At 36.8% G+C, this 67391-nt stretch overlaps 2 protein-coding genes across 21 annotated transcripts; both read right to left on the bottom strand.

Annotated features, from left to right (window-relative positions):
- Nucleotides 1-13367: 13367 nt before the first annotated feature.
- Nucleotides 13368-16525, bottom strand: LOC18443086 (putative BOI-related E3 ubiquitin-protein ligase 3). 3 transcript variants are annotated; one of them, XM_020672719.2, is made up of 4 exons: nucleotides 16152-16525; nucleotides 15730-15851; nucleotides 15358-15596; nucleotides 13368-13932 (listed from the first exon to the last, which is right to left on the bottom strand). In XM_020672719.2, the coding sequence occupies exons 1-4, from the start codon at nucleotides 16196-16198 to the stop codon at nucleotides 13411-13413; spliced, it is 930 nt and encodes a 309-aa protein (XP_020528378.1). In that variant the 5' UTR covers nucleotides 16199-16525; the 3' UTR covers nucleotides 13368-13410. The 3 variants fall into 3 exon arrangements, with proteins under 3 accessions (XP_020528378.1, XP_088713683.1, XP_088713684.1); XM_088857558.1 differs by lacking the exon at nucleotides 13368-13932 and adding an exon at nucleotides 14713-14929 and having other exon boundaries at nucleotides 16152-16465; XM_088857557.1 differs by lacking the exons at nucleotides 15358-15596; nucleotides 15730-15851; nucleotides 16152-16525 and adding an exon at nucleotides 14649-14672.
- A 3939-nt stretch (nucleotides 16526-20464) lies between these two features.
- Nucleotides 20465-57651, bottom strand: LOC18443085 (Cysteine proteinases superfamily protein). 18 transcript variants are annotated; one of them, XM_088857555.1, is made up of 12 exons: nucleotides 57159-57214; nucleotides 55621-55698; nucleotides 55188-55389; nucleotides 54305-54378; nucleotides 46318-46372; nucleotides 46079-46153; nucleotides 39065-39138; nucleotides 38869-38917; nucleotides 38396-38480; nucleotides 29188-29244; nucleotides 29025-29105; nucleotides 22901-23226 (listed from the first exon to the last, which is right to left on the bottom strand). In XM_088857555.1, the coding sequence occupies exons 3-11, from the start codon at nucleotides 55350-55352 to the stop codon at nucleotides 29062-29064; spliced, it is 678 nt and encodes a 225-aa protein (XP_088713681.1). In that variant the 5' UTR covers nucleotides 55353-55389; nucleotides 55621-55698; nucleotides 57159-57214; the 3' UTR covers nucleotides 22901-23226; nucleotides 29025-29061. The 18 variants fall into 18 exon arrangements, 9 of the variants coding, with proteins under 9 accessions (XP_088713680.1, XP_088713679.1, XP_088713681.1 ...); XM_088857554.1 differs by lacking the exons at nucleotides 22901-23226; nucleotides 55621-55698 and adding an exon at nucleotides 20465-20917; XM_088857553.1 differs by lacking the exons at nucleotides 22901-23226; nucleotides 55621-55698 and adding an exon at nucleotides 22070-22304.
- Nucleotides 57652-67391: the final 9740 nt, after the last annotated feature.

Genomic DNA, 67391 nt, shown 5'->3' with positions numbered 1-67391 from the left:
TTTTGGCCCTTTTTGCTAGATTAGATGATATTAACTTATTTATTTGAAAGAATGATAGCATAGCTAAATGTAGAATTGCATATTGAGTTTATCATCCCCGTTGCCCTCTAAGATAGCCTGTCATGAATCCTAGCATGCATTTCAGCTTAGTGTTATTATTTTTAAATTTTTATTTCTATGTTTTGATATATTAATGGTGAGAATGGAGGGTGCGACGTTATGTTGAGGCATCTGCTCCCCTAAAAACCGATGTCCCACCCGTGCCCCAATAAAACTCTATCAAGGAAATTTTTAAGACCCCGGAATTTCAGAATTAACCTGGCCAACCTAAAAAACGAAAGCAATGTATGTGTGTATGAGAAAATTAATTTCCTAAGGTTAAATGGAGACGGACCAATTTTTTTACAATGAAATCTAACTGTCTAGGAATCAAAATTTTGAACTCTGTTATAATTAATCTGGTTTTCATAAACTTTAGATTGAAAAAAAATTCTCCAAAGAAACTCTTTTGTCTGAGGGACTAAGTGTATGTTGTGCTTCCTCAAAGGTGTGTGCTATGAGGGCTAGACATATTCTTGTACATGAATTTCTTTGTTCACATCTAAGCGTCACCGACTCAAAGTCAACAGATTTTACTCGATTAAAAAATTATAAACTTGAAACTTCCACTTTGATAAAATGTGAGAAACTGTGGGGTACAAATTGGGGCCAGAAGATTGAAGCCTATCAGTAAATCTTGAACAAAAAAGTAAAAAACAAAAAAAAAACAATAGGCACTTTGTATAACATTGAACATCATGGAACGTTTAGACTCTTAGAACTTAAAAATCATTAGATTTTTTATTTTAAATAATTATTCGGTGATTCTAAAGTAGATTTTTTTCGAGAAAATCCTCCATCTTTTGCCCAAGGAATTAGTGCATAGTGTGCTCCCAAGTTGCTCTAAAGTTGGAACTTATTGCATAATGTTTCTCTACAGTCGCTCTAAATTTTCCGACTTCAAAACCGCAAGAGCATTCCTAGAGAGAGAGAGAGAGAGAGTCTTTTCATAGGAATCAGGATTGTTTATTGCTTATATGGACTTGCACACGCTTGAATGGCTTACGAATTCACCTTTGAACAACTACTTTTTCTTGCTCTCTCTCTCATCAATATATGTTTGAAATCTCACCATGAAAGTTGAGGTCCAATAAAGCATGTGAAAGACATATGGTGTGCCTTCAATATTATGGCAGAGATACGGGGTGTTCAACCTCTACCACAGCATTTATGATACATGTTTGAAAAAAAAAGGCAACTGTTGCCTTTTTTTTCACTCTCCTTTGGAAAAGCACAAAAGAGAATGGAAGTGGCAAGAGAGAGAAGTGGATCAACTCATAAGTATAGACATCTACCTTCTTTCTTATCTGAACAAACAAATGAGGTGAGAAATGGGGGAGACACTTTATTGTATTCTCTCTCTCTCTCTCACTAAAGATAGATATAATGGGGTCTTTATTGTATTCTCTCACTAAAGAAGGAAATAATGGGACTTTATTGTATTCTCTCACTAAAGATGGAAACAATTGGGACTGCTCATATTCGGTTATCATATGGTGGCCATACCACATGACCCCAAGAATCTAATCCTAGTGTGAGAAACTTGACCTGGGCTCCTTTGGATTAGCTCCCCAAGTAGGTAAGCCAAGTCACAAGCCACACTTTTCAAGCATTTCTATTATATGTATTTGTGAGGGGGGCGGGGGGGGAGGGGGACCTTCTTGGTAGATGGGCACCCACTAAAAGCTTGAGTGAGGTGGGTCCACCAAACCAAGCATCATGCATTAGGTCCTACAACTATGAAACAAGACAAAAGAGGCAAATGGGGGAGCCAATATATTAGGGCTGGCAATGGGTTAGGCTTGGGCCAGTAAAGTCCAATAGCCTGGCCGTGGTGCTTATAGGGTTGGTTTAGTCCAGACCTGGTCAAAGATGTCCTGATCCGGCCCCTGATTCTATCCGGCCAGGCCTAATAGACCTAAAGAAACAGAAGGAAAAAAAGAAAGAAAAGAAGGTTGGGTCAGGCTTGTGGCCTTGGCCCCATATAGTCTCACCTGGCCCTTGGGCCACATAAATTTTCAGGCCCAGGCCAGGTCATCCGGCCCATTGCCAGCCCCCTCTCTCTCTCTCTACAGTAATATAAATATTAAGCATGTCTAGATTGACACAAGCATCTCAATTGTTGTCTTGGAGTCTAGGGAAACAAGGGAAAAGGGATTAGTGGATTTATTATATATTAATTGGATCCACTTGATTACAAATGACATTGGTGGCCTTACCTCAATCACTATTCTTTCTTTATTATGAGTAGGATTAGCTCAATCTCTAATCAAATACAAGAAGGGGCAGCTACCACGTGTTGCAAAGAGATAAATGTGGTGGACCCATCGTTGATTCGATGGACGGCTAGGATTTCAACTCATTCAAATGCCTAGGAGACCTGATTCGATAGACGGCTAGGATTTCAACTCATTTCAATGCCTAGGAGATCTAAGTCGTCCATTCCGATCATAATCTTAGTTATAGTTTATAAGGAGGATGTTTCCAAAGCTTGATAAGAAATGTGGGTCAGGGAACCAAAATTATCTCAATTGGTCGACAGTATCTGTCTCTGCCTTTTTTTTCTTTTTCTTTTTTGGCCAAAACTATTGTGTGCTCCTGCAGGAACATATCATCGTCTCATTTTTTTTGAGCAGTTCGGCGTAAGACGCCATCCCCTGCATGTGGTAGGAGTAGAAGCCAAATATCATGTTATGGCACCCCATCACTCTGTACCCTTGAACCCATTCATACAAGGAAAAAGGTACTCTTAATGTTGAAAAACCTTTTGATTGATCATCTCGATATAGAGATGTATGACCATGAAAAATAAAAAGATTTTAAGTCTCGAAAATAGTGCATTTTACAACATATTATCTACACTGTCCATTTTCAAGATTTTCATATGTTTATAGATCAATTTGGTTTTAACCATTTTTGATATTTAAAATTTTATGATTAGATATGAAAATTGATATCGAGATAATCCTAAGAATATTTTACATCAAAATTATATACCATGATAGCGATTGAAGCTGCACCTTACCTCTACAGCTACGGATGCATCCGTGTGCCAACTGCACCCTCAATAGAATGAGTTGAGATCCACTTCGATCCATTCATTGCCTTGAGCCTCTTGCTGAGGGCAAAATCCAATTTAGGAGTATTTTCAGGACCACAAATTTTGGGTATGTAGTCTCAAATACTAAAAAATTCAAACTATGATTTTTTCTCAAGCTTATGTACTAAGCTTATTAAAAAAGTTTGGACAACCAGAAAATTATAAATCCATTCAATACTCGTGTCATGATTCAAAAGTGGATCCAAAATTGTCAAATAAAAAAAGTTCCTCATAAGTGGTTATTTCGCCCGATGGTGGTGTAAGTGCACAGTGTGCTCCTGCTTGAGCACACTCATGTTTGTCTATTGAAGCTCTTCTTTTTCTAAAAATGCATCATCAACCGTGATAAATATTGATTTTCTTTAGTCCTACTCTTGTTGGTGTGTGGCCTACCAAATCCAATTCTTCATAAAGTTGTGCACTTAGATGGGTGACCTTGTGTATTGCATCAAGAGTCATATCAAAGGAAAAGAAATAGAAATAAGTGCAAGGCAAAAGGGGTAAAGGTGCATTAGGGCTAATAAAAAATAAAAAAAAAAAGAAAAAAAAGAAAAAGAAAAAAAAGAAAAAGACATCATTCCCTAAGCTGATAGTTATGCTTTGCCTTTTTTTAGGTTGAGTTGGTTGGCTTTTATCTCTACCACCACGCATGCCCCATGACCCATGCCTTTCCAAAAGACAAAATGCCGGCCTCAATGTCAATATATGAACAAGCCCAAGTGGGGGTGATGAGAGAAATCTGTATCAATAGCACCACCCCCCCCATCTCTCTCTCTCTCTCTCTCTCTAGAATTCATGGATTCCATCTCTTCCTCTCTAGATTACATGGAGAAGTCTGTGTCAATAGCACCCTCCATCTCTCTCTATTATGTAGAATACATGGATTCCATCTATCTCCCTCTTTCTCTCTCTTAGATTACATGTATGCCATCTCATTCACTTTCTCTTAGAATACATGGATACCCTCTCTCTCCTCTTAGAATACAGGGATGCTATCTCATTCACTTTCACCACTATTAATCTATTCGGAAAAATTTAATTGCAGCCATAAAAAGAGAGAGTAGATTTAGGTGGGTTGATCATGTATAGCGCATACTAGATTTAGGTGGGCTGGTCATGTATAGCGTGGACTTAATATAATATCTGTTAGGAGATATGAGTTAGTTCAAGTAGAAGGCTAAAAAAAATAAAAAGTAGACTAAAAAAAAATGGTTGGAAGTAGTGATAAAAGATATAAAAGTTTATGACATCATTGAAAGTATGGACCTTAATAAAATAAAATGGTGGATTAGAATTCATGTACCCAATTCTAATTAATTTAAAAAAAAACTATGATAATAATTATAATAATATCTCTCTCCTCTCCCTTGGAATACATGGATACCATCTCTCTACTCTATCTCCCCTCTTAAAATACATGGATACCATCTCTCTACTCTATCTCCCCTCTTAAAATACATGGATACCATCTCTCTCTCTCATGGAAGTCATGTCATCAAAATGAAATTGTGCCAAGGGAGAAAGGGCCCCTCTCCTTGCTTCTCATGGATATCATCAATTGGAACTGGCCCAAGAGGGGGCCCCATTTCTCTTTATATGTATGCGAGTAAATTCCCAATTTCAAGAACCATAGAATATGTGGACATCATACGAACCAAAGGGCCCCCTCTCTCACTAAAAAAATAGTTAATCTCTTTCTATCCCCCATGTCCCTAAAAACGTTATTCATATTTTTCTCTCTATAATGTGATTAGTCTCTATCTCTCTCTAAGTACTCATTGACTAAAGTGGGGGGTGACGCACAATCAAGCCAAAGTCATGGGACAAGACCGGATCCTCGAGGGTGCGTCGCCCTCAGGCAAGGGCCCAAGGAGTGCGGCATCGGTTCGCATGTCGCTGTCCTAAACACGGCAACGCATCAAAGAGGCATGGGCGTGGGTTCGGGTCCAGCTCACGAGTGTTAAGACAAAGACAACAAGGAGGTGGAGCCAACCACGAAGGGACCACGGTGTTGTCCATATCTTGCATTTTCTTAATCCAGTGTTTGGTGCTTTCTCCTTTTACCTTTTTACTTGCTAGTGGTGGTCTCTCTCTCTCTAACTTTCTCTCTCCTATTTTTACTCACTTGGAAGTAAGTAGTGGTGGGGTGGTGGTGATTTGAAATAAGAAAGTGGGAGAAGATGACCCACACGTTGTATATAATAGGAAGCATTATACAAGGTTGTTTTGCTTTTCTTTTATCTTGGGTAGAGAGAGAGAGAGAGGCCGCCCTTTTATGTAGTGTATTCATGATTTGATTTAGTACACATTGCACGTGCCTTAGGAGATGCCATTGAAGAGAGAGTAATGATATTAATAAGAGGCCCCGCCCCATCTATCTATCACTAGAAAAGCACGCCTTAGACCCGTTTCCTTGCCACCTTTTGATGATTTCATCTCCCCAATTATGGAACCAATATCTTACAATTTTATTCCTTTCCACTCCATCACCTATAATGTGCTGCTACACATATGCAACAAAGCTTCTCTCTCTCACGTCTTAAGGGTGCCAATTGACCCGGTCGTCTAGCCCAGCTCTAAAATATTTTCGCCTAGGTCAAGATAAGATGGATCCGCCCTGCGCTGCCTTAATTTTTAATTTTTAATTTTTTTTTGTATTTTTTTTAAAAAAAAATGATTTATGTATAGACTTAAAAAATTCAGCTAAAATACAAAATGTTCTGGTGGAAATTACTAAGAAGGTCATTCAACCAAAAAAAAAATTTATCTAATTTTTTTAAAAATTATCCCTCGGTTAACCTGAATTTTGATTATTTTTTTAAGTTTTTTTTGTTACCAGGGCAATGCTCTAAAATATTGTCCTACTAACGAAAAAACTAAAAAAAATTTGAAATTCAAGTCGATCGAGAGACAGTTTTGACCGAGCTTTATAACTCGTGATTTACCTAAAATTTTAAAATCCATATATAAATCACTTTTTTAAAAATTTACCTAGCCCGATCTGACTGATAAGACCCAGACTGGCCCTCAAGGGAATAGGGCCAGGACTAAGGGTGGCCCTAACCCGGCCTGTTGTCAGCCCTACTCTCTCTCCCCACAAAGGTGTTCTCTCTCTCTCATTTAGAAAGCCTTGGAGTTCTCGAAAAGTTCCAAATGGCATACACCAAGGTTAGCACAAATGGGAGTTATTATATTGTGGAATGATTTGTTTTTGAGTACTTTTGAGTTGGGCATCAAATTATTCACTACTCCAAGCTTTCTCTTTCTAAGAAAAGATGATACCTCTCTATCAACTATTATTATTATTATTTCTTAGAAGAAGGCGAGTGCTGGCAATTTGTGGACAATGTGCATGATGCTTCCCCTTTGTGTTTTCCGGGAATCAGGCATCCATGGTGGAGTCGACAATAACACCCACCCATCTCATCTTCTTTCCTTTGACAAAACACAACACAACAACACACCACAGTTTTAGAGTGTGGTCGAAGTTTCATGAATGAATCTCTCTCTCTCTAGACACAATATGAAGGAATAGTGCACTGGAAGTTTTGAAATTTGAATAAAGAGTAACTACAGTTGATGGGCCATCTCTCTCTCTCTCTCAAAATATCAACTACAGTTGATGGGCCATCTCTCTCTCAAAATACCGACTACAGTTGATGGGCCATCTCTCTCTCTCTCTCTCTCTAAAACATAAAATGAATCAATGGTGCAGTTGAAGACAGACCAACTACAGTTGATGGGCCATCTTTCTATCTCTCTCTACACAAAATAAATCAATGGTGCAGTTGAAATTTGAACTTTGAAGACAGGCCAAAGGCCTCTCTCTCTCTCTCTCTAGATTCTTTGCGGAAGAACAACGCGTTTACTTTACTTCCCCACAGATGTAATCTACCAAAAATAAACACAATCCTCCTTTAAGGTTACCCTTCAATCCCCATTTCTCTCCTTTTTTTCAACACAAAAAAAACAAAAGTGACAAGATATAGTGAGATATTGGAAGATAGAGCTCGTTTTTATAAGACATTCACTTGCAGGAAATTGTTACCCCTCATTCAAGACCCTAGAGAGAGAAATCTTTTATTGACAACTAAAAAATGATGAATATTGCATCTTACTTGAGACCTCTAGAGAGAAAAAGTCCATCTTTTTTTTTTATTATTACATCTTACCGGAGACCTCTAGAGAGAGGGAGAAACATTTTTTTTGGACAACTAAGAAATGATAAATATTTCACAAGAAGTCCAATTTAGGTCAAGGAAGAAGACTACCATCTAAATATACTCTAAATACTCCCATTCAGAACGCAAAAAGAAAACCAACAAATTCCTTTAGAGAGAAAAATGAGAGTTTTTTTTAGAGTGAGAAAGTATATTTTTTTAGAGAGAGAAAGTAGAGTTTTTTAGAGAGAGAAAATGCGTTTGAAGTTCACTGCAAAGAAAAGAAAAGAGTTAACTATGAATAGAAAGAAAACTGTTATGGGGGTATACGTGTATGAAATTTGTGTAGTAAAGCGTAGAGAGAGAAAGAGATATTCACGAACACGACGGATTTTTAGAGAGAGAAAGCATCACACAAAACTTGGACAAAAGCCAAAAAGATATGGCCCACGTAGTTGGCCAGGTCATCGACGACGGACCACGCGACGCACGTGCGTAGACCGTCGGATAAGGGGAAATGGAAACGTGTCGAGAGGGGAAAGCCGAGAGACCGGCGGGACCCGCGGGCCTCACGTGGCCCTCTCCGTACGTTCCCCAGAGAGCCCGCCAAATTTAGCAGGCGTTTCGAGCCATATTTGTCGCCTCCAAATTTAGCAGCCTCTCTCCCTCTCTCTTCTTTCTCTCTCCTCAATTTTGGGTGACCTTCCTTATTTTAGACCTTTTTGGCACCTCTTCCAAGTGGCACCTCTAAATCTGAACATAAATATTTAAAGTGAACACATCACTAATATGGTCAAACCCAACTCATACCACCATGCAATAATCTTAACCAACCAAGTTTACATGCTAAAAAAAATCTATTCCATTATATACTTTTTCAATATTTAAATAATTAATAAATAATTTATATGCTAAAAAAATCTATTCAATTATATACTTTTTCAATATTTAAATAATTAATAGAAATTTTATATGTCAAAAAAATCTATTCAATTATATACTTTTTCAACTCTTGATAGCTCTAGTCATGGCTGTCCCAGCTTGTGCCGGTCGCCTTGAGGAAGGATGAGGGCTGTATTAGGTAGGCTGCAAACATTAAACTTTGTTCCATCTTTTATTTTTATGCATCTTGATGATGATTTGAATAGCTATACATGAAGATTGGTAATTTGACCTACTTGAGCGATAGAAGCCAAATAACACAAATTATACATTTTTTTTTGGGTTAGAATATGATCGGTGTATTTTTTATTAAAATTTTGCATCGGGATTCATAACTGGAACAAGCGGAGGCATTTTAATAATTTAGTATTATTATAAGAGTTTTCTAAGCTAAAAGACATAAATACTTCGACTAGTCTCAAATTCCAAACCCTAAATATTTTTAGCATTGAGAAACCCTAAAAAATGGTGGACCTTATTATCATCTTATGTGAACATTTCTTAGCTGTACGTTTTAGGAACTCTACTAAGTCTGGCTGAATGACAGATTAACTTAAAGCACCACTAAATACTAAAGGTAAGACAAAACAAGAATAAAAGAAAACTATAAAAGCCAAAATTAAGCCTTGAATAATGAACATAGAGAAAAGGGAACATAGTGCACCCTGTCGTTTTCTTATCTGTCTAAATCTAATTATAAACATTTTTTTTGCATGATTTTTCACCTCAGGATTCACATGTTTTTCCTATTTTATTGCATTCATATTCTATTTGCATTGGCTATATCGGAAATTATTTATTGGGAAGGGTTTTCTTTTGTTTTGATAGTAATCATGTCCAGCTAACTGAAAGTATAACCCTTAATAGATAAAAGTGACAGTTCAAGATTCGTATAGCCGATCTGAATTAATTAAAAAAAACTATTATGATGATGAATAATCACACCCACCTTACCCCTCTATGCAAAGAGTGAACAGTACCCTATTATTTGATTATTATTGATTTTTATAAAACATAATTTTTTTTTTTTTTTGGGGATAATTGTTATGATAGGTTGAGGGATGCTTTTCCAACACCCCCACCACCTTAAAACGTGCTTCTGTCTCCCCCCGTCTCTCAATTTACTCGATTCTCTTTTAACTGTAAACCAAGATAGATTAAAATTTCAAGAACATGATGTTTGAAAAATTGAGAATTGTCGGGAACTCAGTTCCGATTTGCTTGGTCCAGACAATTCTTAAGTCCGATTTAGCCATGTTTGAAAAAAAAATTATTAAAAGAAAAAAAATACTACAGAACCGAGAGATTTCAAAGCTTCTCAAACTTTAAATCTGCTAATATTAAATCCACTCAAATGATTCTGAATCAGCTCTAAACCTTCTAAAACACTCCATTCGTTGTAGTGAAATTAGGTTTGTTCAGTACAAGTGCGCCTTAATAGTTCTTGCCTCTCTTTATCTCTCTACACTGACAAATAGAGATATGGAAGAGAGAGAAGTCTAAAGAGAGAGAGAGGAGAGGGTGGGGGAATGAGCTTGGAAAACGCTGACCGCACTTAAATTAGTTTTTTTTTTTATTCTTTTGATATTCCATTTATATGAATATTGATTTTGTAAAAAGAGAGAGAGGAGAGAGATGAAAAGCGAGAATAGAGATGAAGAGAGAGAAATAGAGAAGAGGTCTTGGAAACATTCACGCACTGAGAAATGCGCGCATTCAAAGGGCAGGCGCCTAACCCCACGTGCCAAACGCCCCACCCACGCCGGCACCGCTTCTTCACTTCATTTGCTCTCACGTGTGACCCCGGAACCAAGGGCGTTGTTTATGACAAAAATGCCCTCGGAAACTTAAATTTTCTTTTTTTTCCAACTAAAGAGACTTCTTGTATAAATGGGAGAGCTTTCTATACTTTAGAATAAATGTGCTTTCTTTACTATCTAGCCGTTCAATTTTGATCAAGAGTTATTTATCGTTTGACCTTAGATCCAATGTTTTAAAGTATTTTATTTTTAGATTTTTTTAGACAAATTATATGAATGTGAAATTTGATACGTGCTATCTTCTCATTGAGATGTACCTATAAAAAATATTAAAAATAATTTTTTGATAAAATATAATGACTAAAATAGCATTTGAAACTTTCAAAGGTATTTTGGTCATTTTATTTTATTGGAAATACTTTTTTTTATTTTTCGCTAATGGGAGTTTAATAGAAGATTGGAAGTCCAAAATTTGGTATAAAAATAGTTTATAGAAAAAAAATAAAAATAAAATAGTGTAGAGACGTGACATTGTGATTAGGGCAATCTTAGCTCTCTATTCAGAGTGGATGGTTGGATAAGGGGAAGTATATAAATTTTTTTTGTTGTAGAGGAAGCATAGAAAGCTTGGCCTATATAAATGCCTCCACAAATTTCTTGGTACAGAGGTTGGAGCACCTCCACTAATAAAATGATAAAAATACCATTGTGTGAATTCTAAAGCTTTTTCTGAAAAAAAAAAAAAAGAAAAAGAAAAAAAAGAATTGGTGGGTCTCCTTGATCTCAACTTCCAATGGCTAGGTCCGACCCCGGCAATTTCAAGTATAACTCTCAAAAAAAAAAAAAATCGAACCAAATTAGAAAATTGAGACCAACAATTTTGAGGTTTAAAGATACAATCGAAGCCTATATTTCATTTTGACTTTGGCAATTCCCAAATCATAGATGCGATTTTCAATCTTTGGTTTTATGAACCCTAAGGCGAATCAAGAGGAAGATCGAAAGAGATATAGTGGCATATAGTCTGATTGAAGATATGATTCTCGATAAAGCGGAGTAATAGGACAAGATTCATACGTAACCCTAAATAGTTAGAATAAAGTTAAAATGATGATAATGATAACGACAATAGTGGGTTTGATTTGTACTTTTCTTTCATTACCCGGGTCGTTAGAGCCAAAATTTCAGTTCGAGAACCGGTCGGGATATTTTGGTCACTTTTGACAGGGATTAGGGGCATATCGGTCATGTTAAACGTTTTAACGTTTTACGGTTGTTTTTTTGTTGCCGCCACGATTTTGTCGGTTTAAGTTAATGGATATTATTATCGTACATCAAAGGTACGAGACGGGACCCACGGATGGGCATATCTTTTGTGGGGCCCACGGTGACGTGGCACGTCACGAAATCTTCATTCCAAGCAACGACCAACATCTACATGAAACAAAGATAAAAAAGGTCATGAAAGGTAAATGACGAAAACAGCCCGGCGATTTCCAGGAAATGACAGTGTCATCCTCAACATACTCAAAAATGCCTTGGACGCCCAAGTAATAAAAGAAAAGGAGGTAGGATCCGATATTTTTGTGAACACCCTTTTTTTTTTTTTTGAATATTAAGCTCCCTTTGATTCGTTGATTGATAGGTAATCTTGACGTGCAAACTTACATTAATCTAAATTTAATTGGTGAAATTAATAAAGGAGTAATCGAGATTCGTTTTATTTGGCTATATATATTTTGCTCAAGTGAAGACAAAGTTACCCCTCATTCCAATGAGATTTTTTTTAATGAGATTGAAAAATAGAAAGAAAATATGAAATGGGTTGAGAAATTACTTAGAAGGTCGGTCGCCCTGTGTTTTTTTTTAATTTTATAAATTACTTTTTGGTCCAAAGATGTTATTTTCAGACTATTTTTAATTTTATAAATTTTTTTTTTTAGTTTTTTCATTAGTAAGCAACGCTCTAGCGTGAGTAATACCCCATCAGACTGCCTTATTTGTTAGCAAACAAATGAGCTAATGCGGTTTGAAGATTGGAGCCTCATACTTTCCTCAAGAACACTAGGGAAGGTGGTTTGGGAATGGGCAGTTCGGACAGCCTCTAATTGCTTAACAAAGTCAATCTTTTTATTCCAAAGATACCAATTTCGGATTGCTTTGAAGATTGCATTGGACGGCGGTTCGATGATGCTAATATAGGACTGATTGGACACTAGCCCAAATATTAGGGCACAACCCTACTATAAAAAAATTTTTTTTTTTTTTTTGGAGGGTGAGGTTTGTATAGAGCCGAAGCTCCAAACCATCAAAGTGATGCGCACCTTCAAATAGTATCAAAAAATGTCGTTGAAATTTTTGTGATATCTTTAAAATATATTTTCGTTTTTAATTGTAAAATTTAAATTTTAAAAAATAGTGTAGATCGAGTAAATCTATAAAAACTTGAAAATCTTAAAAATTAACGGTCCAACAAGAATACATTACAAAATGTACTATTTTCAAAACTTAAAATCTATTTTTTTCTCATATCTACAAAGAGATGTTGAATTTGAAAATATTTGAGCATCGAAACCACCTCATCTAATGAAATATATACCAGCTCATCTAATGAAATTTATGAGGTGCGCTCTAATTTGATCCTTTAGAGCCTCGGCTTCGTATAAACTTTTTTCTAATTAGATTGCGGCAAGAGAATACCAAAGGGCAATTTTGAAAAAAAAAAAAAAAACGTCAGGTTGATGAACGTGTCCTGGGTAATTGAAACTCTTAAGATATGAAATGAGTCAAATCTTGCGTGTCCGTACCTAATTCACTGGTAAAATTCTTCCTAATTAGGGTTTTATCCGAATAGTATTGCGGTGGAAGGATAATCATCTGCAATGCCGAAATTATCTACTTTTTCAGTTTCCCCACCAAAAACTGTTTATACGTGTTATGTAGAGAGAGACGATAAGTAAAATAAAATGGACGTGCGTAATGCGTGGGAGAGAGAGAGAGAAATAAAGAATTGATGAGAGAGAAAATAAGACCATGCTGATGCCTGCATTTGCAGCACCAAACATGCTCAGAAAATATTCCACTGCTCCGCTCTTTATTATTAATATCACGAGAGAGAGAGAGATTCAAAAACAAAGACACGCAGATGAAATGAGCTCGAGTGCAGGGTTCTGGTCGGTACCTCGATGGTCCGAGTTATTATTTGGATTTATTATTATTATCACGAGACCTAGAGAGAGAGAGAGAGAGAGAGAAGGAATCGTGAACGTCAGTATAATGGTAAATGGGCAACACAGAAGAACCATGTTGATGCGGTAAAACCTGTTTTCTCTCTCTACTTTTATTATTATCACGACAAATAAACCTGTACACTGGCCTTCTTCACGCTGTTACATATTGGGCAGGCCTGTAGCCTCGCGTCACACGCGCTGCACACACACAGGTGCCTGCATGGCAGAACCAGCACACTTGCCCCCTCCGCCCCACACCCCCTACACCCTCTCTCTCTCTCCTCCCCTCCCCCCTCCACTCTCTCTCTAACTTTCTCACTCTTACAAGACGACTCTGCGTCTCCAGCGCAAGACCCACTGTCGCCATATCCCTCCTCCTCCGCCTGGGCCAAGACCTGCTCCAAATTGCACCTCAGAGCGTTTGCTGTTGCCTCGTTCGTCTTTGCCAGGTTCTGCCAGATTTGAGTCTCCACGCAGAGGCTCTTCACTCTCGCTTCCAACACCCCATTCAGCTTCCCAATCTTCTCGATCTCTGCTTCCTTCGCTTTCAGCCTCTTCGCCATGTTCTCCTCCACCGCTACGAACAGACGCCTCGCGTGCCGCCGCCTCTTCTCCTCCAGCTCCATTCGCACTTTCTCTGTCTGCAAAATTAGATTCGGTCATTTTAGTTTTTAGAGAGAGAGAGAGAACTTTTTTCCTCAAAAGATGAAGGAAATCCGACTCTCTCTCTATTTTTTTGAAAGAGGGAGAGGGAGGGAAACGCTTCAGTGATAAAAGGCAAAAGAGATATTTTGTCAAAAAATAGATGGACAAATGGTGGAATTTACTTAATTATAAACCCCCCCCCCCCCCCCCCCCCCCCCCCTTCTCTACACCGAAAATGCGATAAAAATATTTTGACTTCTTTGAAGTAGGGACAAAAGTGTCATTTCCATAAACAGGGCCCATTCTCGATATTGTTGAGAGAAGCAAGGGCACTTTGGGGGAACACGACAAATTTCGAGGGTGGGCCCTCTGAGTTGCGGGTTCACCATCATTTCCCCAAAAATCGGGCGTGCCTGATACCTCATAAATGACAATAGGCCACCAATATTTTTCCATAAATACCTGAAGTGCCATCACTCACCATTCCCCAAAATGACCATCGTACCCAAAATATCTAAAAATATCCGAATCACCCCCAATTACACTTTCTCAAAAATTCACAAATTCCATTAATGCCCTGACTCACTCTTTCTTTAAATGACCTTGTGTACCCAGAATTATTCGTAAATATCTCAGAAATGCCCCACACCATCCCAAGAAATTGCCATTGTGCCCAATATTTATCCTAGATATCTGAAATACCCTCACTCACCATTTATAAAAATGACACACGTAACCTGGATTTTTTTTTTTTTTGTACATATCTCAAATACCCTTATCTCAAATACCCTTGCTCACAAATCCCATCTATTTAATGATGCAAGCAACAAGAACCCAGTGCACCCAGACTGCGTATGACTGACTACTTGTGATATGGAGGTGTGCCCGGCGCACCGGGACTACTTATGATCTGGACGTATGCCCGGCACACCAGGATTGCTTGACGTATGCCAGGCGCACCCGGACCCAGAGCTCATGACCCATATTGAGGACCTGAAATAGTTGCGAAAAGACTATGATGATAATGACTATTTTACCTATCTCTAATTACACTACAATCCAATGAACTATAGGAAAATGCCAAATTCCATTGATCCACCACTTCCATTGAAACAGCCAATCGATAGAGAAAGAGGAAGAATCACATATTTGAGTAATTCTAAAACTGTAGAGAGAGAGAGAGACCACAAACTAACTAATCATCAAGACTCTTTTGTAACTTTTGAAGTTTCAATCATAGGAAAAAAACAAAGGAAAATGTTGAATAATGAATAAATAGGGGGGGGGGGGGGGGGGGGGGGGGGCCAGACATATACCAGGCCAAAAGCAATTAATGGGCCGTTCGGGCATTTCAAGAAAAGAATCGGTTTAAAAAAAACACAATTAAAAATAAATAAATAAATAATGATAAAATTGCTTACATGCAAGGCTATGAAGTGATCGATCTCTTGCTGTTGCTGAACAAGATGGAAAGCAAGTTCTTCGCCGAAAAAAGAAAGGAACCCGGCGGAAAAACCATAGTGGGCCGGAATCACGTGCCTTTCCGGCCACTGTGTGCAACAGGGCTCGCGGCCCCTCTTTCGCGCCCTAGAAAAATTGCCACAGGTTAAGCCACTCTCTGGTTCACTGATCACTGCTCCGTTCATGGCCGGAATCATCTCTATTTCAATGGAAAAGAACTCGAATCAGGCAGGAAAATGATTTGAAATGGAAAGATTTGAGATCGGTTATTATTCTTTCGAAGTTTTAGAGATGGGTTTTTAGCCACTTTAGAGAGGGAGACTTTTTTTTACCTGAATTGTAGTAGGGGAAGAGATTTGCAGCGATGGGGTTGACTTGATAAGCTTCATTTAGAGAGAGGGGGATGCCAAAACCGGGGTTGATATTGTTGTTGTTCTCCATCGAAATCTTCTCTCTAGATATAGAAATGAAAATCCCAACTATCAGAAAAACAAAATATCCATGCTTTTTAGAGAGAGAGAGAGAGAGAGCGCAACGCTGCGAGTTGGCTTTCATGGGTGAAAGAGAAAGCAGCGTGGATTACAGGGGGGAGGAAGAGTTATGAGAGAGAGTGATTCATCATTGAATCAAACTGTTACAGAAGAACAGAAAGAGATAGAAAATGGATTCACATCATATAAAGGAGACGAGAGAGAGAATGAGATGAAGAGAGATGGTGAACCAACTCAGTTAGGAGAGAGAAAGAGAGCCATACTTATTTGCAAGATCTGCCATGAAAGGGTGGTGCGCTTGAACGGCCATTTCTTAGTGTTTTGTCACAGAGGTAGAGCAAGAGAGAGAAAGAGAGAATAAATATGGTGAGAATGAGGAAGAGTTAGAGAGAGAGAGAGAGAGAGAGGTTTTATCTAGGGTTTGGTAGCCATGGAAAAATTGGGAGATGGGTTGGTTGGCTTCCAAGTTTTTTTTTTTTACATGAAATAATCAGGCAGTTGGTATGAATGAGGAGAAAGAAATACAGAGTTAGAGAGAGAAAGAAGAGAGAGAGTGCAGTGAACCTACACGGTTATAGAGAGAGAGGAAGGGGTCCCCTGTCCTTTTACCCCAAAATTTATGCCACCATACCCCTACAAAATCCGACAATCCCATCTACGTCCCCTTTTAATGGCCACGAGTAAAATTAACCCACCCCTCGGTCAAAAACCGATAGCTTCTAAATTTCGCCGAAATTTGAGGCCACAATTGGGTGGTGAGTCTAACCTCTCCCGAAACCTACTGAAATTTTGTAGAAAATCCCACGAAATCAGACGAAATATGGGGATTACACAAACCGATATCCTTATTGTAGTAACATTCCCAATTAAGCTTAATGGATGAAGATTATGTAATATCTTTGCTCCACTGGCTCCACAATTCGAAGCAATTGACCATTATTACTCTCTCCCTCTCTCTAAAATTCTTACCGACCTAGTATAAGTAAAAAAGAGTAGAGAGAAAGAGACTATAATTTATAGCCACCTAGTAGTATATCTAATGAATCAAGAGAGAGACTATAATTTATATACCTAGATATGTAATGCATTAGAGAGAGAGAGAGTGAAAATTCTACCACATTAAACTACTTAACATTGGGGTGCTTATAATGACTATCCACCTAGTGAGAGAGAGAAGTGGTAGGTGAACTTCTAGATAGGGAAAGAGAAAAATAGAAAAAAATATTGTGTCAATTTTATAGGTATGGTTTGCATAAGGTGTCAACCTAAATAGTTAAGGCGTATCTTTGAATTGTGCCAAAACATGCAGTTCTAGTGCGAAAACTCTTTAAATGATCGAAAAATCTATTTATGCCTCGAATCATAAATTAAAGCTCTAAAAATAGTTCGGATCGATGAAGTGGATGGAAAGTGCCTTGCACTCGATCTTTAAATTGTGCCAAAAGATGTAGTTCTAGTGCGAAAACTCTTTAAATGATCAAAAAATCTATTTTTGCCTCGAATCATAAATTAAAGCTCTAAAAATAGTTCGGATCGGTGAAATGGATGCAAAGTGCCTTGCACTCGATCCAACAACAGGCCTCTACCCTTAATGTAATGAGATATTGATTAAACAATAATACCTCATTATTTGAAAATACATTGTTCCAATGAAATGTTACAAGATGTACTATTTTTAAAGCTTGTAATGAATTTTTCTTTTATATTTATACATCTTGAAGTCAGGATGTTCATTTAAAATCACATTTGGTATATACGTATTTTTTAATACATTTTATTTTTATACTATAAAGTTATACTTTATAGTAACTTTCAGGATGTTCAATTAGAATCACATTTGGTATATACCTATCTTTTAATACACCTTATTTTTTTAGTATAAAGTTATACTTTATATTAACTTTTTTCCAATTTTATTGAAGAAAAAAAATAAGTAAATAAACTGAAGTAGGATTAACAGTTTAAACCCAAGATATTAATATGGAATACGGAGGAAAGGACCTAAAAGGCAATCCCAGTATTCAGAAGGGCTTTTTAGTCAATTAACTCCACCCCACCCCAAATCCGAAACTGACACGAGGTAGAGCGCCGCTTCAAACGCCACGTGTTTGGCCACGTAGCTACTGACTCTTCCTGACACGTTGGCCACGCCGCACGTGGAACACTTTCCCCACACACGGCCGTTCCGACTCGGATGGGGATGCTTCCAAAACCGAGCCGAATTTCAAAATCAGCATTTTCTCAGAGTGAAGTCGAATGCGGACAAGTGGGGTGACTCGGATTGTGACTCTACAGAGTCGTAATGTATGAATCGGTGTGGCAAGTTTTGAGAATGTGGCTCTGGCTTCTTGACATCCAGCTGGCATTGACACCTGGATTCACACGTGCAGAGTGTCAGGTGGGGCCGTCTCCGTGTCACGGAAGAGGACAGGGACTGCTTGACACGTGTCGTGAGTTGTCACGTATTTTTCATTTTTCACCGCCTCGCTTTCCCTTATTCTGTTTTGTAGCGCACAAGTTCCCCCCCCTCCGCTATTTCTCCTTTGTCTGTCTTCTTTCTCTTGGCTTTTTTTTTTTTTTTTTTTTTTTTTTTTTTGTTTTTCCTCTCTCAATCTCTTCACATAATATTTTGGCCTCTCCAATCACTCTCGGAAGATATTACATTTTTTTTAATCTATCTAAGATCATGTCGACTAATAGAATAGTATAAGCTCAACAGTTCAGATTGAATCTGGACCGATTTAACGATTACGTCTGTGTTTTATATTTAAATTTTAATCTTTTTTCTATAAATTTAAATCTTATTAAATTTAGACATCCACTAAAAAAAGTCATTTGTTAATAGCCTCCTTTTCTTCTAACGTCTAAATATAGTAGCACATAGTCTAACTAAAAATATGTTTTTTTTTTTTTGATAATTCAGTGGGGAAGACAAGATCCGACCTTGAATAAAAGAGATGGAAAAACTTGATTCACAGAAACGACCCTAAATAAATTATACTAAAGATAAAAAGATAATGATGATGACGATGATGCTATATTGGCTTACACACTAATAATAGACTAATACACTCCCCAACTTCTCTCTCTATCTCTAAGTTTGAATTGCTTAAAAATAAATGTTGGTTTTGCCAAACATGGTGGCCGGTTGGGTTTACCCACTTCTATTTTTCTTGAAAGCAATAATATTCTTGGATTATTGAGGAATCCGAATGCCAAAAACAAGACTTGGGGCACCGTTCAAAGTCTTGACATTCTCCTATTTGTCTTTTTTATTTCCGCATTAATCTATTTTGGCTTTTCTATTTTTTATTAAAAAAATAGGGGTGGGGCTCAAATGACGAAGGAGCCCTTGACTATTTGTGCTTGGAAGTTAACATAAAGCGACATTTTTGAGGCTATTCTCGTGATTTTAGTGTGGGGGTTTATTTTCTTTGGCTTTTATTAAATTATGTTTTGACCTTAATTGCTTAGGATTTAGGGAATCAAGGCAAGTCGTGCCATGAAAAAGCGAGAAAAAAAAAAAGAAAAAAAGAAAAAAAAGGAAAAGAAAAGCTTCTTTAAAGAAATAGCATTGAATGGAATTTTGGTTAGACCCACTTGTTTTCGTGATACGTTCCCACTCCTTTGCTTTGGAATGAAGATGAGAGAGAAACAAATGAAAAAGAGAGAGAAACAAGAGAGAAGAAAAGAAAAGAAAAAGTAGTTTGCAATACAGATTCCTTATTTCCACCGCCTATCTTGTTATGTTATTCTTATTGTTACTCCCATCAAACCAACCGCATCCATTTCCCTCCATTTTTTACTTTATATCCACCCCACCCCTCTAGGGCGGCAATGGACCCGACTAGACCTGAGTCCCGATGAGTAGACCCAATCTCTGGCCCAAATATGGGTCTAAATTTTGGATTCGAAAAATCAAATCCAAATCCAAAACCTGGAACCAAAGACTATTCTGATTCAGGTCTCGATCCAGTCGGACCCCACTTGTTACCACCCCTACACCTCTCCATCACTCGAGAAAATCCCTTCCAAGATTCTCTCTCACACACACCCCACACAATATTCTTCCAAGTCCTCTCTTTCCACCATTCTAAAACTCTCTCTCTCTCTCTCAATAATGGAACGCATGGATAAAGCTCTTGAAAAACTGAACATACATGCATGCATGTGCATGAGAAATATCTTCTCAGCAGACATAGATCATGCGCATATCAAGTACACACAAACGTACATATAGTGCTTTTGTAAAGAAGTTCAATGAATTCTTTGGCTTAGACATAAATAAACAATAAAAATTAGAAAGAATATTTTAGCTTTGTTTTCACTTTTCATTTATTTGCCACAAAAGCTGTTGAATTGACGGTTGAGATCCAATTGGGTACAATGATAGAGTTGTGTAATCCGTATGTTGCTGTGTGGATGATATGGGAATCTCATGTGTTCATTGAATCATTTATAAAACTTTTTCTAACTTTTTTTTTTTTCTTTTCCTTTTATTTTCCTTTCTGTTTGGTGGGTGGGGTGGGCAAAATCAAAGGACATTGACTTAAATGTGCTGTTTCACTCTCTATTCTTTTCTCAATTCAAACCTAAAGCTTGTGGTCATGTCTTCTTTTTCCTTTTCCTTTTTTCCATCCCATTTACAAAGAATCATCTCTCTCTCTCCCTCTATCTACTTTTCTTTGTGGCCATGATGGAAACGTCACACCTCTGCTGAGAATATCTCAACCGCCCATCTCGGCTTTATAACACATTGTTGAGATTCAAAGTTTGTTACATTTCAGCACTGGAAAAAGTTAGGTGTGACATGTAAGCATGAGTGCTAATCTCTCTCTCTTTTTGGCTGGTAAAATGGATTCGAACTTTAGACCAAAGTCTTGCTGACTTTATGCTCCAACCACTAAGCCATGAGGCCAACATTGTGGTCTCTTTATCTCTCTCTATATCTCGCTCTACAATGTGGGATTGGATTCCTGACCAGTCTAAGCACCAAGTGTTCGAACCATGCGATGGATGATGCCGAGGTCTGAAATTTTGCACACCAGTCACAGCCAAGTGGGAAAACCAATATTTCAGAAAGCGACGCTCCTCCAGACAAAAGTAATTAAGAAAAAGAATCCAATAAAGGAAGAACCTTTGGATCTTTTCCGAAATTTAGTCTGAGTTTCCATAAATGGCGGATTCAGTCTAATCCATAGATGACATCTTGAGCAGTACAGACCAACACTTGGTCGAATTTTTCCAAAATTAGCTCATTCACAGTAATAAATGGACAAAATCTCATGCAAAATGGACCAAGATTTGGCCTTTAGCACAGGACAAAATTCAGTAGCTTGCGGACAAATTCAGGAAAAAATCTAAGCTGAAAAATGTTAAGGATTTTACATGCATGTGTTAACAGATGGTTGTATTTGTTAACAGATGGTTGCATATGTTATTATTAGATGTTATCGTTTAGTCATTAGTTGAGAGTTCATTGTATGTGGCCAAGTTTTTTATCTTATATTTGTTAGTTGAAATGAGCCAAACCCCAGTCAAATTTTTGTCATCCGCGTGGTCGAAATGCAGGTAGTTATTATAATGGAGTTTGAGACAAAGATAGGTTGCATGAAAGTTTCTTGACGCATATATCGCAGGTTAGCCACATGCCAAAAATGAATGCATGTTACATAAATGGAGGCTAATTTTGTCATGTAAGGGTATCTTGGTCATTCTTGTAATGGATTTCGCCACCTGACCAACTTCAAGGGCATGATAAGGGATATGAACAGCATTTTGGTAATTACAATACAAGGGGCAACTTAGTCATTTTTGTTGTTGCGGCTGAAGTTTCGCCTAACCTCGGTGCAATAAAGTGTCAGTGCCAGTTTCCAGCTGAAATATCACTGCAGTTCGCGCTAACTATAAAAACTAGGACCTGGTTAAGTTTTTGCTCCAAATAGATCAAATGATGGAGAATATCCATTTCAATCCCTAGTAGTCACCTACAAGAGGGGAATAAAGAGGGGAAGGATCAATAAACTAGTTGCAGGAAACAGAAGTAGATAACCTCTTATGTCATTTGGTTGGGAAATCTGCAACATGGTATATACGAACTTTGGATAACCCCTCTCCCCACATTCTACCATGCTGGTATATGAATTTGTACCTTACCATGTTTGATCATTTCATGAAAGAATAGATTGGACGCTATATGTATTGATTGATTGTAGGCCAACAAAGGCATGGATATTTATGGCTTGTTTGATCATCCCATAGCAATTATTTTAGTTCTTCTTTATATGTATTGATCGATTGTAGGCCAACAAAGGAATGGATATTTATGGCTTGACCAAGCTTTAAGGACCAGGACTCGAGAGCATATGTACTCCTCCTGTCTTCAGTTTATGAACCATCAGAGTGACATGCAAACCCTATATGCAAATCAAAGAATACATGAATTTATTTTTCATGTATTCTTGTACAAGAGTGTAATAAAAATGCCAATTACTTAGAGAAACAATGGTAAGAATACATGAATTTATTTTTTCATAATCACTGGAGCAATTATCTCATAATTTCCACTATTGTATTAACTGATCACAAGAGTTCAGCTTTGTTAATCAGTTTCTATCTAACTACTGGTCTACCTTCAGCATATGGTATATACTCTCAAGTCATATTTCTATGGACAGTATCTTTCTCCTCTTTCATAGCTTGTTACAAAAACCTCAGACACTCCTTTTATTTATAATGTAACAACTTAGAGAAGTTCTGCAAAGGAGCAAATCTATCTAAATTTCTTCTATTGGTGAAACTAAGCTCTTCACGCTCTCAGATGAAGAGAGAAATGCCATGTGCCAATCACGCATTGGTCATTTTGTTTTGCCTTGTCCCTAACCTATAAAGCACCGTCCAATTAATTATCCCGTTAAAGAAACCCTAGGTTCGAGAAGCTATGTCACATCCTAGACGCGAAAAGGCCATGTAGGAGAGTAGAAGGTGAAAAAATATTGAAGGAAAATAGAAAGAGCAAACCTTACTAAAGCTTGGATTCTTTAGTTCTTCCTGACAGAGAATAATCAATCTTTTTTTTTTTGAAAGTGGAGAATAATCAATCTTTTACACGAAGTTCGAATTTCTTTTCCTACCAAGAGGGAAACTGCTAATTGGCAGCAAGTCATGGTTTAGATTCATCAATAAGAAAAGGCAAAAAAAAAACACTCATGTAGAACGATACATATCCTGTTGCGTTGCAAAAGGGTTCACTCAGAAATATTGTTGTTGAATGTAGTAAAGACATTCGCCCTTGTAGCTCTTGGAGAAGAAGATAGGTCTCTCTGTAATATTAGGGAGCTGAAAGAAAATGATATCATTAATGATTCCAGCACGGTACAACTTATATATACAATAAAGAAAAAAGAATGACTAAAATACCCTAATGAGGATGGCTAAACCACCAAGACTGCTCAAGAAAAACCTGAATTGTAGGATGGTGAGTGAATTGGCAAATAAGTCTACGAACTGGAGTTGTGATGAAATATGAGGCCACATATGAGTACCAGAGTCAAAGTCCCGTCGAACAAAATAACAGCCAAGCTCAATATGCTTAGCATGATCATAATAGACCGGATTGCTGGAATCGAATAACACTTTTTTTGTCACCATATAATAGGGTGGAATAGTGAGATGAACACCCAAAAAAGAAGTTGGTCGGTTGCAAATGGATTTATACTATAAAGCACAAGACCAATGCAACCGTTGACAGATACAAGGCATGATTAGTTGCCAAGGGGTTCACAGACTTATGGAATAGACTCTCGAGAGACATTTGTTACTGTGGCTAAGATGAAATCCATTCATGTCCTTTTGTCTCTAACAGCTAACTTGGAGTCGTTGCACCAATTGGATGTCAAGAATGCATTCCTTCATTGGAAATTATAGAAATTGTGTACAAGAAGAAATGTACATGGCCCTGATTGTACATGTGGATGATATTGTTGTAACGTGTAGTTGTTCTAAGGATATTCAGCCACTCCATGGTTTATTAGCAAGGAAGTTTGAAATTAAAGATCTAGGTCCATTTAAGTATTTTCTTCGGATAGAGGTGGCAATGTCTAAGAGGGAAATCTTTATCACTCGAAGGAAGTACATACTGGACCTTAACGAAACAGGAAAGCTTCGGTCCAGCTAATACTACTTAGTGAAGCTCCCAAAGATATGGATATGTTCAAAGGTTAGTGGAAAAAGTGATAAATTATTTCATGTATATGTCCAAACATTGCATCTGCTATAAGTGTGATTGGTCGGTTCATGCCTGCTCCATAAACTACTTATCTTGAAGCTGCTTACAAAGTTCTTAAATATTTAAAGTCATCACCAGGCAGAGGATTGATGTTTTCCAATCATGGACACTAGTGTGTTATCGCTTATACAAATGCACATTGGGCTGGTTCTAATGTGGACCGAAGATCTACATCAGGCCATTGTCTCTGATTGGGGGTAACCTTGTGACCTCGAAGAGTAAAAAATAGTCAATTGTAGCCCATTCACGTGTAGAAGCAGAGTATCGATCTAGGGCTCATGGTGCACGTGAATTGTTTTTAAAAAGTTTATTACAAAAAAATCTTATTATAATAGCTTGGTTTTCTTGTGAGGAGGTCAATGTACTTGTATTGTGATAACAAGGTAACCATTAGTGTAGCTCACAATCCGGTCCAGCATGATAGAACCAAGCATATGAAGGTAGGCTGACATTTATTTGAGAAAGAGTTACTACCAAGGAAATTTACCTTCCTTATGTGAACACTGAAGACCAGCCAGCAGACATTCTTACCAAGGCAGTTGGGAAACCTCGACTACAAGTGATCCTACACAAGTTAGGCATGAGGGATATCTATCGGTTTTGTGAATGTTAAAGTCAATACTCTTTTCTATTGCCTTTAAGTCCCTAAGGATTACTGTGTCTTTTCCCTCACGAAAGGATATCATTGTAGGCAAGTCAAAATCAATAATATATATCCTAGGAGGGACATGTGGGTCAATTTTTCAACTCCACGTGACTTCCAGTCCTCTCTTCCTTTTTACCTCCATGTGATTCCCCCTCTCTGAACCTTTCTCTTCCTCACTCTAGATCCTCAACTCCATCTTTGTTGTACATTTTTTTGACTTCACCCCTAATTAGAGGAACAACCTAGACTAGCTTCGAACAATATACAATAAGACGATAACAGACCCATACTCTTAACAATATTAAGGAACGCAAATGTTTTTTGGTTAAGCAAGTAAACCTTGCTAAGAAACCAAGAAATGCAAACTATTGCATAAAGAAGCATAGTAGTCATGGGGGCTCGTATTATGGAAGACCATCAACACATACCACATTGGAGCCTAGAGTGTTGGATAATGTAGAACATTATTCCAAAAGGCGGACCGCCTAGCGCCTAGGCGATATAGGAGGCCTAGGCTAGGCAGTAAACATAGGTGCCCTGCCCTTGGGCGCCTAGGGCTTGCGCCCCGCCCAGGAAAATGGTGAGATTCAGGTTCATTTCAAACATAAACCCCATTAGAACCCATTTTAGAGAGATAGAAACCTCAAAAAACTAGATTTTTGTGATTCCATAGGACCGAAGGGTTTTTAAAGTTACGAGAAATCGATCTAAACATCACCTATTGAGATTTGATTTAGTTTAGGAGATTTTATAAGTCTAGTAGAGGGTTTTTTTAGAAGATTTTAAGATTAGAAAGCATCTCAAAGGTGGAAGTTTGGAGATCGAGCAATCAAAGTTAAGTGAATTTTTTTTTTATTTTTTTTATTTTTTATTACTTGTTATTTTGAGATATGTTTTTCGGGAAGTGGTGATCCTGATTGGAAATATGGCTATAACCCGAATCCTTTGAGAAAAAATTGCATAAGATGCAATTATTGTTAAAGAATACAAATGGGGGCATAAACCAGTTTAAGAAATATCTTATCTTGCCGGTATCAAGGGGATGTTGCTTCATGTAAAAAAGTTCCTGATGCTATTAAAGAGGAGATAAAAAATTATATGATGAATCACTGTCTTGCTAAGTTGCTATCTTGGATTATATTTTTCTATTTTTAGCATTCACTATGTGTATGGACTATGGAGTGCATCGAGTTTGGATTATGGTATGGACTATGGATATGGTCTAATACACTAATCCCTAATAGTTTGAAGTTTAAACTTCAAAGTTTGATTTTTGAATTTGAAACTCATGGAATTATGGACTAAAATATGTCTCAATACATATTTTTTAAAATTTTTTACACAAAATTTGACCTTAAAACAACTTTTTATTCTACTGGGCCACCCAGGTTCCGGGCGCTCACCTAGGGGCTGGGCGGCCTAGACCCCAATCACCTACATGCCGCCCAACGTTTTTTGGAACACTGATGTAGAGTGTCCACTACTGCAAATGAGAGATGTCCCTGCTCAACCTAGATGTTAAAAATGCTTTCCCAAACAGCTCCACTTGGTTTTCCAATACAGAGGGAGGCATAAAGTACACAAGAAAATAAGAAAGAGCAGCCTTTTTTATACCATATTGAGAGAGCAGCCTTATTTAAGTTATTTATTATTCCTGTTTACATTATATGTCTCATCCAAGTGAGAAAATTACTATCACTGCATAAATTGTGTTACTATATGATGAGCACTCCAGCAACTAGAGAATGATTGCTAATTAATAGCCTATTCTTGAGATAACACTTTTGCCACTAACCTCTCTTTATATTTGTCAACTATACGATTAATCTTAAATTTGATTTTCTATATACACCTGCAACCAACATTCTTCAGGGCAATGGAATGAAATCTCATATATGGACTTATCGAGAGCATCGAGTTCCTGTCCACTTGCCTGCTGTCAAAAATGCTAAGAAGTCCCCCTCAAGTAAGATTTAGTTCTAGTTATGATACGAACCTGAGGTAAAGATGAATTAACATTGACATGACAAGGAATAAGCCAATACGAGACTCAAAAAAAGTATCCAATGAGCTCAAACTTTTTTGATTCTAGTCAGATCAGTGTGGGAAAAATTAAACCTAAATGGTTAACAGGAAATGAAGCCAGAAGCAGTTCAACCGGCCTAACTGGTCATGTCCCGGGCGGTCAAAAAAGTGTAAAAAAATAACAAAATACAAAAAAATAAATAAAATATGAAAAGTACATTAAAACATGATTAAACAAAGCACATCCAAATGAAGTTGAAATCAATGAAAAAAATGGATTTAAAAAAAACGATTTGTGCCAAAATGTATTTTTGAAATTTTCCAAAAAAGATGGGAAAAATGAAAAGATATGTATTAATGGCCAAAACAATTTCCAATCTTAGCTAAACTTATGAAAAACATTTAAAAATGCATTACAAACAAAATATCTTATTTTTTGGGAGTTTATATAAATTTTTTTGAATGTTTTTTTAAATACCCGGCCGTTCACCAAAACCAACCGAAACCGGAATCGGCTAGTGGCCAATTCCGATCTAACCGGGAGAATAGAATTTGAACCGTCCGATTTTTCTACATTGAGTCAGATAGATCAAAATGCTTTGTGGCATTTGGCTTTCTCCTGATAAATGTCTAGAACATTAGGAAAGGAGAGGGAGCAACCACTTAATCATTGCACCTTTCAAAGAGTTGTTCATTATTTGATACTCCTGATTTATTTACTTGATAAGATGGTTGACTTCGCAATTCAAAGCACAAATCCGTTGCTTTGCTTAAAAGAACACAAGATATAATCTTATGTTTAACATCAATGCATGTCGTGAAGCTTTGAAGTATTGGATATATACTTGAGCCCGGTATGCACGGAGGTATAAAACTGCATAATACATCACTTTTTATTATGACAAGCATCAAGAAATGTTTACCAAAACTAACAATGGCGTTTTTTTTTTGTTTTTTACTTCATAGATTCTGATTTGGCTTGAATATCAACAGTGCAGACAGAAGCGTAAACTAGTTAGCACAAAAATCAGAAGTATAATATTATATAATATTATATTATATTATAGTAATATTATATATTATGTTATATTATATTATACATATATTATCTAATGTTATATAATATAGCATAATATATATTAATAATAATAAGTATATTATATTACATAATATTATATCGTATTATATAATATTATATATAATGTACAATAGAAATTACATAAGAATGTATTATACATTATAGATAATATTATATTATACTATATTATATTATATGTTCATATTTATTTTATTAATGTAATTTCTATTATAAAAGATATATTTATAATAATATTGTGTATTATATTATATAATATAATATATATTATATTATATTAAGTATATATAATATTATTAATATATTATGGAAGCAACTACGCAATACCTATGGCGAAAATGAACAGTATTTTTGCCCATAGGCTCGGCGCCATCCGATTTTTTCGAACGGCCTGGATTAAAAGACCGCAACAGACATAGTAGGTCCGTTGCAGTATTTTTTCATGCCAAAAACACGGGCAACCGCCATGGCTCCCATAGATCTGTGGCGGTTTTTAAGAAAAAACCACTACGGACATAGCATGTCTGTAGCGGGGAGAAACACTATTCAATTTCGCCTATAAGAGTTTTTAAGAGTTTTCCATATATTATACTATTGGTTAACGGACTAGTTACCAAGTTTGTGTAACTAGACAATCAAAATGAATCAATATACTCATTTAATATTGCATACTGCATATGTTTTGTTTTCTCTTCAGCAACAATTAACGACAAACTCATAATAAACCTTGGACAAGACCTTATAATCATCGTGAGAATTAAGTACACACGCATCACAGTATTTCTTTGCTACACAAAGTACACTGCTTGTAGTCATTTCATTCAAAATGGAAATAAGGGGATGCGGTGGCTTGGCTATTAAAAATAAATGTGATTAATCTCAAAGCACCAACCAGAGAATGTGAAAAAAAAAAGGACTTACTTAATGAAAAGGAATAGCATAGATACATGGATAGAACTGCACGATTCACATATTAAACATCACACAAGTACGATTTCGATGTGATACTGAGTTAGAGAGCACCATCAAAATGGAAGCTACTGGAATTGATTATTTACAAGGCGGAAGTGAGAAGCATTCACCGAGTCAAATCTCAGATCTCTACAACTGGAGGTTCCTCTAAAATAACCAATGCTTCTTTTTGGGGACTCGACTTGGAACCTCTGCACGATAGAACATGGACATCATATACTATTCTGGCAAATTCCATTGAGCTAATACATTTAAATAAGATGAACCAGTTACCTCCAGTTCCATATAAGGAGTTGTAATGTACTTCACACCAAAAACTCAGCCAAAGTTCTGAAGCAAACACCAAAAAACAAAAAAAGGAATAAGCAGAAGTCCATTAATAATACAGATAAACATATAGAGAAGTCCAAATGTTGAGGCTTAAGTAATACATCATTCAAACAGAAACCTTACCATCATTCAACCACAAAACAGATGAAATGGAGGGCTACCATCTTATCACACACGATGATACTGATCATGCTACTAAAACAAGTACAATAATGATAAGGATTTAAGTAATACCTAGATGGGATATCACTCTCTTTTTATTATACATATAACTTTTTGAATTAAATATAAGAGATAAAGGGATATACAGAATGTGATTGTTTGTCAGCATACAAAATGTGTCATGTACAGGTGGTTTGTACAAAATTGAAGCAAAAATGTGACCAGAATCCTCCTTAGGCTTGGCACCTTAGAGTCTTTAACAAGGGCATAAGCAGCTATAGTTGCCTCTCTCCATATGTCTCCAAAACTTAGATAAAGGTAGCTTCTAGTCTCCAAGGGCAGGGGACAAATTGTTTTGCCAATTTATCACATTCATAAAAGTCCCTTTCGACAAACAAAGAGGATCACTTTTGAGGCCATCCAGCAGGGCCTGGGCTTCAGTACAGGTGGAGTTGGCTAAGTCAATAGGTCGTAAGTATGATAGCATAGTTCTGATGGAGCACTTTCTGAAGATGCCTTCCAACCCGGCTGACCCAGGGTTTCCAAGACAGCAACAATAGAAGTTGAGTTCATTCACACAAGGAGCAGGAGGGAACCAATGGGTAGATGATGTAGGCAAGTGTTGAGCATTATGCTTTCTACAGAACATAACTTTTCATTCGTGACTCAGAATAGCTATTAGTGGTACAAGTTGGAAGCTTATTTAGAGTTCTACAACATCTAAACTAGTTCCACCAGTTTTGCTTACTGATTTTGTTAAAAAAGGCCTCTAGAGGCCTGAAAATGGCATCCAAAGGTTATGCCGCAAATTTGGAGATATTTTCATCATTCGCACCTAGGATTGAATTGTCTTTTCCTATATTCTTTCTTTTTATTCATGGTTCGGATCTAAAGTTTGTACTGGATGGTCTAAAATACGATTAGGTTAGGGTTTCGTTTATAAATAGAAATGTAAGGATGAAGTCAGTTTGGAGTCCTATGCTTTGTATTTCCTTATTTTCACCAGAAGGAGCAATTGGAGCTCCGCTTGTGAGTTCCCACCTATTTCAATTGATCCATTAATGTTGTGTTTGTTTATCTTTCAATTTGTTCCATTTACATCATCAAGTATTAGAGTAGGTGACCGCCCGAAGCGCTGTAGATGATGGCTGCTAGAGGAGGCCAAGGAGGCCGCAGCCATGGTGGTAGTTTCATACCTATGCAAGAGGACATCAATGAAATTGATGAGATGATTCAAGGAACTAACGTGCAAGGTGTGCCAAATTCATTATGATCAGGACTTGAGTTTTCATGAAAGCGATAGGTCTAACCCGCAAAGGAAAACCCTTGCCACAATCAGGGATAGAATGAAGCTCCACTTCATTACCAGGGGAGGAATCTTGATATCCTTGTGGACACCCTATGCTGGCTAAGGAAGTTACCACACACTCACAACCCCAAAACCATAGAGTCTAGTCCTAGAGCATTCCTAGACCTACACCAGACGCAAAACCTAGCTTTTTGCACCAACTTGACACCTAGAAACCTGAAACAAACACCTTAGAGTCCCAACACCATAGGCCCCTCAAACCATTAAAAATCCGTGGCCAACCTATCACCAGCTCATCACTATAGAGAATGGGAAAGTATAATTGTGAATGTATAGAAGCCAATTCTCTTACGCTTGTAGTACAACTATGTCAAAACTCAAGACAATACAGCTTCAATTTTACATAATATATTTGAAATTCATCTTACAAAATGAAATTACCGCAAGGTCACTGAGATTAGAGTGAACGTATAACTTCAAAATACACTTAAAAACAGAGGATACAACTCAACTAGGGTCCCTTGTCCATTAACAAAACAACATACTTAAGGAGATCATCAAACTACAAATGTAGGAGGTGCTATAGAAAATTCTGCACCACTCAAAATTACAATGCAAAACTATACATCAATAAACTCCATAAAACTCAACATGACATGATCTCCAACATAACAACACACATGCTCAAGTGTATAATGCATCATGACCATGGGAAGCCGATTAGAGCTCTTGGGTGCCGGGATTACGGCCTTGGGTCTTAGCTATGTGTAATTGGATAAAATGTGATGACATAGCTCAAAATCCGGCCAAATTCATCATCTCAAGAGTGGGAGGCCAAGCATCTACTGATATGAACTTATAACATTGAAATCTTTCTCAACAGTTTTCACTCTTTTCAAAAGGTCTGTAAGATTCCACCCAAGAGAGGGATTGAGAGTAAAGTTTTGGTTAGATTTGTGGTTAGGACCTTCCCCCCTGCATGAGGAGTTCCCTACACTCTACTCACTAGCACGAAACAAAGAATCTTCAATAGCAGAGGAGATGACGACGATTGGTGGGCGTAGAGTTTGGAACCCCTCTTTCCGAAGGAATCTAACCGAAGAGGAAACCAGCCACTTCCAGGTTCTCTCATCAACCCTACACTCTATCTTTATCCTACCTTAAGGTAACAATGATATTGTTTGGACCCTAGCCTCATCAGGGAACTTCTCGGTTGCCTCTTTCTATAAAAGCTTAACCCTGTCACCTACCCTCTCGGGATCTAACAACTTGGCACAGTTTAGACTTTGGGCCACCATTGCTCCACCTAAAGTCCAGACCTTTAATTGGCTAGCCTTCTCCCACAAAGCCCTCACAGTGGAACACCTACAAAAGAGAGGGATCCCCATCCCTAATAGGTGTGCTTTGTGTGAATGTGAGGAGGAATCAAATCTCCACCTTTTTATCCTTTGTCATTTCTCCTACGACCTCTGGGGGTGAATACTGCAACTGTTCGGTATCAAGTGGGTCACTCCCCCTTCGGTCAAGGCTTTGATTTCTTATGATCTTGATTCTTGCTGGCCTAAGGCCGGAAGAATCTTGTGGAAGGAATCCGTAGCTGCAACCATCTGGACAGTTTGGCTGGAAAGAAATTCAAGAATCTTTCTAGGCTCTAAACTCCAAACTCCAGCTCTCTTTCACAAGGCAGTATTTCTGGTCACCTTTTGGGCCTCAAACCACAAGGTCTTTTCGAGTATTCCAGGGAGTTTCTTCCTTAGCCAATGGCACAACGTCCTCCTCCATCAAACGCACATGGTCACAAGGCCAAATATCTGGCAACCACCTCCAGAGGGTATAATCAAGTTAAATTTTGATGGGTGCTCCCTAGGTAATTAGGGTCCAGCTGGGGTAGGGGGGGTCTTTAGAGATCATGAAGGCAATATTCTCTTTACTCTTTCAGAGTACCTTGGCTTTAAGGACTCCCATCAAGCAGAAGCCTTGGCCCTCTTATTTTCCTTGAAAAACTACAATCAATCTTGGAGCTCGTACCTCATAGTGGAAGGTGACTCACAAAATGTTATCTCCTGGGCAAGTCGAACAAGCTCTCCTCCATGGCTTCTAACTCCGATTTTTTGATGAAATTCACCACACTTGCAGGGCTATGGACGTCGCTTGGAAACATATCTGGAGGGCGTCCAACGACTTCGCAGATCGCTTGGCGAAAGAGGGAGCTAGAAGTCAAAGTCAAGAAGTTCAAGCTGGATCCACCTCCTTTTTTGCGCAGGACCAGTGACACGCATCTTAAACCTTTCTGTTCATAGGCTTTTTCTTCAGTTGTATTTTTTGAAAGCTCAATGTAATAGGGCGACATCTATAAGCCCCCTCTTTTGTACATGATAAGACTAAAATATTTTTTGCCGAGTCCCCATGTGTGGGTGACTTCGGATCACCATAGCCTTGTAATATTACCTCATTTATACAAATTAACTTTCTCTCAAAAAAAAACATGGAAGGATTTGCAAATATCAAGTGATCTAAGCAAGTGGAAATTGTGGAAGAAATCAAGGCTCTTAAAACACAAAACTAGTTCAATTGAGTTCACAAATCGAGCCACATAATTTTGGCACAAGCTCCTCTTATTAAAACAATTTGAGGCATCAAAATGATGATTTAATTGACTGATTTAGTGAAGAAAATCTCACAAAAAATCAGTCACAAATGCTCAAAAAAACATAGGGAAAAACTCATAGAAACTAGATCAATTTATGCATGGATGATTCCTTCAACTATATGGATCAAGAGAGATCAAGGTAGATTCAAGAGATCAATGATCTAACATCAAAAAGATGAAGATAGCTTGCTGTAATTGAGAATTTACAGCAAGAGGAACAAACTAGAATCAAAGAAAATGGACGACATCTTACACAATTGACAAAGGCCTTAAGACTAGATCATCCATAACTTGAATTTGAGCTTTGGATCACCATTAATGAAGTCATGAAAAAGCTTCAATGAAGCTTTCTCTCACATAACCTTGAAAGCAATTTTTTCAAAGGAGAGGAGGGAAGAGAAGGCCCTTGCGCATGCCACTTTAAGATGGATGTGTGAGAGAGAGAGAAAGTGGTGTGCCACTTAGAGAGAGAGATTGTCAACTCATATGAAGAATGAAGGCTCAAGGGGGTACAAGGGGGTATTTATAGGCTTCTAACCCTTAAGTGCATAGATGCTCCTAGATCGATGAATCTTGGCCATCCATGCGTCATCCAATGGCTAAAAAAAGAGGTTTGATCCTAGCCCACCATCCACCATCATGCCATCAAGATGTGTGGTATGGATTTAAACACATTTATCCTTCTTCAAATTCACGCAAATTTTCCTTGTTATTAAAATACCCATGCTCTTTATGTTTAATAATACCAAAAACCAAGTTGGAAGGCATACTCCTATGATCATTTCACAAAATTCCAGCAAAAAGCAAATCTCAGAAGTTTCCTCCATTTTATAGGAGCATGTGGGGCTCTAATGAAATCATGTCACATAAGTTATGTAGTTAATTGTACATTTACCATATACCCTTAGGGCTAAGCCTGTAATTACAAACCCTATGCCCCTTCTAGAAGCCCCCACACATGTACAAACCCCTTGATTTTTGCATTAAACATGTGCTAAAAAAACAATTTCCTAAAATCACAATATTTCATAAAATACAAAAATACAGTACCCGTCACTTAATACAACAATATGCATAAGGACATGGGGTCCCGAAGGGGGTTGACGTCACCCCACGTCATCCTCCCCAAGGGAGTTGTAATTGCTTCTGGTTCTGAGACTAAGAAGCCTCGGGTTAGAGGCCCTATGGATAGTTTTTTGCCCCAGCCTAACCCTGAGGTTGCAAGAGAGAAAACAAAGAAGCAAACCACTATTGAAAATACAATGAAGAAAGAAGAGAGAGATAGAGTTGCTTTTTTTATTGCTAAATGGTTTTATGAGGCGAACATTCCTTTCAATACCGCTTGCCTAAGCAACTTCTATGCCTTGGTAGAAACAATTGGCTAATTTGGGCCTGGGATGAAACCCCCAACCCCATATGAGCTTTAAGAGCCTCTTTTGAAAAAAGCGGTGAGTGTCACGAAGGATGCTGTAGAAGTTAAGAAGGATATAGAGTTTCTATTATAACTGATGCTTGGAGTGATAGGAAGAGAAAAAGTCAGATGAATTTGCTTGTGAATTGTCCTTTAGGGACTGGTTTTTTGAGGTCTATTGATGCATCTGATTATACAAGTGATGCTCATTACATATTCCATGTTATAGAGAAGGGAATCAAGGAGGTTGGGGAGCATCATGTTGTACAGGTTGTCATAGACAATGTTGCTCCTAATGTTGTTGTTGCTGCTAATTTGTTGCGCATAGCTTATCCTAGAATCTTTTGGACACCATGTGCAGCACATTGTATAGACCTCATGCTTGAGGCACTTAGCGGTTTAACCGAAATATCAAGTGCAGTGAAGAAGGCAAAATCAGTCACAAATTTCATTTATAGCCACCATCTCACCATCAGCATGATGCGTAGATTTACAAAGAAGAAAGAGATTGTAAGGCCTGGGGTCACGAGATTTGTGACCCGGTACTATACCTAGATAGCATACATTCGAGGGGAGTGCAGTTGATGCAGATGTTTACCTCGGATAACTGGAGAGCATGCAAGTGGTCCAAGGATCAGGTTGGAAAAAAGGGGAAAGATATTATCCTTTCTAAGGCTTTTTGGCAAGGGGTGAGGGGCGCTCTTGAGGTATTTTTTCCTCTTGTCAAAGTCCTTCGCATGGTTGATAGTGACAAGGCTTCTATGGGCTACATATATGAGGCTATGGAGAAATGTAAAAGAGAGATAGCCCAAAATATTGATGATGATGAGAACTCTTACAAGTCTGTTTCAAAGATTATTGATGAGAAGTGGGATAGGCAACTACATCGGCCATTGGATGCAGCGGGCTATTATTTGAACCCAGCTTTTTTTTATGTTGACAAGGATATACACACAAATAACTAGACTTAATAACTGTGTAAATGTGCTAGTCCCTAATCCTGATATCCAGGATATTATATGTGCTGATGAGCTGATAAATTACAAGTGCTCACTAAAGTCTTTTGGGAGTCCAATGGCGATGAGACAAAGGACCAAAATTGATCCAGGTAGTAATAATATTTTTAAGTTCATCAAATTCAAGTAATCAAGTTTCACTTTTATAATTCTATTATTTATTTATGATTTTATTCTATATCTTTGCAGCCAATTGGTGGAGCCAATCTCCTAATTTACTAAAGTTGGCCATTCGGATCTTAAACCTAACCACTTCCTCGTCCGGTTGTGAGAGCAATTGGAGTTACTTTTGAAGGGGTAAGGGTAATTTGTATAATTGTATTAGTAATACATGAACCATAGATTTTAATTATTTAATATTAGTTTCATTTGATTTTGTTAGATTCATACAAAGAAAATGACCATGCTTGAATCAATGAGGCTTAATGATCTAGTTTATATCAAGTACAATTGATTCTTGATGGACAGGTTTGCTAAGAGAGATAAGAGAGACCCCTTCCGATAAAAAATATGGACAATGCTATGGAGTGGTTATTTGATGATGCGGTCGAGGGGTATGAAGGATTGACATGGGACATGGTCATGGATGCTTCAAGGACATCAGCCGATCCTCCTAGGGCCACTAGATCTTCTGCACAGAGTATGAGGGTAGAGGCAGAGGACGAAGAAGAGGCAGATTCAAAAGAGACGGAGGAGGACGACCAATATGTCGAGGAGGGTGACGACTCCGATGCATATGATGCAAATGCAGTTGACCCTACTTTTTTTGATGATGAATGATGAATAATGATTAAACTTTGAACATTGATTGAAGATTCTTTTGAGTCTTCAAGTATTACTTTCATTTTTGTTTTCTTCCTCTTAGTTGTGTATTGTGGACAGTAGATTTGTAGTTCCACTGGTTTGGTATTTAGTAATTGGTAGCTTTGGTTTGGTAATTTGGTTGGTAAATTTTAAGTTTTAATTGGATATGGACCGGCTTATGGTTATGCTTATAGAGTATGTGCTGATGTGTAGTATACTTTTGAATTATGATGTGTCCTATATACCTAATGCTTATATTTTATCTCGTAGGGGATAATATCTGGGAGTTTTGTTTTCCACTACTCAATTGCAATGTAAACCACCCTCTGTATCTTTTATATATATTTTTAATGAAAATTGCTTACTTCTAATAATAATAATAATAATAAAATGTTTATTTTTATTCAACTGGGCCGCCCAGGTTCTGGGTGCCAGCCTAGGCGTTGGGCGGCCTGGACCCCCTAGGCCGCCTAGGACTCGCCTAACGCTTTTTTAACACTGTCCTCCACATGGGGTGACGTGGGACCCCTAGGCCACCACATGGACACCCATCGGCCATTTGGATATCCCGTGTGGGTCATGGGGAATTGTCCTTAATTGCTATTTCTTGCAAGCAATTTCGAAAAAAGCATTTTCTTGTTTAGAAAAATCCAGAAAAAATCCCAAAAATCCACAAAAATCATTTTAATGATTTTCCATCAAAAAATGTTACTCTAATAATGTTTAAAAAACAATTACAAGGGAAATTAGGATCCTTTGATTTGAATTACAGAATGGAACACTCCACTTAGCTAGACCCAAAATCCAAAGCCACCACCTCGGTATGACTCAACAGACTCATGACCCACAGAGTATAATCACGATCTTAACCTATCAAAGTTAAACCAATGAGTAACCATGAATCCTCAAGTATAAGTGGATTTCAGGTACACCTCCTATATGACAATGCACACACAAGGTACGGGGTTCCTTTGTGTGTGGGGGTTCCTCTCTAGGTACATGTGCATACCTCTTGCCATTAGATCCCTGGAAAAGCAGCTTCTCATGCATTGCGACAGTACAAGCAAATGCTACGAGAAAATATTCTAAGAGTTAGCGATTTAGGCCAATGCCCTGTACAAGCCCTAGCCTTCAAGTACAAGGCTATCTCATCATCGAACTCATATCACATAATCATATAAACATATAAATCGTATCGCCTTGGCCCATCACTCAGTCATGAGGCACAAACATAATAACTGACCCTGACTAAGAGGTAACCCTCAATCCTCTCAGTAACTCCCAAGCATATAAATCCTCCTCATGACTAACTCGGGGTTCTATGACTCTTGGTCCTAATGCACCAAGATCCTAGTCATGTAGCTCTTTTACTCCAACCGAAGTTAAGAGCAATCAAAATGTTGGAATTTAAAGCCTTGAAAGGACATAATTCCAACAATAATGCCAATGGAATATAGTTTTCCATAGCACATTGGGGTCACCACAATCCAATCGAATGAAGGAGGCTGATGGAGAGTGGGACCCACCATTTGGGTCATGTCTTGTTCTAGTGAGCCTCACCTAAAAGCCATCACCATCAGTCATTCGATTGGACAATGATGACCCCAATGAACTGTTGATTTCCACAGTTCATTAGACTATAGTGTATGTACCCTGTGACCTATTAAAGAGAACTTTCCTCCTCCTTATTGGCAAAGATCAGAAAAAAAAAAAAAGAGTAATATGCAATGCCCAAGTTTAACAGCTATAATCCCCATGCAATTGAAGAACGTCAAATTGTCAATAACAAATAAAATTACCTTTGGAAGGATCTTGGTCCTTTGGCATAATTTCGATGAAGCAAGAATCCCTAAAAGATGTGAGCAGACAAATTTTGGCTCCAAACTGTTCACGATTATACCTCAAGGAGTTAAAAAAATTTCTTAATTTTAATTCACAGCAGACAGCAGAAATTACCCACATAAATAACTGATAAGAGATTAAGCAGCTGAAATAGAAATGGATACAATCGAAAAATCAATTTTTTTACATGTATACTATAATCCAGTGGACTATGACAAACCAACATCCAGTGGAACCCAGTGGAACAGGACATGACCCAAAATGGCAGGTCCCATTCTTCCCCCTTCACCATCCATCATGGCCTTGGCCATTGTTACCGTGCACTATGGTTTTCCATACTCATTGGATTAAAAAGATATCCTTTCCCTAAAAAAATTTCTTCTCTCCAAGAATATCATGCGGCAGTTGCCATTCTGAAACCAAAAGTTACCCGGTCAGCAGCTGCCTGCAGAGTAACATGATCTCCCCACTCCCCTGATCTGAAAACGAAAAGAAAAAAATGAAATAAAAAATAGAGTCAATACTAAAAAATTCATGGCATGAGTATTTATGAAGACAAACACGAAATATTCTGTCCACCTATTGCAGAGAGTCTCATGCTACACAGACATGCACACGCATCTCACCTTTTCATTTTCTTTAGGTAACTTTTGTACTTCATCGGAACATAACCTTCATAATATTTCTGGAAACGTTTGAGCTGAAGCAGAAATAGCACAAGATACAATTATCCAAACCTTTTCAATTTAAAGAAACTCCAAGTACATATACATCCTCATTAGTACCAGAATGAGAAAACAGCTCATTTTATTAGGTTACAACTGGAAAAATACTAAGTTATCATGATAATATGTGAAAAGCGCACGAAGACATATCAGACTTAACCAGTTTAGTGTGCTCCTGAGAAAATACATTGGTTTCACATTGAAGAGTATTGGAGCAGAACTTTGATTTATTGCAAAGAATATACAAAATGTTAACAAGAAAGGACAAGATGACCTACAAGGATGTGAAGGTAGAAATAGTACATATAAGGATCCAAGCAAATGTCGCAGATATCTCTGTTTTGTTTCTACTAAAAATAACAATCAAATGTTTGATGAACCTAATCTCAAATATTTTGTTGGGACCAATGTTCCAAAAATCGGATCGGCAAGGTGATTTCTGGAAATCCAGTCTGACCCGCAAACCAGTAAGGTAATGGGCTGATTCTTCTGTGAGAGGATCGGTCCCAAAATATTAATTAATAAATTTAATTTTTAAAAAAACTGAAAAAATAATAAAAACATACAATGGGTGGGTACCTGGCGATCCGGATCGCCTGGTTCCCTGACAGGCTTGCACGGTTCTCTAATGGAACTAGGTGGGTCTATTGGAATGGACTGATTTGCAGTTCTGACCAGGATTCCCCATAGATTCCTGGTCCGGATCAGTGATTCCCATCTAACCAGCGAATTTTGAAACACTAGTCTAGACCATAAAAAAATTCAAACAATTTATTTGGCAAAGCCTTACCTACTAATTAAACTACTAAAATGTCAAAATAACCCCAGTAATCCATTGAGAGGGAGTAATATACTTTACGAGTCATGGCAGATATATAGAACAGATAAACTCCTAGAGACCAATCAATATCATCTATCAATAATCTGATCATAGCAAGCATTGAAACAGAGAAAAGACCAAGAATCACCAAGGAGTGCCACTTTGCATCCATTTAATTGCTCAATCAGAACTTTTACGTTAAACAAAAAAGATTCAAAAGTAAATAGCAATTCACCTACAGCCCCTTGAGAATATTCATACAAAGGAGCAATTGAGAAATGGTATTGCAACAGGAATTGCTTCCAAAGGAATTTAAAGACCATGTAAAGAACATGCACATTCTTCCTTCACATTATGTACTCATGAAAAGGCTTTCAGCATAATTACCAATGAATTTGTTACCATGTGTTATGTTCATGTTCTAGTACGACCAGTTTCAACCTATATATAGGGCGTTGCTTGACATAATAACAAAAAATGAAGCAGTAAAATACCTATATGGGTGAAATGAAGTTATGTGTAATATCTCAGATTTCCTCACGAAATCAAAGAGATAATGCAAGCATCCAAATATCACCAAACAATGCATAAGGGCCAGCACATATAAGGTGGCCTTGTTGGCACCTTTAATGTGCATTCAAACAGATCATTATTCTTGCCTCGCAAGTGCATGCCTTTTTGATGCAAATAAAAAATCAGTTTTTATTTTATTTTTTATATTTTAAAAAAACAGTTATTTGAGATTTTAATTTTCTTTAGGGTTATTTGTGTCTTCTTTAGTTATAGAGATTTAAAGAGTAGAATAATAAATTCTCTATGGGAGTTGGTTAGGATAGATTTTTATAAGGATATGATTTCTATTTTTAGGGGGGTTGAGGTTGTTATCTCTTAATGGATTGATAAGCATATCAAAGGAAAAAAAAAAAGAGATAAGAGAGAGCTAGAAAAGATATCAAACTTTCTATTTACAAGATATGAAGTTAGAGAGAGATAAGAGCGGGTTGAAAAAGTGGTATGTGGAGAATAGAGAGAGAGAGAGAGAGAGAGAGAGAGAGAGAAAGTTATTTTTGTTTGTGGGTTTTATATATTTATTTATTTATTCAACTAAGTGTATTTAAAGGGAAGATGTCCCTTCTTTGTAATAGAGAGATTACTTGTGATTGAGTAAAGAGTTTGATACAATCTCTCAAAATCTTTTTTATTTATTTTTATTTTCCTGTTACTACTTTTACCTGCATCAGTTGGTATCAAAGCCTTGAGATCCGTACTGATCACAAATAACTGATGATCCAGTTACAGAGCGTATAAATCAAATATTTGAGCAATTGGATTAAAAATTTGACAGACTCGAAGAAGACCTAGTAGAACGTATTAGCAAAGTAATAGAACAAGGTCTACGAGATCTATTTAGTAGATTGGAGCAAGAAGAAGAAGAATATGAAGAGGTAGATCTCAACGCAAAAGACGATGTTGATAGCCCAAACGTGCAAGAAATTTCAAAAATCAATTGTGAAGAAAAAAATACGTGTCGCAGCTTATGAAATACCACCGTGTGAGCCTGAAGGAGATATCGAGATTCTGTTTGGTATTCCAGAGCTCAGTGTCTCAAACTTCCACTATAAATCGCGTTGGATCAATTGTTTATTTGAAGAAGAAAAGTACCTAAAAGAATGTGGGGACTGCATCACCAACTTTTAAGAAGGACTCTAAAAGATTTGAGTTCTATAAGCTCAAGGTCGAACTTCTCCCAACCTGGGGAGAATAATGTAAATAAAAAACGGGGTTTTAAAATTTTTTAATTTATATTTTTAAAATTTTAGAAAAAGTGTTATTTGAGATTTTAGTTATCTTTCAGGGTTTATTTTTGTCTTCTTTAGTTGTAGAGAATTAAAGGGTAGAATAGTAAATTCTCTATAGGAGTTGGTAAGGATAGCTTTTAATGAGGATACAGTTTTTATTTTTATGGACGTTGGGGTTGTTATCTCTTAATGGGTTGATAAGCATATCAAAGGGAAAGAAAAAAGAAAGCGATAAGGGAGAGTTTAAAAAGATATCAAACTTTCTTTTTACAAGATATAAAGTTAGAGAGAGATAAGGGTGGGTTGAAAAAGTGATACGTGGAAAATAGAGAGATAGAGAGAGAGATGGAGATAAAGTTATTTTTGTTTGTGGGTTTTATGTATTTATTTATTTATTCGACTAAATGTATTTAAAGAGAAGATGACCCTTCTTTGTAACAAAGAGATTATTAGTGATTGAGTAAAGAATTAGATCTTGTGAAAAGACCTTAGGGTGGACTCCCTTACAGACCCAAAGAAAGGGTATAATCTTTGAAAATCCTTTTTATTTATTTTTATTTTCATGTCATTATTTTTCCCTGCATCATTTTTGAATAGTTGAACCTAGTTCAAATGCTAGTACAGAATCATGGGCTAGACATAAGGTTTAATGGGTGTGAGAGTAGAACCGGTAAATTACCTTAGGATGCAGAGGATATCATGGCTATCAGCTTCCCATGACTTAAATCACACGATTTACAAAATTTTCTTGTACAAAATAGGAAAAGACAAACTTTTGTTTGGCCTATCAAAAATCAATGCAGATGGAAGCATATAAGGGGCACATGTTCAATCTTGAACTTCATAGCTTGTATGCTTCATACCCTTTGAGGATTAAGTTTCTTATTCCCTATGCGTTTTATCACAGCAACAAGGAATGGAGCCAGGCCTTGCCTTGTGGCACCATGTCTCATGCATGAGGTGTAATTTTTTTCTAATATATAGCTCTTGAGGCATGCCATAGATTTAAATTCTTTCAAGGTAGGAGCAGACGTAATGCCAACTGAAATCTCCTCCACTTTGTAGCAAATATAAAGTATTCATCAATATATTTGATGCATAAAATTTCTTTTCAAAGTAATGAACATAATCTCGAGATATTTAAGAAAGAAAACGGATTACCTTTTTGCAACCCCCCACTATAAGTATTTGTCAAAGAAGGGAGATAAAGAGATGAAAGAAAAGAGGGAGAGAAAGGGAAAGTAACAAGAGAGTCCCAATTGGGTCTCACGCACCTCTCACATCAGTTTAATATTAATAGAAAATGGTGAAAGGGCAAAACTTCCAATACAACTGAAATAGGACATATAGGTCCAATTAACTCAAAATAGGAGAGAAATAAGGATTAGAAAAAGGATACCCATGCCCAGCTTGGAACAAATTGTTTGGAAAAGATTACAACCAAGGGATTTGGTGAAGATGTCCGCCAACTAATCCTTAAATCTCAAATACGTAGTAAACACCTACTTACTAGTGACCTTCTCTCAAATAAAATGGCAGTCTACTTTGATATATTTAGTTCCTTCATAAAACACAGGATTACTGGCTATATAAGTTGCAACTTTATTATCACAATACATCTTAATCAGCTCAGCAATAGTAAACCCCATCTCCTGCATCAGTGTCTTCAATCACATCAATTTACATGAAATATGTGTCATTGCTCTATATTTAGCCTCTGCACTTGATCTAGCCACAATATTTTGTTTCTTACTACTCCATGCAACCAGATTTCCATCAATAGATGTACAATAACCTATGGTAGACATCGTGTCAAATGGAGAACCTGCCCAATCAGTATCTAGTAACCCTCAATAGTCAAAGGGAAAAGTTTATAGAAGGTTGCAACCTTAAAAGGTAGAATTACATATGCACCTCAAGAATCTATCGGGAAGGTTGCTTTAATGTTGAAAAATCCTCCATTTGATCATCTCGACATCGAGATGTATGAATATAAAAAAAAAAAAGTATTTGAGTCTCAGAAATAGTGCATCTTGCAACACATTATCTAGACCGTCCATTTTCAAAATCTTCATATGTTTATAGATCTCCTTGATTTTAACCATTTTTAGAGTTTAAAATTTTCTAATTAGATATGAAAATAGATTTTAAGATACTACTAAAAACAAATTACAACAAAATTACATGTTATGATAAAATTTGGAGGTGCACCTTAATTGGATTGTTTAAGGTTGCAACCTTAAAGAAACCGCACCCATAGTCAAATGATTATTTCACTTGTAAATCAGACCTCCAACTGGAACTCCCTTCAGATAGCTCAAAATTCTAATAATAGCATCGCAGTGAGGAATCTTTGGAGAGTGCATAGACCTAATCACTACACTTACTGCAAAAGTAATACCAGGCTCAGTAATGGTCAGATAAATCAGTACCTTCCTGGATCCTCAAACAACCCCCCTATCAGCCGATAATTTTATATTTGAATCCATAGGACTATCAACTGCTTTAGCCCCTAACATTCTAGTCCCTATCAACAAATCAGTCGCATACTATCTTTGTGACAAGCTAATTCCATGCTTTGATATGGCTAATTCAATTTCTAGAAAATACCTTAGCTAGCCCAAATCCTTTGCTTGAACATATCTTTTTAGGTGCCTCTTCAAATGACTAATTCCTTATTAATCATTGCCAGTAATGACAATATCATAACCATATACAAGTAAGACAATTATCCTGGAGTCCTGTTTCTAGAGAAACACGGAATGATCTGCATTGCTGCGTCAAAATCCATATGCAACAACAATTTCACTAAATTTCTCAAACCATGCACATAAGGACTGCTTCAGACCATAAATGGCTTTCTTAAACTTACATATCTTATCTGAATCCCCTTGAGCAACAAACCTAGGTGGTTGCTCCATATACACCTCTAGAAAATCACCATTGAGGAAGGCATTCTTCACATCGCTGCCACACTGCCCAGCCCTTATTTGCTGCTACAGAAATAACTACTTGAACATAATTGAGTTGGGCAATGGATACAAAAGTTTCAGAGTAATCAATGTCGAAGATTCGGGTGTAATCTTCGGCAACCAACCTCGTTTTTAATCTTGGTCCCATCAGGCTGATATTTTACTACATAAACCTAGTGACACCCAACAGTTCTTTTTCCAACTAGTAACTCCATGAGCTCCAATATATCGTTCACGTTGAGTGCATTCATTTCATATTCCAATGCTTTCTTCCACCCAGTATGAGAAAGTGCTTCCTGATAACACTTAGGGATAGAAATAGATGAAAAACCCAAAACAGAACTTGATAGGATGGGGAAAATTTTTCAAAGGTAACAAAAGGAGCAATAGGATGTTCAGTGCAAGACCCATGAATGCTACTATGCAAACCTAGAGACTGCCTCCATGTTTTCCATGCTTGACAGTCCTAATTTTGTTATTTCCAAGTTGATAGTTGAATATGAGTTTGTTCCCAACCAAAAGTAAATTTCTACAATTGTTGACCACATCTTCTGCCCATTTTTAGACCAGCCTACTCAATCCACAGGGATTTGAGCTCTGGTTGAATTGGCCCCAAGAGAATATGCCAACATCTATGCCATAGGCTGTCCACATGTGCGTAATTTTATCTTGCATGCAGTACAAACCCTCTACGGCTTCTACTTTTGTCTACCTCTTGAGATTGAGTTTGAAATATACAACAAAGCATGCTGCTCCAACATCATCCAATAAGCCAAAAGACTTTTCGATCAGTTTTACCCATCTCTAAGGAGATAATCAGATATATTAGATTTTAGTCATTTAACTAAGGGCCCAAACAAGTGATCGGCTAATATCTTATCACTAGCGAAGGATCCAAATAACTTTTTTTTCTTTTTCATAAGTTGGGGATCCAAATAACTTACCACCTGTCATTCGTTTCGCTTTATAGTGATAAAAATATAGTTTTGATTTCTGTGTCATTGTATCTTATAGCGGAAGTTCATCCAAAAGTTATGATCTAACAAAGAAACAGAATAAAAAACCAAGATTCCTCACTTTAAGGCCCTAATCTTGAGGTAGAAAATAGAAGTATTTGTTGAGTATTAAGTTGAGACACAATCTAACGCCCTTCATGAAAATTAATTCCCATCTTAAAACATAAGTAGCTTTTTTCATAATATAAACCAAAAACTACATTAAATATCCCAAAAAATCAATCACTAAATTCACGATTAAGACCATAATAAGTTACTGATATACAAGAAAGAAGAGCCACCGTGGAATGACATCTAATAAATCATACCTGCCTCACTATCTCCTTCCTTACATGCTTGTGGTAGTCTGGATTACGAAATAATTGATCCGCCAATGCTCGAAACTGTTACGTCATAATCCGAATATAACATGAAGGACAACTAATCAATTACAACCAAAACATAATGTATGCAGTATACATCTAAAGTGTGATTACTTCATTAATTATCAAATACAACTACTATTCACATTTCAAGTAAAAAGTACTCCGCAATATCTGCAACGAACCTGGCAGTTTCCATCTCCCTCTATTTGCAGTTCAGCCAAACCATATGTCACCAATCTGATCAAAACAAATAAAATTATGCATTCATTAAATGAAATGATCGTGTCCAAGAAAACATTACACACACTTCCACAGTGAGATATGACAGCATAGTAACATTGATATACACAAACTCCAAATCTTTCATGTGTGCGTACATGCAATAAAGAATACCAAAATAATGGTATAGAGAAGTCCATCCAAGTCATGATTATTCATCTTCAATCACAGCAGTTGACAACAAATAGTTTTTTATTTATTTTTCTGATCTTAATGACTCTATAATCATGGTTCTCATGTAGAACTTTGTCACAGTAAAACCATCCGTAAAGTGGACATATAGAGCTATAATCGAGTCCTGAGTTAAACATTGCAGAGCAGAGTACCAAGATTTATTAAAAAGTCATGCCCGCTTAACTCATGCAAGCTGAGGAAAGGCCCAAGCAAAAATGATTCAACTACATCACTCTAGGCCCCTTTCCTGAAGGAAAACTCGAGGAAATCAAACTACAACTCCCCATTTTGTTCAGCTTAACATGCCTAGTCGATCCAACTCATGCTAGTTTTTACCAAATTGATTAGTTTTTGAATGGGCCAGGTCAGACTCGAAATTTGAAGCTCTAGACCTTTAGAAAGGCATATGTTGATGGGTATGTTAGAGTTCAGAGGAGTACGCTAAGGTTCATAGGATCCCTCTTCGCCTTAACTTATCGCCTTAGCAGATATAAACCCAAAAGACCAAAGCTTAAAGTAGATCTAACATTTAGGCTTCTGGCCTTTGAAACAACCACCAACAGTTTGAGAGAGAACAATTCTTAAGCCTTAATTATTTGCACGACCTTCTTTTGATAGAATCATTGAAATACTTGAGGAAAACATCAAAATACTTCAGGCGTTGAGTCATCACCATGTCAATCATGGTCAGAACCCACTATTTTCACATCAGAGCTTGTAAATGTAACTTTTCCTTTCTCTTATTTACAGTTTTACACTTCCTCAATTTTAGTGATGAGCACGTATACTATGCTCCCTCGGGAGCATGGTCTGTTTTTACTCCCTCGGTCAAAATAACTACTTGGGAGGATTTTTTCAATCTGAAAATTTGGGAGCCACTTAAGAATTACTAGATGATTATTCTCAAATAAAAAAAAAAAATTGAAATTTGAGTTTTCTAACACTTAGATTTCACCATCTAAAAATTGGATGGTCTCTATTCAATCTCGAGACATTATTTCTTTCAAGTGCGTAGAGGATACAATTATGATTTTTTTTATTGAGGTATTATTATGGGTTAAAGAGATTATATCCCCAAAATTTGGGGTCCTAAAATTAATTCTTAATGGGGTTTTACGTGAGGGAGTAAATGGACATTCTACTCCTGCAGGAGTAGAAAAACTTTTGACTTTAGTAATCAGTAAATAAACATAACGAAAAAAAATTGATCAATGAACTTAATGTTGAAATTTTCTCTCTTTCAGTTTCAAGTTTTTTTTGTGAAATGAACATTTATATGACTACCCCCTATAATTTTACTATAAAAATAACATATTCCAATAAAACACTCTCGTGAATTTCTTAGGTCAGTGACCTAACATTATTGTATCACATTTTTTTATATAGAAATCAGATTTTAACATTCCTACTTCCATTATTAAAGATGCTCTTTTTATTTATTTTCTAATTTGCAATAACACTTGTATTAGGAGTAAAAGCAACTTAAAAAGTAATGCTTTCAAGAAGATCAAAAGCTAAGGTGCCATGAAGTCTCCCAAACCTAACCCTTCCTATTTGCAAAGTAGCAGCAGCCCATTTGTATAATATCCAAATACAAAAGGTGGACAATAAGTGCACAATTTTCACAAAGACTATCACTTGTCTCCAAGCGATCAGATTCCATCTTAAGCCCTCTAATTACATTAAGCCACCCACAATGATCCCATGTCTATCATAGATCCTTTTTTTTTGTTTTTTTTCCGGTTCGCTGTTGTGTTGTTACTTCAACGTAATGAAATGAAGAAGCATAGGAGTACAAAGAAAATCAACCAATGATGATTACAAAACTTTTGCCGCTTCACTAAGCCAGAAAGGGCAGAGATTCTTCAGCCTTAACAACAAGCATTTGTGATAGGGCCATTCCCTCGCTGGCTAAGGAGTTGGCAAAGCGTTGGATTCGTACCCCTAATGTGTAAGCAAACCTCAAAACTTGTACATCTTTCGAAAGTTTCTTCCAAATGGTGAGCTAGTCTCCAAGGGAATCTAAATTGGGGTTCTTTACTCATTTAAGGTGATGCAGTGAAGTCTTGTTAACATCAAACCCCTATCAATGCCCATTGTAAACCGGCATGCTATCAATGCCCATTGGAGTGTGTATTCAAACGTGTAAACACAGCGCAACATAGTCAAAATGCGTGGTCACGCATCGTGTCCAGCTCAAGTAAGAATGGTTGACACTCCTTAATGAAGTGTAAGGTGTTTGGAAATGCTCTTGTCGCTATTCTTAGCGCCCTTCCAAATCCTACTCCTAAATATCCAAATCTAGGATATCTTTTCCTTTCAGGATTCAAATTCAAAATTTATTTCCAAAACAAAATTTAGTCTCATTTTGAAATCTTCACTGGCCTAAATGCCGCGATTTCATGCACTTGCCAATCACAAATATCAAATCCGTCCAATTTTGCTAGCCACATCTCACCTTCCACTCCAATACCTTCAAGCTTTGATGAGCTCATCCAAAATATGGTGAGAACCATCCAAAACTACTACAACCATGGAGTTTTAACTTCTGCGTTCACATTTCAAGATAGAATGTGGAAAAGATACCATAATGGCTATAAGACACCAAATTGCTGTAATTTTGGAGCTATGTAACTTGTACACATGTGACCATGGTTCTGGGCACGCGAAGACACACCAAGGACGGGAAAGACATGTTTGACACTTTAGTAACTTAGGTTCTTCTGCTCAACATCATCATCATCATCATCAGACCCTTTTTTCTGCTCAACATCATCATCATCAGATCCTTTTTTCTGTTCAACATCATCATCATCATCATCATTAGAGCTTTCTCCCAACTATTTTGGAACGGCTACAAGAAATCCCGGTATGCTATTCTGCTCTATCATGGGCCATACCTTTAGTGAGGCCATAAGTCCTCATATTCTTTCTCACTACTTCCAACCATACCCTTTGGGCCTACCCTTTACCCTTTTTAAGCCTTCCACTTGAACTAACTCGCACCTCCCGACTGGTGTCGTACTGGGTCTGCGCTGCACATGGCCAGCCCACCTAAGTTTACTTTCTCTCATCTTATCGCCTATTGGAGCCACACCTAAGTTCTCCCAAATATATTCATTGCGAATTCTATCTCATTCATCTCAATAACCTCATCTCGGCTACACTCATCCTACGGGTATGTGTTTCTTGACCGCCCAACATTCTGCCCCATAAAGCAAAACTGGTCTCATAGTTGTCTCATAGAACTTCCCTTTCAGCTTCATTGGTGCGTGGCGATCACATAAAACTCCGGTTGCACATCTCTACTTTGCCCACCTAGCTTTAATTCTATGAACGACGTCTTCATCAATTTCTTCATTTTCCTAGATTATCGATCCAACATATTGAAAGTGGGCTCTTTTTAGTATCTATTGATCGTCAATTTTAACTACTTCTTCGACTCTACTCTTATTATGACTAAACTTGCATTCCATATACTCTGTCTTAGTCTGGCTAATTTTAAAAACTTTAGATTCTAGAGCATCCCTCCAAAGTTCTAACTTTGTGTTAATGCCGCTTTGGGTCTCATCAATCAAAACTATTTCGTCCGTGAACGACATACACTATGGTACCTCATGATGTAGGTGCCTAGCTAAGTCGTCTATAACTGAGACAAAGAGGTATGGGCTCAACACTGACCCCTGATGTAGAGCTATTGTTATTGAAAACACACTCGTCTTTCTACTAGTTACCGCTCCCTCATACATCTCTCATCAAGTTAATATAGTATCTGGAAACTCTTTTCTTTTCCAACACCCACCAAATTAAATATTGAGATTCTCTATCATAAGCTTTCTCAAGATCAATAAAGACCATTGGAGGTCTTTTCCTTTCGCCCTAAACTTCTCGATTAGTTGCCTAAATGGAAAACTAGCCTCAATTATTGACATCCATGGCATAAATCCAAATTGGTTTTCTAATATACCCGTTTCATGCCTTAGTCGTTGTCTCTCACACAGCTTCATAGCCGTTGTCTCTCGCACATGCCTTAGTCTTGTTCCCAGTTTACTGTTTAGATTATTATCTGCCTTAAGTTTATCCTTACTTACTGTTTGTTTAGCATTTTTCTTAGCATTTGTATACCCTTCTAAATTTTGATCATTTCTATTATATTGACAAGTTTTACAACATGATCGTTTTTTGCTAATGGTCTTCTGAACCATGTCACTCCAACACCAAGTTTTCTTATCGAAACTTCTTTTGCCACTTTCTTAATACAGTATTACAGTCGCCCATCTCATTCTTCTACTCAACATGTTTTCTCAAAATTTCTATGTGAAAGTAAATATTAAAACCCCATCTCCTCCCCCTGGAAATATTGTATAGATGTGTCATGTTTGAAAAGCCAGTTTTGGAGTTGATGTTTCCAACGCACAGATCTGAGTCGGATGTTGCATCCGTGTTGTTGTAACACTGAGTTAGGACAAAATTACCCAAACTTTGACGAGTATATCTAGAGCAATGTGGAAAACATACCAAATTAAAAATTTAATCATTAAAGGACCTTATCCCCATTATATATTAAAATTACATCAATTTAGTTTCTTTTTCTAAACATTATTTGCTGAAAACAGCATTTTTATGCAAGGACATACCTATTAAAATACTTTTAAATTTTTCTAATATATTTTTTATATTTCTATATGAATATATATTTTATATAATTCTATATCAAAATACTTATATGGACATGTCGATTCCATGTTAGTGGCCAGCGTTTTTGACACCATGTAAATATCTATGTAACATTATCAATCCCTCTCTGCTCAAAGAAACATGGAATAAAGAAAGGATAGCACTTAAGAAAATTATGTTTAAAGAAAGCATAACACAAAATATGCTTAATGCCGAGGATTTACCCCTATGTAAGTTCTTATGAACTTTTTGTTCCATACTTGTCCAATATGTTTAGTGGAGATTCTTCAAATTCTCTACAATAACGAAGTTGAAATTTAGTCTTTTTTAGTTGGACCATTCAAGCTTTGATGCAGCACCTAGTCAATGCCAAGTTGGACATCTAGTCAGTGCATGGATGTGCATTGAAATGTGGTTGCATTTGCATTAAAATTTATTGTATTTTTGCGTCGGGATAGTGCATGTGGGAAATAGGAGTCTTGCATGAATATTGCATAAAAGTCGATGTATTTTGTGTTGGAAAAGGATGCATAGAAACTAGGAATGCATGGGAATAATTGTTGTATGGATGATGGGTTTAGTTTTAGGTATTGTCTATCTTTAGTCAGTGTTGTGGGTTTCATTGTAGGTATTGATCTTTCAATGCAATGGGACTTATGATAGGTCTTTAGAAGCATGTAGACTTAGGTTTCAGTCTGTAAAAGGTATTGTATGTGGTCTGAAAAGATAACGGCGAATTTTGAATAAAAAGGACAAAAATATTTGCAAGCAATTAGCTGCTGCAACTTGGAGTTGAGTGATTGCCCCTACCTAGCGTGAGTGGTTCCGCCCAACCTTGCTCATTAAGTGAATCCTAACAATACCTCGAAGGTCCCGGCTGCAACAAGTAGGTGTCAGGGCAGGCTTTGATTAGCAAGAAATCAGGATGATTCAAGTCCTTGAGCAGTTTCAAAACCATGATGATGCAGTGTGATTGCCATTCTCATCTTCGAGATCTGTTGATTAGGACAAACCACCCATCTTCGATGAAGAAAATGTGATCGAGAAAATACTTTTGAGGAGAGACCTATTTCCAATGGGGAAAAATCAATGTTATGAAGAGTTTGAAATCTAACCACATGTATACCATGATGCTTTTCCAAAGGGAGAAGACCCTTTCTTGATAAGACTTTTCATCGACTATGACCCCTATTTTTTGAGGTGGTAGTTCAACAATATGACAACAAACCAATTCTTGAAATATGGATACTTAATAGCATCCACAACAAGTAGTGGGACTACACTGTCAACCACCAAACACAAAATCTATGGTTCATGTGAGGCAGAATGGGAGCTTCGTTAGGATTTCTCGAACTAGATGTCGAGTTCCTTTCAAGAAGGGGTGAATGATGCAATGCCTAGTTAGTGCTAAGGTGGATGCCTAGTCAGTGCAAATGTATGGTGTTGGAAAAGGATGCATAGAAATTATTACAATTGCATGGGAGTAATTATTGTATGAATGATGGGGTTTAGTCTTACATAATGTCCATTTTTAGTCAATGTTGTGGGTTTCGAGGTAGGTTTTGGTCTTCCAATTTATAGGGACTTAATGATGGGTCTTTAAAAGCATGTAGACGTAGGTTCTGAGCAGTGTTATTGGGATTGGAGCGGCCACCGAACAGGTGAGGGTTTTGGTCTAGTCAAAACCGATCCAACCACTAGTCAATCTAGTTGGACCAAATTTAAAAAAAGGAATGAAAAATAGATATAATAGTTTAAGAAATATAGAATGTACTGAAATAAATTTCTCATTCATTTAGCTGGCCGAACCAATTAAAACCTTACTGGTTGACCGGCCAAAACCGATAAAACATTGTTTTTGAGCAGTCTTCTGGCAAACTGAAATTTTACCAAGGACCAGAGCGACCAAAGCATCGGTCGGTAGCCCAATCAGTCGAACCATCAATTAGGTAAGGTCTTGATAACTATGGTTTTGAGTCTATAAAGGTCTTGTATGTAGACTGAAAATATAGTGAAGAATTTTGAATGAAGAAAAACTTGGAGTCGAGTGATTACACCAACCCTGTATGAGTGATTCCGCCAAGTTTGTTGGTTGGGTGATTCCTGGCAACACCTCACAAGCCCGGGCCTACATCAGGCTCCCACAAAAGAGATGAATCTTCTTATAACTATTTCTTACTTTAGTGGTAGCTCTTTATTATAGTTATTGGTATTGTAATTCATGATGACTAATGCGCTGATGATTCATGCGAATATCAATGAACTAACATGCATGTGACCCTAGACTATCAATGTCTAGACATGCTTAATACCTATGCTACTACCATATGGAGTTGTAGCTGAATTAAGTATTTTGAATGATAAACTTGTTATGGATTACAGGATACAACCATAAACTATTGAGTACAAGCATAAACTATAGGTTAACTATTATTAAATTTCCTATGGTGGATTGGTGGGGTGTAAGCATTTTAGATAATAACTTGTTACGGATTACAGGATACAATCATAAACTACTGCTGAGTACAATCATAAACTATTGGTCAGGAGGAAGGGATGGGCTATGACCCTAACCATGAAGTTAAAAGAGGAGCCCAAAATGTCTTGGCTACATGACAGAAAGCTAGAGCTAGTTGCATTTTGTGAATGTGACCTCTCTTTAGGCACTAAAACACATACAAAGTAGTGAGAAGTGAACCATTTCCATTACAATACATTGTAGAACTTTTAGATAGACATTTTCAAGAGGCTTTCATCTTAAACCATAAATTCCTGAAAATAACAAAATCCATCCAGGATTTTTACAAAGTATACTCCTTTAGAAGTTTTCATAAAACATCCCAAAATAATACATCTTGAATTAAAAATGGCAGCTGATAATCCCTTTCACCTATAAATGAGAACATCAAATACAATTATTCAAGGAATCATATATATGGTGGCTCAACAATTCATACTCCATAACAATAATATGTTTCAGAGCTTTAAAATCAGAGAAAACCTCTGGTACGAAATCAGTGGACATGCTGTCATCCCTACCTTTCTAAGAGCCTTTCGTGATCTAAGGTTGCATTGTCGACATCAGGTATCTCCCCATTAATCCGAGGAGTGTGCTGCCAATCAATACAGGAATAAGTGTTTCATGTTTATAGCATCTTGTTGTAGGAACCTTACATAAATGTTACATTTTCAACATTTTCCTAATTTTGTCAACAAATAGCCATGTGTGGGCATGAGTTTATGCTGACAACAGAAGGCACAATAAAAAGTCAACATACATCATTACACAGCTCAGCTAAGTTCAGATCAATTCTATGAACAGGTAAATGTAGAAACGAAAAAACCTTTTGAGAAAGCAAAAACAGATAAGAGGCTTTTGAGAAAGCAAAAAAAGATAAGAGGGTGCTTCAAATGTATGCTGAAGAAAATTGAAAATTTCCACCACTTTGTGGCTTCTCACTGCTGTACTTTTGAAGGACATAAGAGTAGATGCATACAAGAAATAAAATCACATTTGAACTATAAGAAAGAATGAGAGAAGTTCAACAATATTGAGTGAAAGAAGAGAAATGGGACGACACCCCAACTACATGACTCAATTAAAACCTACTCTGACAAACAACCAGTTTGCTAATAAGGGCTTCCGAGGCCATGTATAACATGAAACTTACTAAAAAGGGAACTCAGCTCCTGCCATTTAACCAAGATCAAACTCAAACCATCGCCATACCCTACCCTTCTAAATATCATCACTCCCAGGCTCCCACTTATGTTTACTGCTAAATAAAAGTTTACTACTAGATAAAGAAAAGTCAACCCAAGAGAAAAAAATTACCCTAAAACTTTCATGTACTAGTTATCAGAATGCAGAAAAAGAAATAGTTGACCAAGTGAAGAGAATAAGCCCTGAACATATACTTACTGGGATAGAATTCAAGTGAGAAAGTCGCTTCCCAAGCCTACCGTCCACTTCCAAGTACTGCTCTTGTAATATGCTAGCTATAGTTTTGTCATCATCTGTATCTTGTTGGCTACTTTTGGATGTCGAGCTAGAACTTCTCTCAACATTGTCACATGATCCACTCATACTAGCTCATAAGGAGCATTTCACCAAGAAAATGATTCTAGCAAAATAATATTTCGTATTTATTAAACACCATAGAATAAGTTCAATACCAGCATAGCAAATGCATGAAAATTAAACAGAAAATGGAAAATACTAAAAAAACAAAACATAATAAGAGCAAAAGCAAGGATATCATTCATTCATAAACTTAGATAAAGGATAAGAACTGAAATTCATTAATTTCCTCTCCAAATTTGATAAAGAGGTTGTCACAATCTACCAAACCAACCATATCAATAGTCCTCTGTCATGAAATCATTAGATATTAGCAGCATCGATTGGTATTAATGTGGGAAAACAAGGGGATCTGCATGAGTTACAAGTAAATTTCCTCAGTAAACAATATCAATACAAAGAAAAAGGAAAGCATGGGGAGCATTGAAGACTTGGAAGGGGTTTTGAAAAGCCACATAAGCTTGTGCATTTGATTGCCTAGTGACTTTAAGGACTGCATCCATGAATTTCATCTTATATTTAAATCATTGTAAATGTATGATCTATCTAAAGCGCATCCACACCTTGATATACAACTCACTAAGCAAAGTCTGGATGCAATTATCAAGAAGTTAAGATACAAATTCAAATTTACCTAAGATATCAGAAAAGGAAAATGGAGAAAAAGGCAATCAAGCAAGCAAAGAATTTAAGAATTGGAAGCAATGATTTGTTCAAGACAGGGGATTTAAGAATTTTTTAAATGAGAATCAAAAGAAACTTTGCAATAGAGACAATTAACAGAGTTCAGAATCTTCAAAGGCGCTTCAAAGGGTTTTCAAAGAAGAAATGTGAAACTATTATATACAATTAAAGTGTGAGGTGAATGTTATTGGACTTTAATTTTCAAACTAGTGGAAGTGTCTGCAATTTGCAATCATGCAAAGCTCACCAGAAACCTAAAGCTAAACGATGATATTATTCACTTTTAACACAACCACACCATGGAAATTAACAAACCTAAGTCCAGGATTACCACTAACTCCCAAAATTTCTTAAAAAATATTTGACAAGTACTGAGTAGTTGATCAACAGAATTAGCTCTGGTTACAATCTAGAAAACCCATCAAAGAAATTCAAGTAGACTGCAAAATTTTTAAGTCCCCAATCCCTCAGTTCACATTCGAACAAGAAAAGAAAAATTTTTGTGAGAGAGAGAGAGAGGTGGCAGCAGGTAACACAAACAAGTAGCTCAAACACTCGCAAATGAAGGTCTACCACAAAACCAGTATCAGTTTCATCTTTTATCAACAAGAAGTGACGCAGAACCAGATGCTAACATTAGAGACTCGGAAGAAGCCATGGTATAAAACATTCAAGTTCACAAGGTAAGAAATGTATGGTAAATAGCTAGTTATCCAAAAGTTCAGAAAGTTCTAATCTTCTATAAAGAAAGAGAGAGAGAGAGAGACAGAGAGAGAGAGAGAATCAGATATTAAACGCCAAACATGAATAGCCCAACCGTATGCCAAAAGTAATAAAATTCCAACCCAAATCAGATATGAAACACTGATGTCAAAAATCCCATACTACGCAAAATTAGGACTAAAAAAAACCAGAGTATATAAAATCAATTCCTTCAAGAAAATTCTCAACAAGTGTCGATTATCAAAATTAAATTTTGATATTACGCATATATCACAGATGAATAATATAGTCATATAAAAAACAATTTCAATTGCATAGAGAGAGAGAGACAATTGCATATATATATATATATATAGAGAGAGAGAGAGAGAGAGAGAGAGAGAGAGAAAGAGAAAGGATCATTACCTAGATTGATGTGGAAGGAAGAAGTTCTCCACAGGAGATGGATAATTAGAGAAAGAGAGACAGAACCAACAAGAAGTGAGAAAGAATGAAATGGAAGAAAGAGAGAGAAGTGGGAGAAAGAATGACATGGACGTTAGAGAGAGAGAATTACCCCCAGGAAGGAGGCACATTTGTATGTTTTACTGGTCTTAGGTTGGGTAAAGGGGTAATCATCTTGTTCTTGAGCTCCAAGTCATTCTCACATCAGACAAAGCTTTAATGTCTTTTCTCTCTATTTCTTTTTAGTCTCATTAATGTCCTTTACGCTAAGCTCCATGCCCACATTACATTTTATGAGCAAAAACTCCCATCCTCCTCTCTTCATCTCTCTCTCTCTCTCTCTCTCTCTTTTGTTGTCTCTGTTTTCCTTTTGGAGAAGTTCCTTTTGGAGAAGTTTACATAAAGCCTAGGCTTTAAAGAATCAAATTAGAGTCTTATCTCAAAACTTTCACAAGAAGAGGTTATTTTGATGCTCAAATATCATCAAATTGATCATTTTGACATAAAGATGCATGGACATAAAAAAAAAAATATAGATTTCAAATTTTTGAAATAGTACATATTTTTGGACCGTCAATTTTCAAGATTTTTAAGTTTTTATAGATATGTTCGATTTACATTTTTTTTAAGCTTTAAATTTTATAAATAAAAATGAAAATATAATTTGAGACAATCACACAACTTTTCATTATTAAAATCATATTTGTCGGTACTATTTGAAGGTGGGCTCTAATTTGATTGTTTAGAGCCTCGGCTCCATACAAACCCCATTTTAACACTGTGTCTCTATGTATGTCAAATGAGCAAGCGTCCACGCTTTGTCTCATTTATAGATTTCCTTGTCTCTGTGCATATTTTTTAGTGTATTTTATTACCGAACATCCTCCACTATCTGTTCCAATTGTAATGTGAATATCATCATCATTAAAGATCTTGTCCAACTATGTAGGGTCGGCTATTGTACATGAGGATATGTCTTTCATTATTCTCTTGGTAAATTTATCAAATTACTTATTAAGATATTAACTATTTAATGTTTTATTTGTATTTTTGGTTTAATTTTAAATTACCTATTAAAAAAAAGAGAGTATATAACGAGACTATTTGCTTTTGGTATAAGGTGGTCACAATTAATCTTGACCATTAGATGTAAAATTGGATGGCTGCATTTATTTCATTGACCAAGTTCAAAATTCAAAATAAATTTTTTCGAACTTTGTGACACACCCAAACAATCAAATTTCATATCGTCAATCAGATTTCACATCGTATGGTTGTAAAGTAATTGTAAAATCCCTATACCAAATGGTTGTATACGATCGTTCTTTCAAAATGCTTATAAGAGATTAATTATTTAATGATTTATCTGTTTGGAACTATTTCTACTCAAAATCATATTTTTTTAAGGGATTGCGTACAATGAGACCATTTAACTTTGGTACAAGGAGGTCACAATACTTACAACTATCCAATATAAAATCTAATTATTTGGGTACGACAACATTAAAAAAACTTTATTTTGAACTTTGAGCTTGATCAACAAAATATGTCTCTTTGTTTTGTAGAATCCTAGCTTTCATTAACTTCTCTCACCTATTTGTTTCCCCCTCTCTCTTTTGTCTTAGTGCCATACCCTAGTGGTTAACTACTCGGGCGAATCCATGACCAAGTTTTGAGTATGCCTAAGTTGGGTGTCCAGCTCAGGATGCTTAAAAAATATTCAAAAATATTTAGTAAAAAACAAATAACTTATTTTTTTTATGTTTTCTATCATTTTTGGCAAAAAGTGGAAAGTTTTTTTTTTTTTTTTTTGCCATTAATGCTTATCGTAGCATTTTCCCTCCTTTTGGATTATCTCCAAAGTATCCCCAGCCACAAATTACTTTTTTTCAAAATTTATTTTTCACTACCTCTTTTAACTCATTTAGATGTGTATTGTTTAATTTTATTTTAAAAAATATATATTTTTTGGTGTTTTAGTATTTCTTAACACTTTTTTGTTGCTACAGTACTCGACCCAACTCGGGCTGAGTTACTCGAACTCAGGTTTTTATCTGCAACTTCAATGGCGCAGCTCTCTAAGAAAGTAGAAATTAAGAGCTCTAATGGTGATAAAATGACATCATAAGAATCTTTAAATGTGGATGATTAAGACAAAGGTCGATATGGGGTTGTTTATAAGTATGGATGATTAAGAGAAAGGTGGATATGGGGTTGCTTATAGATGTGGATGATTTAGAGAAAGATGGATATGGGGTTGTTTGCAAATGTCAGCTCCAAGGTATTTTTAATTTAATAATACAAAAATCTGTCAATAAATATAGATTGTGGATAATGGTTATTGGTTGAATCGTTGAAAGTAGAGTCGCTCTCCAAGAGTCTCCATTAACTGATTAAACCATTATTATCAACTAAATCCATAAATTTAGCATTTTTAGGTTAAAATTTCAAGGAGTTGAACTCTATTAATGGATTAAAACAAATTCTTATCATCTAAATTTACATAGTTTTTTTTTTCAAGTACAAACTTTTAAGGAGTTGAACTATTGATCTCCTACATCCCAAACTAATATGTTTAACACCAAGCCAAGGCTCAAGGATTTAATCTTGAAGATGATCAATGATTTTTTCAATCTGACATGTTAGGATCCACCTTAGGACCATGAGATTATTAATTACAAATTTACATTTTGAGCTCTTCAATACCTATATCTCATTACCTAAAAAATTGGATGGTCTTTATTCAACCTTGAGACATTACTTTAGGGAAAGTGATTTGGGTAGAGCTGCAGTAAAGCATCACCTTAAAACTATCTAGATCATTTATTTCGCCTTAAAAACAACTGCTCATATATCCACAAGCTTTGTATCATTTTTTAAGCTTCAATTTTTATTGTCGGTGTTAAAAATTGATTTCAGAGCCATGATAGATATTTATGTTACCAAAATTGCTTTTGAGGCTTTATCTTGTTTTCAGAAAGCCTAGTCCTTACATAAACTGCATCCGTAACTTAAAAAGGGTACATCCCCACATTTTGGAAGTTTCAATTGTTATTGGGGAAGTGGGGGAAGAGAGAGAGAGAGAGAGAGAGTTGGGATCTTGAAGATATGAACATCTAAGAGATTGAACATTTACAATAATTGAAGGGATTGTCCACTTACAATAATTTTAAAATAAAATAAATAAGAGATTTGACCATTTACATTAGAATCAACGACACAGAAATGCAATTTAATGAAGCTCGAAGAAATAAAAATCTAAGAGATTGACCATTTACAAACAATTTTAAAAGAGAAAGAAGTCGACTGTTTGCATTAATTTTATAGAAAGAACAAAGAGATCGAGTTTATACATTAGAAATCAACAATACACACAGGATGACAGGTACTTCAATCGGCTTTTGTTGACTTCCCAAGCCTAAACTGGAAACCAGAAGAGAGAGAGAGAGATTGATTGAAGCAACGCGTGGGGACTTAAAGAATGCTCAAAATCGTACAGGAGAGAGAAACTGTCGCTCAAGAAACCGTTGCAGCAATTTAAGAAAGGAAAATCGTTTCATGCGGGCTGGATCGCAAATTGTAAGGAGTAAGGTCTTCATTTCTACGATATGAAGCTAAGTCAGTGGAGATTTTGCCCCTACCTTTTGATGAGAATGGAATCAAAGACTACCTTTTGATGAGAATGGAATCAAAGACTTCATAACAGGGTTTATTAGTATTACCACCAAAGCTCCAACCCATTCTCCACAATATGCGGGCTAGCCGCATAGAAACCGTGTCTTTTAGGAAAAGAGCCGGGGCTTAATTGGTTAGCACTTGACAAATTGCAATGCTACGTCATAGGTTCAATTCCTACTTAGGGTACATGCCCCATCCCCACTTACGGTAATTTGGTCGTGATGACTCGATGGTCAAAATTCGAAAATTTGGGCATTAACACCCGAAACGGTCCTCCTTTTCTATTTTTGACACCTTAATTTCCACTTTGTAATCTCATGTTGTTTCAGCACACTATCAATAAAAGTAACTGATATTGTCAAAAAAAAAAAAAAAAAAAAAAAAGAACACTAGGATCGCTTCATATAAACTTTCTTCCCATAATTATGTTTAGGAACTCGTTGGGTCAAAGGTGGTAGCACTCTCATGCCTAGTTATCACATTGTGGTTTCTAATCCTGTTAACACTATCCTACTATCCATTCACACTCAGGTAGAGGCCTGTCTTCGCCATTGAAATACCCAAAAAACAAAGGGTACCAATTTAGATCATTACATGAATGTAGTTGTATACAAATGTAAAAAAAAAGGTAGATACCTTAAAATGTAGATATCAGGTGTGCTCAAAATTCTCTCGAAAAAAGTTATTTTGATGTTGGTAAAACATCTAATTGATTATCTTGGCATTTAGATGCTGGAAACAAATCTAATTGATCATCGTGACATTGAGATCCATAGATATGGAGAAAAGAAAGATTTCAAGTTCTAAAAATAATATATTGTGCAATACATGATTTGGACCCTCCATTTTCAAAATTTTCATGTGTTTTTAGATCTGCTTGATTTGAACCATTATTAAAGTTTAAAATTTTATAATTAGGTTTGGAAATAGATCCGCGTAACATCCTAAGAATACTTTTACACCAAAACTATACATTCAAGATAAACTTTTAGGTGCGCCTTACTTTGATTGTTCAAAGTTTCAACCTGCAAACCACACCCTATAAAAAAAACTCACAATCAATACACCCTCCTCACATGTATGGAAAGAAATCATTTACACTAGTACTTTCTAAAGAAAAAACAAGGAATCATTTACACTAAGCCTTTCTTCCTAAGGTACAGCAGCATGCAAGTAGGAGATGGGGCCACAACTTAATGGAGCACAAAGTGGATGGGAGCATACCATTGAACTTCCAATTCCTAAACTCATATCAGAAAGTGACTTATCTTGGAATCACAGTTAAGGATTCAGTGACAGATTTTGGAAGGAAGACTAAATTGCAATGGCTTTGCTCTTTGGCTCGCTCAATGCTTATGCCTCTTTAGCTCGCTCAATGCTCATGCACTTTGCTTCCTCCTTTCTGGCGAAGGTTCTACGACTAGCTTCGCTAGTGCTTGGAAAGCAAGCTTTAATGAGCTTTCTTTGCAATAATTGTAGGGATATAAGGCTTAAATGTTGGGTTTATGTGGCCTTTAAAGGTTTTATGAGCGTATAATGAAAAACATTTACTATAATGGAACATTAACTCCGTGCGAGTGTGGTCCCTCAAAGACCATGCTAAGCAAATAATATTTGAGGATAAAGGACTGTGCTTGACGATCTGGGCCAGTCGCTTGGAAAACCCAAGGTACCTGGGCATAAAAAATAAACCGAGAAGGGTTTTTCGGTTAGCCCTTGATGAGGTCGGAGCTTATGCTTAGATGAGTGAGCCGAGGGACTGTGTGACCCTTGTGTGTGATGCTAGGCCTACAGAGACGGGGACCAAAACCTCATCTTTGTTCCATCACATGGCATGCATATAGATAGATCGTTTGGGAAATCTAAATATCCACATTTGGGTGAAGCATATGCATGTGCGAGAGATACCCCTATGCGCCATAGAGCTGTGGTCACATTAGGTCGTGGTGACCTTGACTTGTCTCTAAGGGAGAACCTGCAATCCACAGACTGGGATTGCGACTCCTTGGCTCATCGACCAGAATTTGGTGACCCACTAATGAGCCCTTGGACTGTGAGTCATGGGAAACACTAGGTCCGTTCGATAAAGCAAGTGTGGTCTGTAGTCCACAGTTGAAGGTGGAGTACCCCGTGATCGTTGATTGAATTCTTTAAGCATATGAATCTACTTCCCATCATATTAATTTAATTGTGTTGATTTTATTATTAAATTATTTTAGATTTATTATTTGAATATTTGTAAGTCATTTGATATTTTATTTCTTATTTTTGGACTTATAAAACTGAAGTTATTAAGTTTACAAAGTTACAATGTTTTAAAATTCAGTTTGTTTAAATTTTAAGTATTTATTAAAAAATAGACATAGGGGCCCATAGTGCACATGGACCGACCATGTGGGTATCAGGTGGGCCCCACATGCCATACATGGGTATCTTATTGTTTTGTCTTCAAGTTTGTTAAATATGGTAACTACTTCTTGTAGCATGTGGTCAAATATTGATAAGAAAATATTGACCATATCTTATCTTGATTATTGAAGGAATATCTTGACTTGATATTATTGAATTATTCTTATGGAAAATATGAAATGGAATATGCAATTTATGGTATGCATTATATCTTTAATGGATTTAATTTATTTAAATATATTGATGGGAAAATGGTTTAAGGAAATGGGGATAATAGTTCATGCACCTTCCATAATGTTGATGGCCCATCTATGAAATGGATAACTCAGATTTCTCACCCCACAAGTTACATTGATCAACGGTCCATATTCAATCTCGAGAAAGAAACAAACTATGAGAAACTCTATACCTAAATTTCACTATAATAGGGGTGCTCTCCCTATCTCAACACACCTCTCTCTGTCCCACACACTCTCTCTCTATCTTCCCTAGGGGTCACGCCCCTCTCTCCATACTCTCCTATTCTCTACTCTGTCTCTCCTAAAAAGGACCCAAGGGGGCATGCCCAACATAGAGACTCTCTCTCTCATGATCTAATCTAAGGGTTGGGAAAATTAAGTTTTGAGCCTAATTATTTTGGAGTTAGGGTTTTGTAGATATTTAAGAGTGGTTACCTAGTTTGGCTGAAATTAGTTTTTCTGATACAAGATTGAAGCTAGACCGCTGATCCCCCGCCATTAGACGTGGTGATTCAGTATAGGGTGTAAAAAGCCCGATTGAGGTAATCTTCGGCATCTTTTTTTCTAATTGTTTGTTCTTTTATTTTATATTCTCAAGCACAATATTAGGTTGTATGAATGGCATCAAGTAGTTGAGATTTATTTTATTGATGTGTTATTTATTTTTAGAATTCTACTGTTTGTAATAAGGCCACCTGTGAGTGATCTTGTTGCCAAAATTATAAGGGGTGATTATTATGAAAAAAAAAAGAAATTATATTTCCCCGGTATAAGATTACATAGGTTTTTCTTTCATTGGTATCATAGCTAGTTTTACTTGATTGTCATTAGGAGTCTTTTCTTATTTTTGCTTGAGAATATAAAATAATGGCTACTCGTACCTTCATCTTTGAAATCCTGAAAACCGAAAGGTTTGATGGGACCAACTTTGCTTCATGAAAAAGAAAAATAAAATTTGTGCTCTATGAAGAAAACTTGCATGACGTACTCTTTGAGGACCGACCTCATCGTCCAACTGACGACTCATCTCAAATAATCAAATATGAGTACGCCAAATGGAAGAAGAGGAACTTAAGATACAAGCACATTCTTTTATGTGCCATGACTGACTCGTATGCTTCTGAGTACGAGTCAATCTATACTGCAAGTAAGATTTTTGATAAACTTGAAAGAGAGTATGCTGAACCCTCTCTCATGAAGCAAACTAGGGAAGAATACTTTTGAGAAGAAAAGATTTTGGAAATAAGGGAGCAAAGAGAGAGACTCGAACTTGTTTTATTTGCAAGAAGGTGGGCCACATAGCCAATAATTGTCGGTCCAACAAATCTGGTGGAACTAATAAGGAATTGGCATGTGTGATTTTCGAGTTCATGCTAGCTGACCCCAATGAAGCTTCTTGGTGTCTTGACTCGGGGGCTACGACTCATGTCACAAACACTAAGGAAGGTTACTGTTCTTTCACTCCCGTGGGGCCAGGAATGCAGCATATGTATATGGGAGGAAATCAGAAGACTGATGTACTTGCAGTTGGAGATTTTGAGCTGAAATTAAAGAGTGGGAGCACCTTGATCTTGAAACAAGTACTTTATGCTCCTGATATGAGGAAGTGCTTGGTTTCGGTTCCTAAGATGTCTATGACTGGATTCATAACCACTTTCATTGGGAAGAAAGTGGTGGTCAAGAAGGCGAAAGATGCGATCATGACTGGACGACTTGTAGACGAGCTATTTACCATTGAAATAAAAGAGAACGTTGCCTATGTCTCGTCCCCTAATGAATTAGATGCTACCCTATGACATATGAGGTTAGGACACATTAATATCAAACGAATGGAAAGATTAAAAAGGGAAGGGATTCTTCATAATTATAAGGGAGATTCATCGAAAGTGTGCGAGTCTTGTGTATCGAAAACTAATAAGGAAAAATACTACCAAGGCAAAAAGAGCTACTAGCGTATTGGAAATCATTCATAATGACATATGTGGACCTATAAATGTGATCACCAAAAGTGGAAAAAGATATTTTATCTCTTTATAGATGACCACTCGCGATATGGCCATGTGTACCTTATTATGTAAAATCAGAAGCCCTAAAAAAATTCAAAAAATATAAGGCCCAAGTAAAGAATCAAACCAACCTGAAAATTAAAGTCCTTAGAACCGATAGGGGGGGAATATTCATCTGACATTTTCAAAGAATTGTGCATTGAAAATGAGATCATCCATCAGTACACCATGTCTTATACTCCTGAACAAAATGGTGTAGTTGAAAGAAGGAATAAGACCTTAGTGGAAATGGTAAAGAGTATGATGGGGCCTGCAAATATCTCATTGGAGTTTTGGGGAGAAGCCGTATTAACGGCATGTTACATCCTTAACCGGACTCCCACAAAAGCTGTCATACTTACTCCTCACGAAATTTTCACAGGTCGTACTCCCTCCCTTGAACACTTGAAAGTTTGGGGTTGCTCAACCCATGTCCTTATCCCACATTAAATTAGAACCAAATTGCAACAAAAAACTGTCAAATCCATTTTCATTGGTTACCTAGATCATGGTAAGGGGTATCGATTATATAATCTTAAAATTGGTACGGTTATTGAAAGTCGCGATGCTCACTTCTTTGAGGAAGAGTTCCTTGAAGCAAGGGTGAGTAGAAAACAAGCCTACTTTTATGAGGAAGCCAAAAACAAAGATGTAGTTCGAGACCCTGAACCTGAAACTTCTAAACCAACCCAACCTGTTTCTGAACTACCTAAAAAAAGTGAACCTTTACCTTAACTAAGATGAAGTAACCTAGTCAGTAGACCACCTCTTTACCTAGAATATTTTGTCTACCTTGGAGAACATTTTGATAAGATTGGAGAAGATCCAGATTCAGAACCTAGAACTCACCGTGAAACATTAACCTATCCTGAAAGGGAATACTGGATAGAAGCCATGAAAGATGAGTATGCTTCCATTAACCAAAACCACGTATGAGAATTAATACCCGTACCTAAAAAACATAAGGCCATTGATTGTCAGTGGATTTTCAAGAAAAAGTTGAACTCTGAAAGGAAAATAGAAAAATATAAAGCTAGGTTGGTTGCAAAGGACTTCACCCAGAAAGAAGGGATAGATTATGAGGAAACTTTTTCCCCTTTTGCCAAATTTTCATCCATCCGAATCCTTATAGCTATAGCAGCCCATTTTGACTTTGAGGTTCATCAAATGAATGTCAAAACAACTTTTCTAAATGGAGATTTAGAAGAAAAAATTTACATGACCCAACCTAAGGGATTTGAGGAGAAAGGGAAAGAGAACCTAGTATGCAAACTTAATAAATCCCTTTATGGCCTGAAACAAGCATCGCGACAGTGGTATATAAAATTCCAAGAGACCCTTGCTCTTGCAGGGTTTTTCACAAATAATGAGGATTATTGCATCTATCAAAAGGTCAGTGGGAGTGATGTGGTCTTTACATCATTATATGCAGGGTGATATGTTAATTGTTAGTAGCTCAATTGCTTTAGTAGTAGAAATGAAAAATTTCCTTGCACAACCCTTTGATATGAAGGATCTTGGAGAAGCTTCATATATGTTGGGCATCAAAATAATAAGAAACAGGAGATGAAAGACTATCCAACTTTCTCAGGCAACCTGTTGTAAGAGGATACTGGAAAAGTTTGACAGGAGTATGTATAAGCCCATGTCAACCCCAATTGACAAAAAGACGAAACTTAGTAATAAAATGTGTCATACCGAAGACATGGATATAAGAGCCATGGAGAGAATGTCTTACGGACCGCAGTTGGGTCCCTTATATACACCATGACGGGAACAAGGCTTGACTTGTCCTTCGTCAAGAGTCTGGTGAGCCATTTCCA

Source organism: Amborella trichopoda, chromosome 2 (genome assembly GCF_054954075.1).
Source record: "Amborella trichopoda isolate Santa Cruz 75 chromosome 2, AtrichopodaSantaCruz75HAP2 v2.0, whole genome shotgun sequence".
NCBI classification, from domain to species: Eukaryota; Viridiplantae; Streptophyta; class Magnoliopsida; order Amborellales; family Amborellaceae; genus Amborella; species Amborella trichopoda.
This window is presented reverse-complemented; position numbering and strand designations above follow the sequence as displayed.

Bases quoted from the DNA above. Each gene is read 5' to 3' on its own strand.
- LOC18443086 (XM_020672719.2), bottom strand. From the start codon at position 16,198: ATGGCCGTTCAAGCGCACCACCCTTTCATGGCAGATCTTGCAAATAA. The intron at 15,597-15,729 runs GTAAAAAAAAGT...CCATTGAAATAG, and splicing joins CTTCCCCTACTACAATTCAG to AGATGATTCCGGCCATGAAC. The intron at 13,933-15,357 runs GTAAGCAATTTT...CTAATTTTGCAG, and splicing joins ATCACTTCATAGCCTTGCAT to ACAGAGAAAGTGCGAATGGA.
- LOC18443085 (XM_088857556.1), bottom strand. From the start codon at position 55,352: ATGAGTGGATCATGTGACAATGTTGAGAGAAGTTCTAGCTCGACATCC. The intron at 54,379-55,187 runs GTAAGTATATGT...ATTGATTGGCAG, and splicing joins CTCACTTGAATTCTATCCCA to CACACTCCTCGGATTAATGG. The intron at 38,481-38,868 runs GTAACTTTTGGT...AATCGTGAACAG, and splicing joins TGCAGGCAGCTGCTGACCGG to TTTGGAGCCAAAATTTGTCT.